General features: G+C 36.7%; 3 long non-coding RNA genes across 3 annotated transcripts; all 3 read left to right on the top strand.

The window, feature by feature from the left end:
- The first annotated feature begins 11511 nt into the window (after positions 1-11511).
- Positions 11512-11773, top strand: LOC146729965 (uncharacterized). The gene is made up of 2 exons (XR_014927930.1): positions 11512-11570; positions 11688-11773. It is a non-coding gene; the product is annotated as an uncharacterized LOC146729965 (long non-coding RNA).
- A 170-nt stretch (positions 11774-11943) lies between these two features.
- Positions 11944-12205, top strand: LOC144359599 (uncharacterized). The gene is made up of 2 exons (XR_013422046.1): positions 11944-12002; positions 12120-12205. It is a non-coding gene; the product is annotated as an uncharacterized LOC144359599 (long non-coding RNA).
- Positions 12206-15179: 2974 nt separating this feature from the next.
- On the top strand, positions 15180-15648 carry LOC144359598 (uncharacterized). Its single transcript, XR_013422045.1, has 3 exons — positions 15180-15242; positions 15360-15458; positions 15576-15648. It is a non-coding gene; the product is annotated as an uncharacterized LOC144359598 (long non-coding RNA).
- Positions 15649-51821: the final 36173 nt, after the last annotated feature.

Genomic DNA, 51821 nt, shown 5'->3' with positions numbered 1-51821 from the left:
ATTGTATAAAATGACGGTGACAAATTCTGAGACATTTAGAATTATCTTGCATATGCAAACATTTTGCAATGAATTATACATCTGTATTTAGAGTAATGAAACTTACCGTCAGTATTAAAATATGACGGATAATCCGGGGGAAGCACTTGTTTTTGGTATAGGTTTTCATCTCACTTTTAAAGCAGCCTTTATTGTAAGATCCCTTGAAATAGAAAGAGAACAAGTGTGCAGGAAAATATATGTTTTGTTACAATTTGAAATTGAACTATAATTTAACGAATACTAGGTATGATTGTGCCAACATAAAAATATGCTTGTGTGTAACAATTATGTGTAACCATGGTGAATAAGTCATTTAGAATTACTATGCAACAGTTAGTAATATATTATGCATTCAATATTATTATGTAAATAATAAGTGATTCAAGCTAAAAATGTATAGCTAGTACGAATTGAGACAGAATTAATTTGCATTTCCCCCCATAATGAGATCTATCGTGAAAGTACTTGCCTCTATACATAAAATTTATTTAACAATTTATATTTTCCTGCAAATGTATAGTGGCTTATGTCATAGCTTATGTATTTAAATAATTTTCAATACTTACTTCACAAATATTTTAAATAGGGAAACAAGTTACATACGGTGCAGTGGTCTCTGCTAATATTTACAATAACAACAAACATAAAACAGTACCAAAATGCAAGTGAAATAGAGGTCGTTTAAATATCACAAAAATCACCTGACTGCAGGTTAAAGGTCAGAGTTTAATCTCCGCTTCACTGTACATGTTCGATTGACCCTTTGAATAACGACGTAGCTTATTAAAGAAATATCAGTATTTCTTGTTGTGTGATTGGCTGACATACACAGCCCTGCGTTGACGACGAATGATTGCTAGTTTTGTTCACGCTTTTGGTCAACACTTATGATTCATTCCAAATTACACTATGGAGACCACTATTAGTAAATGTTTGTTTGAATATTCTCAAAAGATTTCGTAAACACTGACTGCTCATACATACCTGGTATTGGTAGCCTTACTGTAGTGTTGTCTAGGTCAGTATCTATTACCTTCCATGGTGGCTTCAAGCTTCTTCACGATTTTTTGTCCAAATTTCATTATCCGTGAATAAATGTACACACTGTATGTACGGATTCAACCTTCCACAACGTGGAGGCAAACTATTAAGATGAGCGATGTAGTATTTGGTTTAGATTATGAATTAATATGTCAACGTGTATTAGAGTTCAAAGGTCATCAATATCTGGACAGCGGAGGTATGCAGTACACTTTAGCTCAACTGTTATTATCATTCCATGTCCACGTCCATTGATAAAAGAATATTTTACTTAAAGACCGACTCATTGCAAAACAATCTGGTTGTTTCCAAATACATTTACATAAAAGAACGATGTATTATTAAATTTCTTACTTAGTTCTTATTTGATGAATTACAAAAGAAAAAATGCCTTATTCTCGGGCGGAGGTACGTCACAAAACGTTGCTAAGGTGCGCACTGATTTACCATGTATTTCTATGGGCCCTGTGCGAGCTGCTGTTGAATGCTAGTCGAGGAACCGGTGAAAACAGCTAAAGACGAAGAAACATTACGGAAGATTGGTAAACACACATGTGAACGAATATCATATTTAAATCGTAAATACAAACCCTACCATGTCAAGATTGTTTAACTACCCCCCCCCCAAATAATGGTACAGTCCTGAAGAAAAAACAGAGGGCAGTATACTATTTTCGTCTTCTTATAAGTAATATGCTTGTTCACCTGTTCATTCATGCATGAATGTATTTATTTAAACTGACTCTTGGTAACTAATAGGGTAGTAATACTCTACTTGTCATTCCCCTATTACAAAGTGTGTGATTCCCCTCCTCATCTAGTTCTACTTCAATGATCTGTGCTGTTATCGATGATTAACGTTTTGACATTACTGATTAATGCACCCATTGAGGACGTCACAGGAGGGCATTTTGTGAAATTATATATATTATAATTCTCCGGGCACGCCAATCTTACTCCTGTGATGTTGATTATGAAAGTTGTACGCATACTAATGAGGTCACATGTCCATTTTATCATCTCCAGATTTTGTAGAAGAGAATAGAACACTGTTACTCATATTCTATTATATGCTATTCTTAGCATTATATCATGAAAAAATATGGTTATCATGGTCGTGGTCATGATTGTCAATAGCATCTTTTTAAATAATGGATAAATATTTTTAGAAGGTGCTGTTATGACAATCATGTACATTGTTAGTAGCCATTGACAGACGCCAAGGAGTCGGGTGATTAGATATATTTGTATGTATGGTATGGTCTTAACAATTACTTTATTGATTAGAAATGCTGCTTTTGCGTTAGACATGGAAAATGCAAATAAACACTTGAATTTTCGTCTTGCAACTATGCCATAATTGACTCTAGCCTGTGTTTATATTGTGATAAATTTAGTTAGATATCGATTTTTCTGTCAAATTTCTATTTAGGGTGCCGCTTTCGCGTTAGACATGGAAAATGCAAATAAACACTTGAATTTTCGTCTAGCAACTATGTCATAATTGACTCTAACCTGTGTTTATAATGTGATAAATTTAGTTAGATATCGATTTTTCTGTCAAATTACTATTTAGGCTGTGGTTGTAAGTACGTGTCCACATACAGTAGGCTATTTATATGGTCTTATCAATCACTTTGTTGAATAGAGGTAAAAACATGTAGCATTCATTAAAGTTACTAATATAACAATTGCTTACCCTGCCATCATAATATAACACATAATCAATATATGTTTTTATAGATAGATATATAGATATATACAATACATAATTGTAGTGTGAAACATCACATGGTTTATAGTTCCTACATTAATAAATTGTTTGCAAGTGCAGAGTTTTATACTCGTAAGGAATTTTACACGGTAGTAAAACACAGTTTGAAGTGTTTAGGTATTGATTTTTATGTCTACTTAGATTTCCTAGGGTATGGTGGTAAATTATCTAGACAATGGGCTAAACCACTGTACTGGTTTAACCTAAACTATCTCAGCTGTAATAACTACTCGGCTGAACTCTATACACAGTACAACAACAAGCGGATAATTCATTTATTAAATTATATTTTTGTTTCAAAATCGAAGCGTTAATAATGAGTTACAGAGAAAATATGATATAAGTGTTGAATAAAGGAGAGAAATATACAAATCCTAAAAAATAGTTTGATGCGTGATCTTGATTACTCGAATATTTTTTTACAGATTCCCAGTTTAATTTTTTGACTTCATTGAACGCTAACTCGGAATATTACCTGCATGTCTTACCGACAAGATAGAGGTACCTGCAACATGTTCCTCAAGCTAGGGGACCTGCACACTGTACCGACACAAAATTAACCCTGCAGAAGCTGTATTATGTGTTTCTTTTTTTCAGAAATTTCCCAACAAATATTTTTTTTTTCTATATTGATCACCGAATTTGATCAAAATCATGTAGGGTTTAAAGGCATCGAAAACCTAGGTTGAAAACAAATCAATTTTTTTGAAAATAATACTAGTCTCGGCAATGACACGTACTCTCTGAATGCCGATACTCGGTCGAGTCGTAGGTGTATTTATTGCTAAATCGATGATAAAATACACATGAAGACGCAGTACTTTTCATTCAAGAAAAGTAGGAACGTAAAATTTTATTAGTTTTGATTTTGAAATATATCCTAAATTTTATTGTGTATTCTTCATTTGTCGTTAGAAATTTTCAATGTTTTCACTGCAGCGGATACAGCGACGAGAGCATGTCTGTAAATATTTGCATATAAATAGAATGAATACTCGATCGGGAAAGAGGTGTCCACTATTCCCAAATCGATGATAGAACACAAATAAAGACACAATACGTCTCAAGCAATGTTCAGAAGTTTAATTTTATAAGTTTCGATTTTGAAACATGATCTAAATTTCATTGTGCAAGCTTCATTTGTCGTTAGGAATTTTCGATGTTTCCACTGCAACAGACACAGCGACGAGAGCATGTCTGCCAATATTTATGTATGAATAGAACGGACGGCCGGATTAACCAATCACTGGACAGGTTTCAAAGCAGGTCAGTGTCATTTTGTGCACTCTTGTCAAAGGACAGAATGGAGTGGTAACCACTGTCATATATAATAATAAAAACACCAAGCATGGCCTGTCCGCGACATTTGTAGAATATGGAAGTCATTTTAACTTGTGATGCGGTGTATCCATACTGCTTCGCCAGAAAAACTGCGGCCACGTGATAACTCGCATCTCGAGTTGAAAATAACTTGATACCCCACTAACATCGAGGCGATCCCATGGCTTACTCTTCTATTATTATCCACATACTCCAAAAACTATTCTTAATGTCAGCCTAAACCGTACAAATGTCAGATGACGAATAAGTTGGCTGAGAATAAAGCCTGATTGCAGTGATTAGTGGTTTAAAAATATACAATAATGATTCATTTGCAGGTAACAGAACATTTCACAAATACGGAATTCTAAATGGTAGTGAAAAAGCACTTTGAGTGTTTAGATACTTAGTTTTATGTCTACTTAGTTTCTATGTCATGGTTGTAAACTATTCTTCTCACTTGTTTTACCTAAACAACCTGAGATGTTATAACCACTTGGCTAAACTCTATACAGAGTAGGAATATAGACGGATGATTATTTTATTTAATAACATTTTTGTTTTAAAATTTTACAGAGATGAACTATGTGTATTATATATGTCGTTTGAAATGAAGAAGCGAAACATAAAATACTAACAAATAGATTGATGGTTGATTGTGTTTACTTAAATATATTTTGACCAATTTATATTTTATTTTTCGCCATTACTACTTTTACATCCGGGATACATGATGTTGCCATGTGTACCTGACCACTTTACCGGCATGCCATGTGTACCTGACCACTTTCCCAGAATGCCATGTGTACCTGACCAATTTACCGTCATGCCATGTGTACCTGACCACTTTCCCAGAATGCCATGTGTACCTGACCACTTTCCCAGAATGCCACGTGTACCAGACTACTTTGCCATCATGCCACATGTTCCTGACCACTTTCCCAGCATACCATGGGTACACGACCACTTTCCCAGCATTCTATGGGCACCTAACCACTTTCCCAGCTTGCCATGGGCACCTAACCACTTTCCCAGCATATCAAGTGTTCCTGACCACTTTCCCAGTACACCTTTGATACCAACCATATTCCCAGCATGCCATGTGTACCTGACCACTTTCCCAGAATACCATGTGTACCTGACCACTTTCCCAGAATGCCACGTGTACCAGACTACTTTCCCATCATGCCACGTGTACCTGACCACTTTCCCAGCATACCATGTGTACACGACCACTTTCCCAGCATGCCATGGGCACCTAACCACTTTCCCAGCATGCCATGGGCACCTAACCACTTTCCCAGCATATCATGTGTTCCTGACCACTTTCCCAGTACACCTTTGATACCAACCATATTCTCAGCATGACATGTGTACCTGACCACTTTCCCAGAATGCCATGTGTACCTGACCACTTTTCCAGAATGCCATGTGTACCTGACCACTTTCCCAGTATGCCATATGTACCTGACCACTTTTCCAGAATGCCATGTGTACCTGACCACTTTCCCAGCATGCCATGGGCACCTAACCACTTTCCCAGCATATCATGTGTTCCTGACCACTTTCCCAGTACACCTTTGATACCAACCATATTCCCAGCATGACATGTGTACCTGACCACTTTCCCAGAATGCCATGTGTACCTGACCACTTTTCCAGAATGCCATGTGTACCTGACCACTTTCCCAACATATCATGTGTTCCTGATCACATTCCCAGTACACCTTTGATACCAAAGATATTCCCAGCCTGCCATGCGTACCTAACCACTTTCCAGCATGCAAAAAAACCTGGCTCGAAAATAAAACAAAATGTTTGAAAAATAGTCTCCGACACGTTCTCGCTGAATATCAATACTCGGTCAGGATGGGGGTTTCATATTCCTAAATCGGCGATAAAATATACAAGAAGATGCAATACAACGCTATAACATGCAAACGTTGTATTTTTTTTCGTTTCCATTTTGCGTTTTGTCTCTAGGCATTTTCGATGCAGCAAACACAGCGACGAGAGCGTTTACATTATTTAAAAATGAATAGAATGGAACGCCAGGCTAATCAATCAGGTTTTAAAACAAGTCACAACACTCCCAACAAAGGATAGAATGAGGTGGATCCAACGTTCCTGGTGATTTTTCTAAAGTTTAGGAACATATGTAATAATAACAGAAAGCCATATCCTCGCAACGTCGTTTGTGGGATATAGAAGTTATTTTAACTCGTGATGCGGTATACCCATACTGTATTTTCACTCGCTTCGCTAGAGAAAATACGGCAAAAGAATACACAACATCACGAGTTAAATATAACTTCCATATCCCACAAACTTCAGGGCAAGATAATGGCGTTTCCCAGTGTCAGCCTAAAATGAACAAGATGTCCCATCACGGACAAGTTGGCAGAGAATAAAACTTGATTTCACTATTTGTCACTTATAAATACAACATAACTTTGGCTGATCTGTTGTATTATCATGTCACGTGGTTTAGTTCCTGCATTCATGAACTGTTTGCAGGTATTCGATATTTGCAGAATTTTATACAGATAAGGAATTTTACACGGTCGTAAAACACAGGTATTTAGGTATTGATTTTTACGTCTACTCAGTTTTCCTAGGGTATGGTGGTAAATTTTCTAGACAATGGGCTACACTGTACTGGGTTTACCTAAACTAACTCAGCTGTAATAACTCTTTGGCTGAATTTTTCATGGTTGTAAAACACAGTTTGAAGTGTTTAGGTACTGATTCTTATGTCGAAATCTGACACAGGTTATAAAACAAAACAACCACGTGATCTGGCGTGGTATGCGTAAAGACCTTTATAGCTTTTAGCTGAGCAAACTACGATTTAGTCTGCAGTGTAGAAGTGAACTGGCAACATCGCTGGTATATGCTCAGACACACCATGGCAGAAGGCGACCGTTTACAATTCACACCTTATGATGTAAGTACTGCATTATGTGATATTGACATGATAAAAAAATTCATAACAGAGTACATGTCTCAATTTATAGCGTAATGTATTACTACTAAACATTAAAGACAGCGCGTGATCTACTTTGCAGACGGTGATATTACGGATACAATGAGTTGTATAAATTGCGACAGTCTAACTTTACTTGTAAAATTGACAAGCACACTGCAGTCTACAATCACTATTGCGTCTCATATTTAAGTTTAATCTCAGTCCCTGGCCATGTTACTCAAAAATAATGACACGTTTATGACGTACACTATAACATTGTGATTGATTTCCGCTGGATTCCGCGATTTTCGATAAATGCTGGCTGGCTTTTTGCTGCCTATATAATTGCCGTAAATAAATACACAATATGTTAGACACAGCATACGACGTGGCACGAAAACTGATTGTTTACAAATAATTAGATTTTAATTTTATCATTTATACTACTACAAGCCAGATATAACATACAGCTGATCAACTATATGCACACTCTGTTTTGAACAGAATTGTTTTTCTTATCATGCCGAGTGTTGATTATTACTCAACATAATCCATTGCCACAACATTTCACCTGCGTGATACTTTATATGTCTGGGTACTCTATTAACACAATCATTTCTCTTTATTTTAAACATTGAGGTAATATCATTGCTGTGAGAGTCGTCAGTAAAACAGCAATACTCGTTTTGGGGGTCAGAGACAGGATTAAACTTGATTTGTAATATGTACGTAGTTGACGAGATTTAAAACACACATAACACGGGATCACGTTCCATGGTCGCAACACAAAAGATAGGAGGCAAGGCACTTTGCCAAAATAACTAATCAAAGTTTATGAAATATTTTTGAAAAAAATGAAACATATAAACATGTACGGTATGAAAAAACACTTACTGAAGAATCAATGTTGACGGTATAATAAATATCACCAACTTATAACCCTCCATACTTATAGATAAAAATATTAAAATAATCTGGTATATGCTAATTAATAATTGAAATATTTACTTGTGTATTCTTTAACAATAAAACATTATCTATGAAAAACACAAATTATATACAGTCAACAGCAACTGCCTAGCAGGTGACTGTCATAAAAACTGGCAAGACTGTTCTATGGACTGTAAATTATGTCCCGCAACTCAGCTAAATTAAACTCTATAACAGTCAATAATATTTGTTAATAATATTACATATTTACCCATGGAAATAATGATTTGGGTATGATACTTTTTCTTGCCAGGGTTGAGTGGCAGGCATGTTAGTCTCACATAGCGGTGTTGCTGTGGGGGTTCATGGTTCGGTACCAATACCTATAATCGCCTTGGTTCAATGACAGGAGTGTTCGCCTCACCCGGTGGTCTGGATGTGGAGTTTGTAGTTATGTACAAATTCCTGCAATTAGTGATGTCACTGTTCGCAACCGTTACCAGAACAACATCTACAGTTTTGTTTACTGATGTGGTGTGCTGTCGAGTTTGGGGAATAGGAAAAAGCGCGTTCACATTCAACATTCGACAATGAAAATTCTGCAGTGAGCCGACAATGAAATCATTTTTTTAATTTATGCACTTTTTTCAAAACATTTCAATCTATCTGAACAATATAGAACAAATTTGTTTAATTGGATTCCTGAAATTCGAGTATTTAATTGATAAATTTCCCATTTAAGGTAGAGATGCAGGTTTGTGGGCGCTTGGGAGTGATTTTTTTTTTTGCTTTTTATTATTCAAACAGTCTTGGCTATAGACTGTTAAAATTTTGTAGAATTGTGAATAGTGGAACATACTCAAAAACAATTTTAAAATATAGATAACAGGTGCAAACATTCTCTCTTTTGAATGCTTAGCAAGATTTAGCAAGGCTGTACATAAATAATAAAAAAGAAACATGGTGAAAATAAGAAATGACGGGATCTCCATATTATGCAGTTTACTTAACTTTTAACAGAAAGATAATACATTTAAATTTGGAACTGTTACAGCCATTTTAATTATAAGCATTAGCAAACTTCTTACTGAGTGAATTGTTATGCAAATTAGCAAATATGTCAGCTTTTTTTAGTGCACATCCCAGAACTTAAAAAAAATAGCTCCTAGACGCTTTGACCTTTTGTTTTGAAATTTTCACAAATGATTGACAATGTGAATATTCAAAACACCGTCAGAGCATTGTTTTTGGTTGAACAGTGTTACAACAATCGTACAGACAAGTAGCCTGGGTGTTCATTTATGCATAAACTTGAAGTAGTGAAATTTGGGCTGCTGCCCTGCAAAACTGACAACTGGTAGACAGTTTTCAAGACGGCGCTTTCTTCATAGTAAACAGATGTACCCACAAACCAATTTTGACAGGAAACAGAAGCATGGTTTAGGCGCACATTTGTGTGCATATTTCAAACTACAGTGTCCATAAAAAAATACTAAAAATATTTTAAAATTCATACAATAACCTTTCCGAAAATATATAGTTTTGTGGACAAGGGAGATCATCTTGGTTTCCTAATTAACTAATTAAAATATCTGTCAGGTAATCTGCATCTCTACCTTAATCTGATTCGTCATTGCAACAAACGAGTCTATTTGTTTTAGATTCATGAAAGAAGATTTGAGTTACTACCAATATCATCTGCCTACATGACCTAAGACTTGCCCTAGTGTTGTTTCCCTTGTTACCGCTTGAATGAAATAAAATATATATAAATGAATCTACTTTTAACAGTATTGTATTAAAATTCCTGCTTCAATAGTTGCACCCAGCCGCCATTGGTTCGACAGACTCATTATAGTAGCAGTACTACTCACTTGTATTTCTGAATTAGCAATGTCAATTTAAATGCTTACCATACATTGTTCACGTACAACAGATAAGTATGTCAATATTAGAGGTAGAAGTAACAAGTGCATAATTAATACATCTACTATGTTATTTGTAGGATTTCTATAGAGCTGCTGCTAATGGAGATTGTGAGACATTACAGACATGGTTGGATAAAGGTCATGATGTCGATACAAAATATGATCAGGTGAGTTCACATTCAAGAGTCTGTAATTGAGTACTGAGCGTGATATAGTTATGACTTTCATGTGAAGCTGAGTGTGAAAGGTAGAATACAGAGATGATGTGAACTAATTTGACTTATACAGTACCAGTAAGCATGACAACTAAAAAAGTTTACAACCAAACGATTTACAATTAAGGAGACTTATGCATCTGGTTGCCATGACTATTGATTTTTATTGATAACGTTTATTAACGACATTCCAAACGCAAAGTGGTATGACAGTTTTGGTGATGTACATTCTAGCATGAACGAACTGTTTCGGTATTCGGCCCGTGTGGGAAAATATTTTTGAATTCATGTGTTGTACGGTGGTGCAAAGTAAAGTATTCTATAGTAGCTCAGGGTTATTTTTTTCAGCTTTTATAGTTGAATTTGTTGGCACGAAACAAATCATTACAAATTATTACATATGGATGAGTATAATCTATGTATGCATTCTGGGAAGTTATCGGAAATTAAACGGGATTATTATGAGCTAGACGATCTATACGTTCATTGGAGCTCATCGCCCTAAATCGCATTAAAACCATCGTTAAACGCAACTCTTAATTCAAAGCCGTTTGAACTACATTCATTTCACATTGTGTTTTATCAATCACACGTGATACCTGAGTTAATCATGGTAAATCATATTGACAATTTTATAACAGTTTGTGGCTCCATTATTTCCGTTTGATGCAACTGTGTAGCTGAATAAAACAATTATTTTGGGCTCAGGAAAAAAACAAGACTCACACTACTTTTAAGGTGCCTACTCACTAAATCGATGTCATATTAACAAAGTTTTGATGACTACTCATTTTTAATTAGACGGCAGTATCAAGATCATATTACACCTATTTAACTTGTATTTCTTTTTATTTTGCGTAAACACAGTTTTGATTAATATCAAAAGTTTCTCATCACATTTTTACATGTAACATGTGACATCGTTATCATATAAAGCTATAATTTCCAGTTGCGTGGGTGGATTTCCGTAACAGTAAAATGTTTAACAGTTAATTTTCTTTCCTTCGTTGATGATATTATTTGCTGTGTAGGAAAGACCTGGTTTTTTTTATGATTGTGTGCAGGTCATCCAATTTGATGAAAATCTGGTGCATGCAGACGCTATGACCAGATTTAACAATCGTATGCTGGTTAATTGCCTCGGCCATCTGTATTGAGAAGCGTGCACACCAGTAGAATGTATGACTATCATATCTGAGCTATCTGCCAATGTGTTGACATTCGTACTTGTATTCTCTATATCACATTCACAGAATCAGAAGACTGCATTGATGTATGCTGCAGAGAATAACAGTTTGGACGCAATTACATTATTATTGAAACATGGTGCCGATATAAACAATCAAGACAAGGTTTGTAAACTATAATTGTCTCTAATATTCATATTTACAGCTTGCATGACTATTATATCTGAGTTATCTGTCAATTTGTTGACATTCTTAATTATATTCTCTATATCACATTCACAGAATCAGAATACTGCATTGATGTATGCTGCAAAGGAATACAGTTCTGACGCAAGTCAATTATTATTGAAACATGGTGCCGATATAAACCATCAAGACAAGGTTTGTAAACTACGATTGTCACTAATATTCATATTTACAGAATGTATGACTATTATATCCGAGTTATCTGCCAATTTGTTGACATTCGTACTTGTATTCTCTATATCACATTCACAGAATCAGAAGACTGCATTGATGTATGCTGCAGAGAATAACAGTTTGGACGCAATTACATTATTATTGAAACATGGTGCCGATATAAACAATCAAGACAAGGTTTGTAAACTATAATTGTCTCTAATATTCATATTTACAGCTTGCATGACTATTATATCTGAGTTATCTGTCAATTTGTTGACATTCTTAATTATATTCTCTATATCACATTCACAGAATCAGAATACTGCATTGATGTATGCTGCAAAGGAATACAGTTCTGACGCAAGTCAATTATTATTGAAACATGGTGCCGATATAAACCATCAAGACAAGGTTTGTAAACTACGATTGTCACTAATATTCATATTTACAGAATGTATGACTATTATATCCGAGTTATCTGCCAATTTGTTGACATTCGTACTTGTATTCTCTATATCGCATTCATAGGGTCAGAGGACTGCATTTATGTATGCTGCATGGTATGACAATTGTAACGCAATTACATTATTATTGAAACATGATGCTGATATACACCATAAGGACAAGGTTTGTAAACAACGATTGTCACTAATATTCATATTTACAGAAAGTATGACTATTACATCTGAGTTATCTGTCAATTTGTTGACATTCTTACTTGTATTCTCTATATCGCATTCATAGGGTCAGAGGACTGCGTTGATGTATGCTGCAGAGAATAACAGTTGGGAAGCAATTGCATTATTATTGAAACATGGTGCCGATATACACCATAAGGACATGGTTTGTAAACAACGATTGTTACTAATATTCATATTTACAGAATGTATGACTATTACATCTGAGTTATCTGTCAATTTGTCGACATTTTTACTCGTATTCTCTATGTCACATTCACAGGGTCAGAAGACTGCGTTGATGTATGCTGCAGAGAATAACAGTTGTGACGCAATTACATTATTATTGAAACATGGTGCTGATATACACCATCAAGACTGGGTTTGTAAACTACGATTGTCACTTATATTCATATTTACAAATTGTACGATTTTTACATCTGAGTTATCTGTCAATGTGTCGACATTCTTACATCTATTCTCTATATCACATTCACAGTATAAGACGACTGCATTGATGTATGCTGCAGCGAATAAAAGTTTTGAAGCAGTTACATTATTATTGAAATATGGTGCCGATATACACCATGAAGACACGGTTTGTAAACTACGATTGTCACTAATATTCATATTTACAGAATATATGACTATTGCATCTGAGTTATCTGTCAATTTGTTGACATTCTTACTTGTATTCTCTATGTCACATTCATAGGGTCAGATGACTGCGTTGATGTATGCTGCAAAGAACAACAGTTGTGACGCAATTACATTATTATTGCAACATGATGCTGATATACACCATAAGGACATGGTTTGTAAACAACGATTGTTACTAATATTCATATTTACAGAATGTATGACTATTACATCTGAGTTATCTGTCAATTTGTTGACATTCTTACTTGTATTCTCTATATCACATTCACAGAATCAGAGGACTGCGTTGATGTATGCTGCAGAGAATAACAGTTGTGACGCAATTACATTATTATTGAAACATGGTGCTGATATACACCATGAAGACTGGGTTTGTAAACAACAATTGTTACTAATATTCATATTTACAGAATGTATGACTTTTACATCTGCGTTATCTGTCAATTTGTTGACATTCTTACTTGTATTCTCTATATCACATTCACAGAATCAGAAGACTGCATTGATGTATGCTGCAAGTAAAAACAGTTGTGACGCAATTACATTATTATTGGAACATGGTGCTGATATACACCATCAAGACAAGGTTTGTAAACTACGATTGTCACTAATATTCATATTTTCAGATTCTATGATTATTATGTCTGAGCTATCTGCCAATGTGTTGTCATTCGTACTTGTATTCTCTATATCACATTCACAGTATCAGAAGACTGCATTGATGTATGCTGCAGAGAATAACAGTTGTGACGCAATTACATTATTATTGAAACATGGTGCCGATATACACCATCAAGACATGGTTTGTAAACTACGATTGTCTCTAATATTTATATTTTCAGAATGTATGACTATTATATCCGAGTTATCTGCCAATGTGTTGACATTCTCACTTGTATTTTCTATATCACATTCACAGTATCAGAAGACTGCGTTGATATATGCTGCAGAGAATAACAGTTGTGACGCAATTACATTATTATTGAAACATGGTGCTGATATACACCATCAAGACAAGGTTTGTAAACTACAATTGTCACTAATATTCATATTTACGGAATTTATGACTATTACATCTGAGTTATCTGTCAATTTGTTGACATTCTTACTTGTATTCTCTATATCACATTCACAGGGTCAGACGACTGCGTTGATGTATGCTGCAATGCATAACAGATGTGACGCAATTACATTATTATTGAAACATGGTGCCGATATAAACAATCATGACTGGGTTTGTAAACTACGATTGTCACTAATATTCATATTTACAAATTGTAAGATTATTACATCTGAGTTATCTGTCAATGTTTCGATATTCTTACATGTATTCTCTATATCACATTCACAGTATAAGAAGACTGCGTTGATGTATGCTGCAATGCATAACAGATGTGACGCAATTACATTATTATTGAAACATGGTGCTGATATACACCATCACGACAAGGTTTGTAAACTATGATTTTCACTAATATTCAAATTTACGGAATGTATGAATATTATGTCTGAGTTATCTGTCAATTTGTTGACATTCTTACTTATATTCTCTATATCACATTCACAGAATCAGAATACTGCATTGATGTATGCTGCAGGAAAATACAGTTGTGGCGCAATTACATTATTATTGAAACATGGTGCCGATATAAACCATCAAAACAAGGTTTGTAAACTACGATTGTCACTAACATTCATAATTACAGCTTGTATGAATATTGTATCCGAGTTATCTGTCAATTTGTTAACATTCTTACTTGTATTCTCTATATCACATTCACAGGATCAGAAGACTGCGTTGATGTATGCTGCATGGACTAACAGTTGTGACGCAATTACATTATTATTGAAACATGGTGCCGATATACACCATAAGTGCATGGTTTGTAAACAACGATTGTTACTAATATTCATATTTACATAATGTATGGCTATTACATCTGAGTTATCTGTCAATTTGTTGACATTCTTACTTGTATTCTCTATATCACATTCACAGGATCAGATTACTGCGTTTATGTATGCTGCAGTGAATAACAGTTGTGACGCAATTACATTATTATTGAAACATGGTGCTGATATACACCATCAAGACAAGGTTTGTGAACTACAATTGTCACTAATATTCATATTTACGGAATTTATGACTATTACATCTGAGTTTTCTGTCAATTTGTTGACATTCTTACTTGTATTCTCTATGTCACATTCACAGGGTCAGACGACTGCGTTGATGTATGCTGCAATGCATAACAGATGTGACGCAATTACATTATTATTGAAGAATAGTGCCGATATAAACAATCAAGACAAGGTTTGTAAACTACGATTGTCACTAATATTCATATTTACGGAATGTATGCCTATTACATCTGAGTTATCTGTCAATGTGTTGACATTCTTACTTGTATTCTCTATATCACATTCACAGAATCAGAGTACTGCGTTGATGTATGCTGCAGAGAATAACAGATGTGACGCAATTACATTATTATTGAAACATGATGCTGATATACACCATGAAGACTGGGTTTGTAAATAACGATTGTTACTAATATTCATATTTACAGAATGTATGACTATTACATCTGAGTTATCTGTCAATTTGTTGACATTCTTACTTTTATACTCTATATTACATTCACAGAATCGGAAGACTGCATTGATGTATGCTGCAAGTAAAAACAGTTGTGACGCAATTACATTATTACTGAAACATGGTGCCGATATAAACCATCAAGACAAGGTTTGTAAACTACGATTGTCACGAATATTCATATTTACAGCTTGTATGAATATTATATCCGAGTTATCTGTCAATTTGTTGACATTCTTATTTGTATTCTCTATATCGCATTCACAGAATCAGAATACTGCATTGATGTATGCTGCATGGTCTAACAGTTGTGACGCAATTACATTATTATTGAAACATGGTGCCGATATACACCATAAGGGCAAGGTTTGTAATCAACGATTGTTACTAATATTCATATTTACAGAATGTATGACTATTATATCCGAGTTATCTGTCAATTTGTTGACATTCTTATTTGTATTCTCTATATCGCATTCACAGAATCAGTATACTGCATTGATGTATGCTGCATGGTCTAACAGTTGTGACGCAATTACATTATTATTGGAACATGGTGCCGATATACACCATGATGGCGTGGTTTGTAAACAACGATTGTTACTAATATTCATATTTACAGAATGTATGACTATTATATCTGAGTTATCTGTAAATTTGTTGACATTCTTACTTGCATTCTCTATGTCACATTCACAGGATCAGAGGACTGCGTTGATGTATGCTGCAGAGAATAACAGTTGTGACGCAATTACATTATTATTGAAACATGGTGCCGATATACACCATACGGACATGGTTTGTAAACAACGATTGTTACTAATATTCATATTTACAGAATGTATGACTATTACATCTGAGTTATCTGTCAATGTGTCGACATTCTTACATGTATTCTCTATATCACATTCACAGAGTCTGAAGACTGCATTGATGTATGCTGCAAGTAAAAACAGCTGTGACGCAATTACATTATTATTGAAAAATGGTGCCGATATACACAATAAAGACTGGGTTTGTAAACTACGATTGTCACTAATATTCATATTTACAGAATGTATGACTATTACATCTGAGTTATCTGTCAATTTGTTGACATTCTTACTTGTATTCTCTATATCACATTCACAGAATCAGAGGACTGCGTTGATGTATGCTGCAGAGAATAACAGTTGTGATGCAATTACATTATTATTGAAACATGGTGCTGATATACACCATCATGACAAAGTTTGTAAACTACGATTGTCACTAATATTCATATTTACAGAATATATGACTATTACATCTGAGTTATCTGTCAATTTGTTGACATTCTTACTTGTATTCTCTATATCACATTCACAGGATCACAGGACTGCGTTGATGTATGCTGCAGAGAATAACAGTTGTGACGCAATTACATTATTATTGAAACATGGTGCTGATATACACAATAAAGACTGGGTTTGTAAACTACGATTGTCACTAATATTCATATTTACAGAATGTATGACTATTACATCTGAGTTATCTGTCAATTTGTTGACGTTCTTACTTGTATTCTCTATATCACATTCACAGGATCAGAAGACTGCGTTGACTTATGCTGCATATAAAAACAGTTGTGACGCAATTACATTATTATTGAAACATGGTGCTGATATACACCATCAAGACAAGGTTTGTAAACTGCAATTGTCACTAATATTCATATTTACGGAATTTATGACTATTACATCTGAGTTATCTGTCAATTTGTTGACATTCTTACTTGTATTCTCTATGTCACATTCACAGGGTCAGACGACTGCGTTGATGTATGCTGCAATGCATAACAGATGTGACGCAATTACATTATTATTGAAAAATGGTGCCGATATAAACAATCAAGACAAGGTTTGTAAACTACGATTGTCACTAATATTCATATTTACATAATATATGACTATTACATCTGAGTTATCTGTCAATTTGTTGACATTCTTACTTGTATTCTCTATATCACATTCACAGAATCAGAGGACTGCGTTGATGTATGCTGCAGAGAATAACAGTTGTGACGCAATTACATTATTATTGAAACATGGTGCTGATATACACCATCAAGACAAGGTTTGTAAACTACAATTGTTACTAATATTCATATTTACGGAATTTATGAATATTACATCTCAGTGGTCTGCCAATCTGTTGACATTCTTACTTGTATTCTCTATGTCACATTCACAGGATCAGAGGACTGCGTTGATGTATGCTGCAAGGAATAACATTTGTGACGCAATTACATTATTATTGAAACATGGTGCCGATATACACCATCAAGACAGGGTTTGTACACTACAATTGTTACTAATATTCATATTTTCAGAATTTATGATTATTATATTGAGTTGCCATTGTTTATTTCTAAATTTGTTATTGTGGGGGCGCTCTCTAATGGGAAATATACTATTGTGTCATTGTATAGCGGTTTTGATTGAAATAGTATTATTACAAAAATCTATTTTTCTTGGTAAATTTTATTACAGACTGCTAATACATCATTGTTAATAGCTTGTGGAGCGAATAGTTATGATGCAGTTAAATTACTTCTATCAAAATCGGAAATCAATCATCGCAATAAGGTGAGTTATATCAATGAACCAATCATTATTGTGTGCATCTTGTATTAAGGTTTCACATTGTTCATATTTCGATTTGATTGTGATCTGTTAATGTGAAAAACTGCTTCTGTTCTGTCTGCTCTCGAATATCACGCAAAAACAGAACTTATTGCAGCAGACACTAAGATCCCATATACATTGGCATGGTGTCATGGATTGTTTGAGGCAAGACTCAACCCAAAGTGGGAAAATGTATTTTTACTTTGTTGATTCCAAAATTCGTTGGTAACAGGACATTAGTTGAGGCTGTCTCTGTAGCTTGTCATCCACCACTGTCGGCACATTATTTGTCTAAAATACTACTTTTTTTATTATGTTTTCGTATGAGTCTTTGCGTGTAGGTGAGAATGAAAAAGAGCTTATGAAACTTGTAATATTTTCTGACCAAACCTGTGTCATGGTTATGATATTGGATGTACAAATTTGTATCAGATTTTATAACCATAATTTATATTCGAATATTGCTGGCCTATTGTTTTGATACTTCACATACATTTTCTCCTGGACTTCTGTTAGATTTTATAATTTTATGACATAGAGAAATACTTTTATTATTTCATCATCCTCGTAAAACTCCTACTCAACTTTTTTATTTCACTGTTTAGCAAACAGTGATTTAGGTAACAAGTGTTTTATAGACTTTTATTTAAGGTATATCCAAACAGTCTTAGCTATTGACTGTTAAAATTTCGCAGCATTGTGAACAGTGGAACATACTCAAAAGACGATTTTAAATTATTGAAAACGGTTACAAACATTCTCTCCTTTGAATGCTGAGCAAGATTTAGCAAGGCTGTCCATAAATAATAAAAAATAAACATGGTGAAAAAAGTAACGACGAGATCTCCATATTATGCACTATATTTAACTTTTTACAAACCGATAATAGGTTAAATTTGGAACTGTTACAGCCATTTTAATTATGAGCATTAGCAAACTTCTTACTAAGTGAATGGTTATGCAAATTAGCAATTATCTCCACTTATGTTTTTTAGTTTATCAGGGAAGTTTAAATCTAAATAGTTCTCGCAATTCTTGTTTATTTCAAGTGAAACTTTCACACAACGTTTATCAGTTGTTTCTTAACAAATGGGCGTTCGGGCGTATATATAGTATATTTTGTTTTCATAGTACAAAGTTGTCAAGCAGAAAGTTGTGTGCCGTATAATCAATCCCGGCCAGTATTTCACACTTCGAATGACATTTCCGAGAATGCAAAGCTTTGACAATAAGCCCAGACGTCCTTTTGTTTGTAGAGACGTTGTCAAAATAGTGTGAAAATGTCAAGATAAACTGACAAAAACAGTGTGAGCTAATTAATTTTCAATCTCTCTGACCAACCAGAAAACACGAACGGAGATAATGGCCGTTTTATGAAAGAGACGTTAATCATCCACAAAAATGACGACATGCCAAAATCCATCATACACCGACGCTTGCTGATGTTCAATCATCAGATAAAAAATAAAAAAAATTACAATACAGGGAAACGGACGTAAAATCGTGAAAACTGTCTTGGCGTCGTGTTAACATTTCAACTGAGGGAGGAGCACAATGGATTACGTAAAGCTGAAGAGATATTCATTCAGTTATATTAACATAGTGATCGCCAATGAGTCTAAATTTACTTTTCCTCAGACAAATTAAAAAAACTTTGTATGACGCAGTTTTTCGCGATCTCGGGTGAAATGGACCGTGAACCAGGTCGAAATGGACCGTAATTTGCTACACAACGGCTATTCGCAGTTACTCGATCGCTCAAACGCCGGCAAGAACTAGTCGAAATGAAAGGGAACTATTGTAAATTGAGGCAGGTTCCATTCAACTACAGACTAAACTGGTTGATAAAGATTAAAGGAGCCCTGACCTCTGGGAATACCTCATTCATAGAGTGCCTTAGTACCAGAGGTCACCGCGCACGGCCGTACAACGTCCTTTGCGACATCGCTATAGATGCATGCTAGCTGCTAGCGATTAAGGTAACCAAGATGGCATCGCAGAGTGCGTGATTTGTTTACGGTGTTCAAAAACAACATCTCGTTTTCAGGGATTTTTTGTATTTTTAATTAACCGAGCATTTTACGTTTGTGTTTTGTGCCAGTGAAAATTTAGTTATCGAAGACTGAGGCCAGCAACTAATTTGCTATAAGATCAACAGGACTTGTCAATCACAAATTAACGTAAACAAACTTTTCGGACTTTTAATCACATACGCGTGCCTCGGTTCCCTATATTTTAAAATCGTTGTTTGAGTATGTTCTAGCATTGACAATGCTTCGCAATTTTAATACTATCTAGCCAAGACTTTCAGGGTAAGAAAAATCAAAAATAAATTTCACTCCGAGTGACCACGAACCTGCATCCATACCTTAATATTACTAGTCCAACCCTCATACTTTTTATTTGACCTCTATCAGAGTAGTTTTATTTCATACTGAATTTGTCTTGATTACAAGCCAGATTTATTCGATATTTCAACATTGGTCAATGTTTAACGTTAGCTTTGTTGCCATAGGAATCAAATTTACTAACTTGCTTAGAATCGAATTGTGTAGGCCAAATTACATACTTTAGTTTCGCATGAGATTTAATGAAGACACGGAAAATTCAAGCAAACCCAAATATGCATACATTCTCGGTAATATTTGTTTATTTGCCAAAATTTCTGACCAAATAGCTAGTGAATACTGCAATTGTTTTTATTTTGTATATGGTGCATACTGTATCATACCACGGTTACTAGGAAAGATAACCGTGATCAAACGTCATGTAACTTAAATTCTATAACTTATGAACATTATACACATATTCTAGACATGTCTTCACCCATAACAACAGAAAGAACTAGTGCTTCTAAATTTATGACTTGTAGTACAAACCCTTCGCAGATAATCTTGTAAAAATACAAAATGGCATTTGTATATAAATGACACGTAGTTTGCCCTCACCACGTGCCTGCTTTATTGTGACAAGCTATTATAAATCACACCCCAGTATATCTTATAAATATATCACTTAGATTAAGATGGCAACGTTTGTAAAAAAAAAAGAATGGGTCAAAATAGGTTTGAAAAAGGAGTACTTTTTACCCTGTGTAATCTCTCGTGCATATATGCAACATTTCTGTTGTGGAAGTGTGTCTCTATATTATCTGTTTTTATTCTACATTTTTTTCATTTAGCCAATACAATATATAAACGTACTAAAAAGAACTTATGACTAATCAGAATAAGTGTATGCGACTATATAGTTGTTTATAATTATTTGCAAGCCATAACTTGTATTGTCGTTTTTGAATTAATTTATGTATGGAATGAATATTATATGAAGAGGGCGACAAATGCTGAGTTCAGGTTACAGTCACATAACATTGATAATATAATCCATTTTTTAATTCTTTCTTGCTATAAATCGAATGATAATAACGTCTTCTGTATTTTATATGTTTGACATTACTACAGCAAGGTGAAAATGCTCTCAATAAAGTGTTGCAACGCCCTGGGTTTTGGTTTAAATTTGATAAGCAGAGATCTGCACTGAATATTATGAAACTACTTCTAGAGACACACATCGATATAAACAATGTTAATGAAGTAAGTACAATTAATGTTTATATGCTAATGATTATCTGATTATTTTACAATTTTGCCTTTCAACTGAACAAAAAATAATCCTCATACATGTGCTTTATCTTACCATAGGAAAACCAGACACCATTAGAGTATATTAATTCGAACATTAGGGCAGCAGGTATTGAAACAGACTTCTACAAAGAAGCTAAACTATTACTTCTGAACGCAATACAGGCAAGTTAATATTCTGTACCATCAAACAGATTACCATAGTTTATTATGTTGTGCAGTGACTGCTATTCATTATGTAATCCAAATGTGTTCAACAGGAACGTGAAAAGAGTGAATTAATGATGCAGGATGGAGTTAAAATTGATGTAGTCAAGCTGTACTTTGCTGGTCACGGTGGAGTTGGCAAAACAACTCTTAAAGAAACTCTGATGAGGGTAGGTATGAAAATGAATTGATTACTTTGATGAAACCAAAATGAAATTAATATCTGAATTTTTGGCACGTTGTTATCAAAATTGTCTTCCTCATCCTTAATTTAGAATAATAATACTCACTGTATCAAACTGTAATAACACGTAACAAGATGACGTCGCTATATATGACTCTGTTCATGATGCTGCTTAAGTAATTCAGCCCCAAATGTATTTTACGGAAGCGAATTATTTTAACTTTAACATAAAGTAATTTTATTATCACATTGTTTAGTTTGTCTTGAATTTCACTATTCTATTAATTCACCTTTAAATTAATACATTTCTTCTAACTAAACAGGGCCGTATATTTCTAGATAGCCGATAAACACCTTATAGGTAAGGGGGAACAATGTCCCAATTGAATTAGAAAATTCACTGTCATCACTACATCCCCATCCAATGGGACAGGGAAGATTTGAGCAGAATTTGATGTTGGAAAAGAATTGAACTAAGTAGATTGAACCCACCATTTTTTAACGCAATTCGCACTGCACTAAGCACTGTACTGCTAACAGTAGACTAGAATTGAACCACAACATTAGACTTTCTGTATCAAGTCTAGCTTTGGTGACAGTAGAATAAATTTGAACCCACAACCTTCAACATGTTAATTTCTTGCTTAATGGTGGCACATGAAAATCGATTCCTCAAATTCTGCACTTGCGTTAATATTGACTATATTTGTTAGCCTTGTTGAAAATTGACAATCTTTGTCACGATACAATACCAATCATGTCACTTTGGGTTACTAATGACCTGTAATAGGTACAGTTTTGGTGATTGGGGACTGGTTTCTGATGCACTGCTGCAAAAGACATAATGCTAAAACAGAAATACATGAGATTATATTAGTGTACGAGTTGCTGTGCCACTAAATAAAATATTTGTTTGGATAGTTGCTAGGAATTATATTTGGTTGTTATGGTCACATAGATATTGATCATATCTGAAACATGCTAGTCATTGATTGTTTTTTTATTAATGTTGTAGGAGCTATTTCTACGCTTGTTTTGTTTTATAAATGTTGTAGGAGGTGAAATCTGACAGAGAAATCTACTCTTGTCCACCTGGCAAAGATGAATATGTAAAAACTCCTGGCATTGAGATCATTGACTATGAACTTCCAGTGATAGGAAAGGGCAGCATTTGGGATTTTGCAGGTCAGACTCAGTTTTTCGTGTCACATACGTTGTTCCTTGATCCAAGTAAAGGGACATTTCTACTTGTCTACAAGATAGTCACTCATGATGGAAAAAAGCTGGTAAGGCCTATGGACTTGAAAGAGTCAAATTTGAAAGAGGTGAGATATCATACATGCTTTGCATATCAACGTTGATTCAATAATCTATTCTATTCTTCCAAATGAATCATTGGAATTTGCAGAGATATTTTAATGTGACGGCTAACTACATATATCCAAAAGATTGAGAAATGTAATGTTTACCTAACCTTGAGTTAGAGTATAAATTGACGATGATGACGAGTATCCAGGAGAGGCATTTAGTGTTTATGTTGTACAAACACCAGTATTGGTTTGAAAACAATTCCATATAGACTATATATATATATACATCAATTTCAATTTGCCAGCATGCAGATGGTCCAGGTGTAAAGTGAAGTATATTAGATGCAGATTTCACTATTGTTAAATACTTCAGATAATTGATATTTTTTTTTACATTATTTGTCAGTTGTTTGTCTGGCTCAAGATGATACGCAACTCTTTCATACAATCTGATATTGACCCAGCTGCTCGGCCAGAGATTATTCTGGTGGCCAGTAGAGTTGATTGGACAAATGAATACAAAAATGAAGGTAATTTACGTACTTCATTATTATTATTATTATTATTATTATTATTATTATTATTATTATTATTATTATTATTATGAAAATGCTTATGATTTTTAACTATGAAATATGTCGTAACCGTCTATAACGATGAAGGAAATGTATAAAAACTCACATCCTTCATGTTGAACATATTTATGATTTATTTTGTGCAGCTTCACTTGTCAAGAAAGAAATTTTGAAGGAATGTAAAGAAATGATAAAAGGTCAGGTTAACATCTCCAATGAAACCTTTTTGGTAAATTGTCATGATGGTAACAGTTCTGAAATGCAACAGTTGAGGGCGGTACTCCGCAATAGAAGAGATGCCATACTAAAGGTAATTTAATAGTTTATGTTAAATAATCTCAATGCATAGTGCATATTTTTCATCAGAAGCACAAATCTTGGTAATGATATCGTCTCATTTTATCGAACAAATATTTGACGTGGATTGAGCATTGAGGAAACGTAATTTACTTCAGTACATTCAGATATATAAGACTAGGCTAACTAGGCTCGTTCAGCGAGCTTTTCAATTGCATTGAGTAAGATGTAGTTATGGAAGCTGAGATACAATTTTTAAAAAAAAAACTACTAAAAATACAAAATATTAATAAATAAACAAATTTATATTGAAACATATGAAAATTAAAATTAAATTTGAGCCTATACCTACATCGGATTTAAATCAAATTGTTGTAACTGTTACTCTAAATTCTGTTTTTCAGCTTGAAAAACCGATGCCAAAAATATGTGACAGTATATTGAAATCAAAAAATGATTGGACGCGTGATAACATTGGTTTTCCAGTTATGCGTTGGTCAGAATACTTTGATCTAATTAAGAGCTCTGTGGATCCTAGGGTGAAAGAAGATTTCCTTCGAACAGCAACCAAATATCTACATTATGGCGGTCATGTGAGTTGAACAATTCTGACTGAATATGAGCAATTCTATAGAACCTGAGAATATTATTTTGGAAACTTGGATTTTCATTTCATATTCATATTACGCTATGTATCAAGTTATTATCCAAAATAATTGAGTTATAAGTCCAAAAGAAAATATGTTCGCATTTATTCAGATTTTTCATAATAAACATGAACAAATACTTCTTAGTAATGTCAAGTATGAATACTTCATAAACATGACAAATAACATTATATATATACTATTTATGTTAGGCTTACTATCTATCGATAATATTTGTAAATATTTAAAATTAAATTATTATTATGCGCCTTTTATATTTTATATTTTAGCTTATACATATGAAAGGCCTTGTAAAGGATGGAACCGATGTTGTAGTCCTTGTACCACAGTGGATGTGTAGTAGAGTGATGGGTCCATTCCTGGCACCAGAAGAATTCATTCAGTTTGCCAAGAAGTTGCCAAAAGGGACGACACATGAGAGGCAGGACATTGAAAGTGTATTTGATGAGGCAACTAACAAAGATTTGGTTGTGGAGTTGTTAGGTGCACTAGAATTACTGTTTCTTTTCGAGAAGGATTCTGAAAATAATTCTTTAAAAGATTTGTTCATTATTCCTACTCTACTGTCTGATAGTATGCCTGATGGTCAGTGGAAAAAGGGTCCATACAAAAGTAGATATGGTCGACGAATTCAATGCCATACCGATAGGGATATGTTTTCACCTGGTCTCTTCCCGAAATTACAAACACGTCTTTACCACAATTTCACTGACATGGGAAAGCCACCAAGTGGTATATGGAGGAATGGAATAAAGGTTTCCTATGGTGCAGAGGGTCTGGTTTATTTTACTAATGACAAGACTGCAATAAACTTCGTTGTGAGAAGTCGGGATGATAAAGGCATTGATAAGTGTTACAAGCTGATGGATATGATCCGGCAGTGTATCTATGATGTACGTAACCAAATTGCACCAGGGTGTGATGTCGATGAATATATCCTCAGTGAAGAGTCTATCACAGATATTGAAGACTTTGAAGACATATGCTACTATTCAATGGATATTATCCGTGATGCAGAATCCAAGAAGACCACCATATACAATGAAAAGTACGGTATTGAAGACAAAGTTGAAGATTTGCTGTGTGTCGGGTATGACCCAATATTCGTGAATGAGCAGAAGTATGATTGCGACATCAAGTGGTTACTACATCAGACAAAACAGGATTTGACTGATATGTTGGAAATTGAACGCGATGATAATCACAGATTCATGGCAGATTATATGGGTATATCACGTATTGACAGACGAGTTATGAAAGAACATGTAACAATGAAAAAAAAATGCGTGACAGAACAACTATTTGATGAGTGGTCTCTGAGGTGGGCAGAAAGAAAACAGAGAGATGGAGCAGATGCAATAAAAACAGAAGTTATAACAACAGGTCTTAAGCCATACACTGTCTACTACGAAAGCAGCATACAAAATCTACTCGAAATCAAGAAGAATTATCTGCAAAATAGAGATGATGTAGAGGAAACCATAGAAGCTATGTTTCAACGCCGTGTATGAAGTCATGTGATAGACTGGATCACGTGCGTGTGATAGACAATTGTTGAATGCTCTCAATGATGGACAGACAGAAAACAAGAAGATGGCGGAATACACTAAAATCGGAACTTATTACAATACCTATTAAACCACACATTGTCGACTGTAAAAGATATAATTCAAACCATAAATGTGTTTAAGAATCTTGTATCTCGTCAGTTTTTTTATTGAGCATTACCAGCAATATGTTATTTATATGTGGTTCCAGATTTTATGAAAATATAATTTGTCAGCTTGTATGATAGTATATAACATTTCCTGTCATTACTACGTGTAATATCAAATGTGTTTAAAACCATAATTGACAGAATTAAAAACTTATAGTCAGACGTACATGTAAATTGTACATGTTAACAAGACATTTACTGGAAATCGCCAAATATTAGTGAACACGTAGACAGATTAAAGGCAGGCATAGTATTTATATGCCCAGAATATGTTAATTACTACTTTGTTGATTTCCCGTGTTGGGTATAAATATATCAGTGTATATGTAAACCAGATAATTGGGTTTCAAGATTGTTATTATTCCAGCTATGGTTCATTGAATAAATGAAAAAAAATACAGTACAGTGTGTTTTTGCAGTGCCAATTTTATGTAGCAAATATATTAAGGTGTATGAACTCATCGATAATACGTCAAACGAAATCCGTATTCTTATGGAATGAAAAAAAGAATGTGTCTAAGTGATACATTGCCGCGCACTGAGAGCTATGTAAGAATAGCAACACCAACTGACGCCCTAGAACAATGAAAAACATGTATGTGTTTCTTGGAGAAAGTAAAAATCTGTTTGTGATTAAGCTTCAAGTAACTAAAGATGTTAAGGTGGCCTTGCCATAGAAAACTAACAATTGAGGACTGGGTATATGTAACAGTGTCCCACGTAGGGCACCAACCCCTGAACAAGTACAAACATTTAGAAGATCAGGTGGTTGGCAAAAATAGTGCGCCCTCTACATATCGACTGCAATCCTATTCCAGTAAGCAATTTTGCCTTCTACTTCAGTCCAGTTCAGTCCATCTTTTTTAATGAAATAATCAACATTTGCTAGGTATACCCGAAGCAGTTTCGTGCCATATTCATTCCAGATTATGTTGAGTGGCGTATCCTTACTGACTAACCCATAATCCGTCTAATGTTTCAATGTTCACGTTAGATGAGCGCTCATAACTTATAGTATGTGATATTATGAGACCATTGATTTTATTTGAAAAGGTTCTATAGAAAGAACAAAAAGTTGAGCGAACCTCGGGAAAAGAAATTGGGGCAGGGGGTGATTTATATAATTAATAAAACACACCAATAATAAGGTATTAGTTAAGCAATAACCCCTGTGGTTAATGCTGTTATATTATACCAGTATATTGACTAATCGATAAAACTAGTAAGAGAAGAATTGACTTGCATCTACTATAAGATTGTGATTATAGCCCTTGAACATGAATATTTATAAAAACAGTATGTAGTTGTACACTGAATGCACACAAAAACTACACACGCAACACAGTTCAAATTTAATACAAAATTCTTTTATTCCGTCCAAAAACGTATCCACAATGAATACACGTAGAACAGCTTAAACGCAAAAATTAGCATAACAAAGGATGACCTTCCGGACTTTTTACTCACTACGTAAACGCCATTCGGATAACAGGGTCATGTACGCTTTGGATCAACAAAACAATAGATTTTACACGTCTTCATTCCGGTTTTGGGTCTGGTCTGTAATTGGCCCATTGAAAATCGGATATTTTACCTTCAGTGGTACTTGGTTCAATCGAAGTTTGAAATATGGTGGGACGCGGTGGTGAACCATGTACGGTGACCGGCACGGCGATCTCAGACCCAACCTGGGTAGATCTTTGGTATAACCAAGGCTTTGTGACAGTGTGTCTGACAAGTTTTGTCGTTGTTCTGTTGGTGTAAGATTGGATGCTCTCCTCGTTTGTGTGACAGGACACGTTCATGATATGCCTCGTCCCAACTCCGACCGAATCAAGAACTGTGCATGTGTCATTTTAATGCAGTGGGTGGTGTACACTCTGGACAAATCTGCAGCCTTCGAAATTACCTTCTTCATTCCACTAATTTATTTACCGTGACCCTAGTTGCTATTTTGTGTTCAACTTCATCAAGTCCCTCGATCTTTATCACTCCGTCGGTACGGTCGTGATATCATTTCGCGGCGAAGCCTACGAATCATATCGCGACCTACCTCCGAATAAAAATGCAATCAAAAACATTTATGAATATTTATTACATCATGGCTAATCATAATTATTACATAGATTTGAAACGAACAATGAAATCAATCGAATTTCAAATAGTAATATTGAAAACTGAGTTGTTGTAAAAATTCGATGCTTCGTCCTCATTTGTGTCGGTTTTCAAGACGAGCTGGCACCATTTAATATATTGCTGACATTCTTCTCTAAGTTCTGCGACGATCGTTTATAGCTACAAACTCTTATTGAAAAAAAAGGACAAAGTTAGTTCTCGTACAAGATGAGATGCTACCGCGTACACAACTATGCAATTGTTTTTTTTTTAATCCATGTCATAGGAAGTAGCCAAGTATCATAACCTCCTCAAACAAGTGTCATGATTTATATTTTCTTTAGGTGAGGCCGCTTTTGGCGGTCATAGCGACTTTCAATGGTGAACCCTGGATAATCCGCATCTGCTTATAATTTGTCATGATAACGTCATTTGCATGTTAGTGAAATTAGCAAGAAGACAACTGGCGGTTATAATTGTCGAATACGTAATGTTGGTTGAAACAACAAGACGCCTATAACTATGAGAATTATGTCCCGACATCGGGGCAATTAATCAGACATTAAGGTGTGTTAAATACTTGGTGTGATTGGCTATATGCGATTGAATGTATGGAGGCTACGCCTTAAGCTCTTAAACTCATATGTGAAAAGTGAATAAAGCCGATCTCAGTTAGTTGTGGCAAGCTCTCCACGAGGCCGAAGTCTTGATGCGGTCGTGAGAGAGTTACAATGCAGCTGAGACCAAATGTGACACAATTCGATTCTATGTGTGTTTTTGTTCGATTGAAAGGGTGGCGAATCCTCCGATCACTGGTACCTGACTTGAAGGCTTAATAACACGACAATTAAGCCGTGGCACTGCGTTTACTGCACAACAACTTCCCCTAACGAACTGTATGCTGACAAGAAGACGAACTCAAATAAAAGAAGGGATACGCGAAGTTTTGACTGAGCACCTAGGCCAGATGACACGAGCCATTGCAGGGGACCGGAGAGCAACGCAACAGGTTGTACAAGAACAATAGTGGGTAGTGGAAGAGTTACAAAATCGTCCAGCACCCATCAGCATAGGAATAGCTCTGATCCTATTCAGGGGAACGCAGTCGAAAAATGGGATAAATTGACTGCAAAAATTCAACGCATATGCAAACTTTAATCAATTGCCTGGGGATAGGAGAGTCGCGGGACTTAGAATGTTCATGTCTGGACCAGCAGAGATTTGGATAAACGAGTTGACACCAGAAGTAAGAGACGATTATGAAGCCTTAACAGCAGCTTTTGTCGCACATTTCGAAAACGCCGACTTCGATTGGGTACTAGAACAAGAGCTGTTCAAGCAAAAACAAGGAATCGATGAATCCGTGGAAGACTACACCGCGAACATCAAAACACGGTATGCCAGACTTCATAAAACACCCGACGAACAATTGCATTACTTCCGTGCCAGACTACGAAATGACATTAAAGGCCAAGTAATAGCACACCAGCTGCAGACCATTGAAGAAGCCAGACGAAGAGCTAGATTGAGTGAAATAGTGTTCGACATGCAAAAACAAGAAGCGGAGAAGACAAGAACCGAATTATCAGCAATCGAACTTGGCGTAAAAAGACAGACACAGAAGACCAAACAGTTACTGCAGCAACGTCATCAACCCCAATACGTGTACAATACATCGCATTTCGAGGGACAGAGGATGGATGAAAACCAAGCCGTTGGCGGGACGAGGACTGCTTATCAGGGTAGGAAATTTAATTCAATCCCAATTTGTAAAATCTGTAATAAGGAGGGTCATACTGCTGCTGGATGTTACCGCCGTAAAAAATTTGATGATATTAATTGTTATAATTGTCAGAAATTGCAGAGACAGTGCACGGAGAGGGGATATTATTTGTTATAGTTGCGGGAATAGGGGCCATATTGCTAGGAATGGTGGAGCTAACATGCAGGGAGAAAATTTAAACCAGAGATAGAAATAGACCTGACCTTAGAAAAGAAATAAAAGAAAGTCCTCTTTTGTGTTCAATTTCAACCGATATTTATATTAGCAATATGATTAAGATAAAAATAGACGACAGGTATATTTGGTGGCTATTAGACACAGGTGCGGTGATATCTGTAATTTCAAAGAGTTTCATGCGAAATTTTCCAAGCTTGAGAAATCGTAAGATGTATCCCCCATTCGAAGTTCGGTACGTACAGTAAATGGCCAATTAGTCACACTCAGAGACAAGATTTATGTCAAGGTAGAAATAGCTAACAATAAAGTGATGATTCTGTTTCATATTGTCGATTATACAAAAAGTAATGTGATAATTGGAGCAGATTTTCTTGCCGAACATAAAGCAGTAATCGATTTTTCAACACGAAAATTTAACTTGAGACCGTAGTTCCCGATATGGACACAAAACAGTGTAAGAATACCCGCTAGATCACAACAGATTATAACCTGTAATACACGATCACACTACCCCAATGGTGTAGTCGCAAAAAATAAATGTGTAAAAAATCAATTTAAGTATGGTTTATTGACCGCCAAGGGGATTTTCCAAATACAGAGCAATAAAGTACCAATTAGAATAATGAATCCATTGGACACGGAAATTCAAATTCCCTGAGGCGTTAGAGTCAGAATGATACAATGTTTAACCCCGGTTATTGGCATATTTGACGCTGGCTTAGAAAAGGAATACTTGAATTTGAACGAAATTGGACACAATAATTACCCTAGAGAAAACATAGACCATTTTAATGTGGACATGACCAGAGCTGATTAAGACCCCAAACAAAAACAAACATTACAAAATTCTTAAATGCGAATGGAGACGTATTTGCAGAAATTGACAGCCATATGGGCCACACGAAAGTGATTCAACATAAAATTAGACTAATTAGGAACCCTGACCCCGTTAGTTGCAGACCATACAGGGTCACTCCTCAAAAAAGGGGAGAAATAGAGAGACAAATTGATGACATGCTAAACGAAAATATAATTTCCCGTTCAGTGTCAGAATGGTGTTTTCTAGTTGTCTTGGTCACGAAATCTAGGGGCGCTTATAGAGTTAAATGCAATATCGAAGTTAGATCCTTATCCACTGCCACAGTTGATATTCGAATATGCTAAAATAGCGAGGCCTTTAAATGCGATGATGAGTAAGAGCGTAACATTTAAATGGATGGAAGAATGTCACAGGGCGTTCGAACAGTTAAAGGAAGCACTAACGAATCCACTTTTATTAGCATATCCCGATTTTGAAAAACCATTTATATTAAGTTGCGACGCTTCTGGGCAAGCTATCGAATTTATTTTGTCTCAATTACAAGACGACCATGAAAGAGTAATTGCATATGGTGGGCGGGCATTGTCCCCGGCAGAACAAAAGTACCTTGGCTGTCGTGGTGGGAATTAAATATTTTGATCCGTATTTGAGGCACGCGAAGTTTAAAGTGATAACAGACCACTCGAGTTTAAAGTATATGTTTGGTTTAGTTAGACCCAAGGGCAGAATCGGTCGGTGGGTTATAGCATTGCAGCAATATGATTTTGAAGTTGTACACAGACCCGGTAAAATTCATCAAAATGCTGATGCATTATCTAGGCGTCCCTATAAGGAACCAGAAAAACCCAGAGTTAGAAGAAAATGATGATTTTATTGGAATAGTATCTTTTTAGCAACTGATAAAACCTGAAGCGAACAATGAGAGGCCGGTAGACGTACATTATGAGGGTGATACAGTCAATGAAATGCGTGACGATACAGCTGACTGGTGTAATGTTAGTGGTATGCAATGGGTCGATTCTGACATAAATCAAATTATAAATTACTTGACAAACTACATCCTACCGCCGGAACCCTGTAAAGCACGAATATTGATTTATACTAGAGATGAATATTTTAATAATCGCATTTTAGAACAATTTCACGAGAAGTGATGGCAGGCCATTTTGGGTTTGCGAAGACTTATGCTTCAATCAGGCAGCACTATTATTGGCCGAAAATGGCGTCAGAAATTCACAGTTGGATGTCTACTTGCTGTAGACTGCGCTACCAGGAAATCTCCTAAGTTATGCACCAAAGCCCTACTAATTCCACTGAAAATAGATGCCCCTTGGTATAGAGTAGGCGTTGATTTCGTGGGACCTGTACATAAAACTCTGGCGGGGAATCGTTATATAATATTGTTTACTGATTACTTTACTAAGTGGGTGGAGGCGTTTCCAACCAAAGACATGTCGGCCCGCACGACTGCTAGAATTCTTTTTGATGAAATCATATGTAGATACGGCGGCCCGCGATGTTTTCTATCAGATAGGGGTCAAACTTTGTGTATACAGAGCGTTTCAATCAAACATTAATTCAAATACTGAGTATGTTTTGTGACTCTAGACAAGAATATTGGGATGTATTTATACTGGCTGCATTATTTGCATATAGAGTAGCCAGGCAGGAAACGATTCAGGAAACGCCGTTTTATTTGACATACGGGAGATGGGCAACGTTGCCCATAGATACAGTGTTATTAGAACCCGATGAAGAAAGTAAAATACCCCGGGACTACGCAGAACTACTGAAAAAGAAAATTAAACGTCGCTCATGAAACTGCTTTAAAATGCATTGAAGCTAATCAGGACAAAATGAAATATTATTTTGACCGAAAAGTGAAAGAAAATACTTTTCAGGATGGCGAAATTGTTTATTTGCATACACCTCAAGCGACTTCAGGTTTGAGTAAGAAATTGGAACATTTGTGGCACGGGCCATATTGCGCATTTGAAAAGGTATCTCCTGTAAATTTCCGATTACAACGTGTAAGTGATGGGAGTATATTTAAAAATATCATGCACGTAAATAGGTTGAAACATGGGGCAATACGCGACGAACAAAATGACGAAGTTGAGGTAGGAGAAGCCCCTGAATTTGAAAATGTGAGTACCGATGGAGGTGTAATAGAATTCAAGTTCAACCCCGATCTGCTCAAGCGGGAAATTCCGGAGAAGGGAAGGTTATTCCTAGTTTAGATGACGCATCTGTAAAGCTTGGAGACAACAGACAAATAGGAAAGATCGCAAAAATTTTGGTATAGAGAGGATTATTAAGGGACGACTCAGGAATGGTAAGAAAGAATATCTTATTAAATGGGTGGGTTACCCAGATGATCAAAATTCGTGGGAATGTTATGAGAATTTAAACGAGCAGGCGAAATTGTTTTTGGAGAAAAATCCGGTCCCCCTATCGGGTTCAATTAAAGCAAATAAGCGAAGACGGAAAAAAATTATCCATGGCTTAGAAGTATTTTGAAAACATTCATCACTAATACCTGACAAGTTCATCCTCATTTGGTGTTGTTGTTTCTCAATTTGCATAAAGTGAATCAGTTACAAGACCCATGATTAAAATATGAAAAGGGGGCGTTGCTGAGTAATTATGCCATTCCCGTATTCTAACAGCGTACGATCTCATGGAATCGTGGAATCTCAATATTGCTTGGACGCTGGACCAGCGTTGTGAACATTTTGGTGAGAACATGGCGGACTCTAAAGGTGGGTACTCGACCTTAAAAAAAATGATCACGCGATTTGAGAAATAACTGCAAAATTATCATTATCATATATCACATCCCTTTCTTCTCATTTCAACACTAATTTTAAAGTGCGTTTCCTGAGAAATTGATGTTCAAGATGAAGATAGCATTGACGTTTATTATTGTATTGCTGGTCGTGATATGGAGACTGTCTGCGCAGACAAGAGATTATTTTTTTATTATTATGGTTTTATTTCAGACAAGCGTATTGTTTGATGTTCGTAATCGATCCATAAAAGCATAAATTAGCCTTCTATATAAACTGGTAAATGTGTTTCTACAGTTTTCAACGAACATAGTGCTTGCGCTACAGTCACGCTACAGTCACCCCAACAGTTTACGAAAAGCATTATTATAACTGACCCGGAGGGCATTAACAGTAGATTTTCTATACCTACACCATAATTGGCAGCAATACAAACTAGAACAGAATGTTTAAATAGCAAAAGTTTGACTTCGTGGCTACAGTTCTTAAATTTATGTTGCATAATGTTTGCCCTCACACAGAATAAACGTTTCTGACAATCAATGTCCGCATCGTCTTTCAGGTCACGAGCTATTTTATGTTCTAGATAATTAAACTTGTCAACAAAGTCAACATTATTTTTTATATAAATACAATGGTGGGCAAATGTCCATGCGAAATTATGCCCATAGAAATGAATAGATTTAGACTTGGTTGAGTTGTAGGTAATGCCATGCTCTTCAGCGTATAACTCACAAATTTGTAACATTTTGCGCAAACCTTTAATAGAGGGCGCAATTACACACATATCATCTGCGTAGCTCAAATTGTTTATAACTTTATCGCCAATAAGACAGCGACACGGCATGCTATTGAGTGATACACTGAGATTATCCATATAAATACTAAACAGCACTGGAGACATTACTCCTCCCTGTCGAACTCCATTGGAAACATTAAAAAATTGTGAGATGGTACTTCCCCATCTAACACAATACAACTGGTTGCAATACCAATTTACAAGAACACGAATGATATACGCTGGAACATTACGTTCAATACACTTGTTAAATAACGTCCAATGGTTAACTCTGTCGAAAGCCTTGGACGCGTCAAGAAAACACACAAATACACTGCTACCAAGGCTATTATACTGGCGAATGGTTTATTTTAAAAGCAGAATACAGATATATGTGGAATGTTTCTTTTTAAAACCAAACTGGTTGTCTGTAGTTTCAAAAAAATTATCACACCTCTTGAGTAATATATGTTCAAAAACTTTTGACAAAACAGATGTTATTGCAATAGGACGATAATTGTCTGTGATGGTAATATCTCCAGTTTTATTTTTCAAGAGTGGCACTATAACAACTTCCATCATAGAGCGAGGGAGTGTGCCGTGCACACAGAATGATGACATACACATTGACAAATGCGTACTAACACTGGGAGCCGCATACTCCAAGTGTTCTGCACACAAACCATCCAGACCACTAGATTTCTCTAGCGGCAGGTCATTTGGCCAAATTATGGGGTATTCTTCGAACGTGTAGCCAATATCGACAATAGTCTAACTTACTGGCATCATACGTTTGCAATCCCTTATTTAGATATTCCCGAAATGAAGTGGAACGAGTCATTGTGCTCGAACATAACGGTCCACCTTATTCCGAAGTTTTGAGGGGAATATGGGGAGATGTTAAAGTTGGTTGAACAACAGAATAAATTCTATTTGTCTCATATTTCGAGGGACAAGAGAGCGATTCGAGTATTATTCCATGAAATAGAGAATCAAGATTCAGATGACAATCGACAAAAAAGAGGTTTGTTAGATTTAGTGGGAGAAATATCAAAATCGTTATTTGGGACAACCACATCAACCGATATAACCATGTTAAAACAGCTCTACCCAGGTTATAACGAACCAAATTGTAGCATATGAAGAAGATTTAAATTCATATGTTTTCACAGTAAATAAGAGAATAGACAATGCTCTGGTGGGATTAAAGAGAACCATGGAGCGATTTATTCGAACGTGTCTAGTTTATCGCAATGAAGAGAGCAGTTGATTGACATGGAACTCACTCAGTAAGCGTTAGAAAAAGAGATAAATTATGAACGGCGATCCACGCATCTTATGTTCCGATATACTTCCCAGCAGTTGCAAACATTACAATTACTTGAAAGGGAAACACACCGTAGGGTGGCCTCGATTGACACGTTATTACAGGAAAAATTGCCTTTGCAGTTAGTCGAACCGAAGGTGTTGCAGAACGCCTTAAAAGTGATAAGAAAGAAGCGACAAAGGAACTATCCTGTCTTTAACTTAGCATATATGAATTTGAATTATTATTATCACAATGCAAAGGTGACATTTCGGCGTTCAGACAGAAACATATACATGAAGGTTAATATTCCTATAACAATAAAGAACAACATGTTCGAAATGTATAAGGTGATCACCCTGCATATGCCCCTTCCTTATGATTTAGGTGGTAAGTCTCAACATTTTGACAATAACATGGCGAATAACGGGCGTACGGAAGTTACGTCAGTTTTGGAATATTTCGGTGCTAATGAAGACAAAACCTTTTATATTGAAATGACTACAGATCAATTCTCGATTGCAGTGATCTGTCGATGAGAGATTGCCCCTCTGTAATTACTATGATAAATATGCGCAAACTATCATGCACCAAGGCCCTGTACTATGACGACAAAGAAGAAATTCATAATACGTGTAAGATAGATTTAATAATTAATCCTGAGTACGATCTGGAAGTAGGAGGGGGGAATATCTTAGTGAATAGTAATAACACGGAGTGGTTGATGAAATGCGGAGATAGAATTCCCGAACCCATTAAAGGTTGTATGATGTGCATAATTAAATTGCCATGCGAATGTGCTATACATTCAGATAACTTTTATATACTCCCGAAGACGGGATTCCCACATTTTTGTATCCAGTAAATTTTCCTTTCTTAATACAATTTTATAACCCAAAAGGGAAATCAATATATAAATATAAATAGAGAGAATTGGAATCAAATTTACTTTCTAACGCACATTTGGTAGTTAACTTAAATAAAACAGCAGGGTTACTGAAAGAAAATAAACCCATTTATTATTCCTCAGCCGACAAATTAATCAGCGATACTTTGAATGAAATCCCTGAAATACCCTTACTGGGTGTCAAATCTGTTACTATTATTGAAACCATGCTAGCTATTTTATGTATGGTGTCATTAATCTTGTCAATTTATACGATTTGTAAAGTAAGGGCCCTATGCGTTCTGATTCCAGCCATTTCCAGAGCCCGAGTACAAACGTTATATCTGCCGGTGAGCGGTTTAATCACTGCCCATCCCTTACAGGATTTGAAGAATTCGTAATCCAACTTCGAAATGAAACCCTAATATTAATTTTATTGTGTTCAGGATTCGTATTGGTCTTAACGATTATTTGGTTGTGTAAATGCAACCGCGGTCATTCCATAATGTATCGGGCCCCGCAATTACCCCGTACTAAGTTGATACTAGAAATATCGAATGACAAGTTCTATGTTTTAGTTAAGGTCATGACCCTGCACATTTCCCCGAGTCAATTGACTTTCACAAAGCGGCCTGAAATTGAAAATCTGACTGTCGATCGAGGTATGTTCACTTCTGTGTTAAATATTGAGTGGGATAATTTGAAATTTATGATTAATGATAAACCGCATGTGATTCCCTTGCCTTAGGCTATCAAAATCCCACGATGGAAAGATAGTGTGTGCACTGCCATAGAAAGTGTGGGGAATTATTACAGATTGTGGGATTGTCTGAAATTTATACTGAAATTCCACGTGAGATGACCGAAGATATGCAAAGATAGGGAACCAAGTAGTGAATATTTGGTGAACAGGTAATGTGCTGGTAACCTCTGCCTGTAAGGGTAGGATTTTTAGATTTATAACCCTTGATTTTGGTGACTTTCTAACTATTGTATTTAATCAGTGTGTTTTACTCGTTTGAAATTGAATGTATGGAAGCTACGTCTTAAGCTCTTAAACTCATCTGTAATTGGTTAAGAATTGGAAAAGTGAATAAAGCCGATCTCAGTTAGTTGTGGCAAGCTCTCCACGAGGCTGAAGTCTTGATGCGGTCGTGAGAGAGTTACAACGTGGCTGAGACCAAATGTGACACAATTCAATTCTCTGTGTGTCTTTGTTCGATTGAAAGGGTGGCGAATCCTCCGATCACTGGTACCTGATTTGAAGGCTTAATAACACGACAATTAAGCCGTGACACTAGAATAGTTGCCGAGACATTTGACCATTTCATTTTTAAAATACGAATGTAACTGGCGGTGCATTAAAATTGGGGAGATAATATTGCTTGTAATACAAGTGTATTTACCTTCAACTGAACGATGTCCTGTACGTTCCATAATGAGCTGTTCATCAATACCACTTTCATAGAGACAAGTAGCTGCTGTAGCTTGTAAACTGTGGTTGGTAAAATTTCCATCTATCCCCGCTGCGTTCAATAACTTAGGTACAACCAGTTTCAATGAGTTGTGGCCAAGTGGTTGTTTGCTGAACCAGATTTTAAACGACTCTTCGTATTTTCGGAGGGGCTGCAAATAAAATCCCTTTAAATTTCTCTCTTTCAGGCACAGCAACACGTACGTCTTATAAATCCTAACGTGGCAGCGCACCGGATCAATAACGTTTGCGTAATGCTTCACTTATGACGAACTCTGTGATGTTTGAGCCCACCTTGGTTAGTTTTAGAAACATCTTCTACATATTTTAAATACGCCGTTTCACAAGGTGGTTCAAACAGTGTTATTTGAGAATTGTTGAAACGCAATGAGCAATGTTCCATACCACCTCTCAAAGCAAAGTTAGTTCCATTTAAAAATAAAATTGTTCGTAGTACACGAGGCGAATAATCGCCAAGCAATTTCATTTTTTTAGGGCATATAATTTTCCTGTTCTGGTTTCATTTTGGAATCTAACACTTGCCGCAACCTTTGAATTCGACATCAGTTTGGAAATTAATATGTTGTTGGCGTTCATAGCACATGTAACTTTGGAATCCCATAACCAGCGAGAGTAATGTTTTGTGAGGTTAAGCCATATCTTTTATATCCATTACATCGACTTTGTAGGATTTCCACGTGCTCGTAAGGATTGAGTTCCATACGCGTGTTATTGCGGACAATGGCTCATTCGTTGAATGCACAAAGTGTCCACATGTTGCGTTGCTGTGTATTCAGAGGAATTGCATCTTTAGCAACTGCTCGTACTGTTGAATCGGTCACAGGGTCAGAAAAACGTCCACGTGGATGTCCCTAAAACAATATAAATAAATGACAATAATAATTGCTTTGTTGTTTTGAATTCATTGTCATATGCATTTGCATTCTCAGTTGTCTTTTTTTTCAGAACGATTTAGTCTGTCGCATTGGGAGAATGATGCAGTTTGTCGTATTGTCAGAACGAGGCAGTCTGGCCTATTACCAGAATGGAGCATTCTGTGTAATTGTCAGAACTGTAGATGATTTCTTGTCTGTAAGAGGCAATCTGTAACCATGCTGAATATGACGCCTGAACTTCATGGCCATAGCATTAGAAATACATAAAATAAAGTGTTCCTCAATGAGGTATTTTAAGTATTTTCTTATCAAGCATCTGTTAGTTTCAAGATCCATACGAATTCAAATTGTTTTCATTCATTTATTTGAGTTACGGTCTTTTCATATAATGTACATACATGAGGTCATGTGAACTAAAAGGCAAACTGTCAATCAACTAATAATAGTGATAGTGTTTGGGCTACCATAGAATTCACAAAAATTCACTGAATTCTACAACCAAGTAACAGAATTGGCGTTGAAAATATCTTCACGGTTTATGCAGTTTGTCTAAATCTGTTTCACCACAGTTCCATCACGCGCTGAAGAACGTTTTATGCACAAAACGTACGTCAATCCCATTTTAGTAATATCACATAAACGTTATCTGTGACAATTTTAAAAACAATTTAATTCCTCGTGTTTCCCGACCTTCATAGTTAAAGTGTGTGGGTATGGACCGCTGTTTTGACCCCGTATTCGTAGTCAAAATTAAGGCGAGTATCGCAAGGACGGTTCTTCTCGTTATTAGCAGAGTTTTCCATTGCCGTATCTCGTAATTGTTATCAGGGTGTTACGTTCACGTATCTCGTGGTATTTAAAAGAATCGTTCAATCTCATATCTAGAGGATGTTGATTCTCCTATCTCGCGATATTTAGCAGGAATGTCAATTCTTCTATATTTAGAATTATTTGTACTGTCATAGTATTTCATACTATTTAGAAGAAGTTTCTGTTCTCTTTACCTGTGCTATTAAACAGGGTTTTTCATTCTCGTGCCACGCAATATTTAGCATTGATTTTTGTCTTGTATCTCGCGATATTTAACAGAATATATATCTCGGTTTCCCACTTTCGTATCTAAAATTAGGTCTTATAAGTACAATGTGTTTCTGAGTGCAGCAGCTCAAAAGGGAGACTTACATAATACTTATAATACCCTTAAGAACGTGTATAAAACCTTAACAAAGATGCAATATGTGGATCATATTCGATGTCAACGCCAGCATATGGTGAAACCACCAAACAAGTCGAAGAGCAATATGTATTAAATGTCTAGCTTGAAACACATTAATGGTTTATTACCTTGAAAGCAATCTGCTGCCGAACAAGGCGGAAAACTAATTTATAACTTTCTGACAAAAGACTAAGACTTTAAGAAAATAAAGAATTTGATTTGTGTGATAAATGTTTTGAACTAGGGGACTAAAATGAGAAATCAAATGATTGGATAATAATGCACAGCTGCTACGGCTCAACGCCGTGGAATGACAAAAAACGACTGTTACGAAAGGGAATGCAAGATAACCCGCACTCCAGGACGCAACACTGCTGGTCAAACAAAAGTACACAACCACAATATGACCTATAAATGATACTAATTTAATAAATACTATGAAAGTAATCACACATCATTAACAACAGTAATATACATTACACAGACGTACAATACTATTAATAATGAATATAGAAAATGCCTACTCCACTTAGGTCACAAATTCACACTGTGTAGTTCCAGAGAGAAGTCAGTACTTTGGGTTCAAACGACAAAGTTTAAATAGATGCAGAGTACAAGAAACTAATGTAATGAAACACTACATGAACAATGTCCGTATGGAGATAAATTGTCATTCCAGCTCAGCAGCCAATCAGCGATGGTCTTACAGTTAGATGACAATTTCGGTTTCAAATACCCCGGGAAAGTGTTCTATGTTCTTCGTGTAATTAGATGTTCGTAATAAAGGGACTTTTTTACACAAAAACGACGAATTCAGCCGAATTTTGTTAGCGGTTGGCTTAATATTACCCCCAACGGATCGTATTTCTGTGAAAGATTGGCATTTTTGTCTTGATTTGTAGGAATCTGAAAAAAACATTTCACAACTTGTCTCTTATTTAGTTTTATGCTGCATTCAAGATGGCGGCCCCCATATAGTAAATATCGCATTTATTTTATTATCACGCATGATCCAGCTGACTGTGGATAGGACAGTGATTCAATACACCTGCATAAGTTTCCCAAAGATACATTGAATAAAAATACATTTAATACAAATACAAAAAGCCAGCGAGTGCATTAATGCAGCCCGTGCTGACACCATAGCAGATATTTTGGGTGAGTTAGATATGCTTTTTGGCGAAATTGGGACGGTTGGCATTGCGAAACGAAATTTCTTTAGCGCTGAACAAGAAGTCAGGGAATCGGCACCCATGTATGGAATGCGTTTACGAAGACTTTTACGAGCCGTCCAGAATTGCGAAAACGTAACAAGTGACCAGGTTGACAGTTTGATGAGACAATGATTTTACGATGGTCTCCTACCAGGTGAGGTGCGTACTAATTTGATCCATATGGTGGAACGTGGGGCGACTTATAAAAAGTTATTTACGACCGCCAGACGCGTAGAAGAAGAAATAAAAGGGCGCACTGAACAGTTGGTTTCTGCGTTGACAAAGAAAGGACGTGGCCATGCGTCAAGGGGTGGAGACCCAGGACAGACGAGAGACCATGCTCAACCAGGTAACGTAGTTAATGACAAGGATATGATCATGAAGATGACAGATGCCCTGGAACAGATGACTACAGAACTCCATGGTGTCAGAGGGGAGTTCAAAAAGCTGGAACAAAGAAATGAGAGGAAACTGCAGGAACTCCAACAGCAAATGGTAGGACTGCAGGTGTCAACAGTGGATTGGGGAGTAGTAACGAATGCACGAGAAGTAATGTGATGACGCACAGTGAACCTAGTCGTCCGACCATTCCGAGTTCAAGGCCTACCGCTCAGCGTCAGATTAATCGCATAGACCAATCTTCAGATGGTGCCCAGTGCTTTAATTGTCAAGGATATGGACATATAGCCAGGGACTGCATCCGACCCTGTAACAGATGTCGTGAGCGGGACCACTCAGCACAGGATTGTCCTGTTCGATCAAGGTACAAAATGGGTCAAAGTGCAAAAAGTGAATCATTCCAGTCGAAAGCTCATGCAGCACAGATTAGCGGCCTCCCAGTTGACGATCGATTGTTGGGACCAGCTATGCCATTGTAGACGGTGTGAAGGTATTGGCGCAGATTGATACTGGGGCAAATATGACTATGATTTCAAGTTTTTATTATCATGATAAATTAACTCATATACCTCTTTCTCCATTACAGGAAGAATTGCAGATTCGAGGAGTGACTGGTGCCTGCTTGGAGTTTGAGGGCGTGATTTTAGTGAAAGTCGCATTTCCACGAAAAGTGTTTGGCGATCAGAGCGAAGAAAACATCATCGCTGTAATGTCCAAAGACACTGAGTATTCAGAGCACGTACCTGTAATAGCAGGGATGAGTTGGTTGAAGAGATATGGACGTATAATGCCAGGCAGCAGGCGATGACGAGGTGCAGCAGGTGATGGCGCAGACTAAGCTGATGAATTCTTTCGTTGGGCTTGATGGAAATCTGGGACACATTCGAACTGATCTAACAAGAACACAGATTGTGCTACCGAATACCGCGGTTCAGATTCCGGCTAAGACAAGGCCTATTGGACACTGTTTAGAAGTCGTTGTGGAATCGGAATTGATGTCTGGACCTGCTAAACCGCGGGAACTCGCGCCAATGGTGACGATAGCAAAGTGTGGTGCTAGAAAGACTACACTTCCAGTGGTGGTAGCAAATACAACTTCCCGACCGATTGCGATAAGACCAGGAGTGGTGATTGGTGCTGTACACATGGCCGCAGCTGTAGAGACCGAACCACTGATGAACCTTACAACCGCCAAGACAGGCGTTGAATCACTCGATAAGCGGATTTTAAGGGTGGGTGTACTAAATTTCGATATTACTGGTTCTCCTATCGATTCAAACCAAGTCAGTGAGGTGAGTGACATGTTAGAACGTAATCAGGCTTCATTCTCGAAATCCGACACCGATTTGGGACACTGTACCATCTTCCAACATGAAATTAACTTGCGAGACGAAAAGCCTGTGAAACAAGCTTTTAGATGCATACCTCGAGCTCTGTACGATGAAGTACGTGAACAAATTCGTGTCATGTTAGAAGCTAAGGTTATCCGTGAATCAAATAGCCCGTGGTCCTCTCCATTAGTGCTCGTAAAGAAAAAGGATGGCACTACTCGAATTTGCGTCAACTACAGACGATTGAATACGCAGACAATCCCCGATGCATATGCCTTGCCCCGGATAGAGGAGGGAATGGACTTGCTCCAGGGAGCAAACTGGTCCTCTACCATAGACCTTAAAAGTGGTTTTTGGCAAATAGTGATGAGGGAGCGAGATGTGTCGAAGACCGCTTTCGCTACTCCTTTTGGATTTTACGAGTATTTAACCACTCCTATGGGGCTTATGAACGCCGGAGCCACTTGCCAACGTGCGATAGAAAAGGCACTGGGAAGCTATAACATGACGATATGCCAGGCCTATTATGACGATGTGATTGTTTTTTCCGAGACTTTCAATGAACATATTGAGCGACTGGAGAAGGTTTTGCAACGTTTGTGTGATGCGGACCTTAAGATCAAACACACGAAATGTCAACTGTTTTCCGACCGTGTGAAATACTTAGGGCACATTGTATCTAGGAATAAGACTGAAGCTTTGAGAAGTTGGCCAGTTTCTACTTCAGTTCATGAACTACATACGTTTCTGGGTTTCACAGGCTATTACCGACGTTTCATACCAGGTTACTCCAGTATTGCTAAACCCCTACACGGACTTACTGCAGAACAACCAACAAAGACCTGACGATTCGAACGAGGTAAGATTCCACCTTACATATGGACAATCAAATGCCAAAATGCCTTTGACACGCTTATTGAGCGACTTTGTACCCCACCAGCATTAGCGTACGTGAACTACCAACGACCGTTCGAATTGCACACTGACGCGAGTCTCTTGGGAATTGGTGCGGCACTTTACCAAACCCATATTGAAGATGGCAAGGAGCCACTACGACCTATCGCTTATGCGAGTAGAAGTTTGTCAGCAAGCGAGAAAAATTACCCGGCTCACAAGTTGGAATTTCTCGTCTTGAAGTGGGCCATTACGGAGAAATTTCGTGACTATTGCTATGGACACAAAGTAAAGGTTCTGACTGACAATAATCTTTTAATGTATGTAAAGACTACTGCTAAACTGGATGCGACAGGGCAGAGGTGGATTGCAGCATTAGCGAATTTCGACTTTGACGTTTATTACAGGCCTGGAAGAAATAACATGCTGATGCTCTTTCAAGACGGCCAAAACCTCGACCGACTCCTTTTTGAGAAGGCACAACAAGATTTATTAATACAACCCCTATCGATACTGACGAAATGAAAGCGATTAGACAACTGCATGAATCTAGCGATGAGAGTCCATGGATTGAGGCGATAGCGCATACTGCTCGAGCCATACCATCACAGTTGGAAGACCCACCATTATATCCTGGTGAGCGTACCTTGCCAACCATGACAGCAGGAGATTGGGTGCGAAGGCAGAACGAAGATGAAGATATCGCGAGGGTCATCAAATTGAAAAGAGACGGACATACGCTGATGCGACAACAGAGATTGATGGAGAATCCATTAGTCCGACTGTATCTCCGTCAATGGGACAGATTATGCATTCGGGACGGAGTTTTATGTAGAACTCGACAGAACCGTCATAACACTAAATATTATCAACTGGTTATGCCTCGTCAACTGAGAAAGACCGTTATGATGGGACACCACGATCATACAGGCCACCTAGGTGAAGACAGAGTCATCGACGCTGTTAGAAACCGTTATTACTGGCCTAACATGGTTATTGACGTGAAACGACATGTGCAGAAGTGTGCCAGATGTTCTAGGAGAAAGGATCTGGCTGGCGCAAAGATTCAGGCACCAATGGAATCTATTGTTACCACCCAACCGTTAGAACTCGTCGCAATGGATTTCCTAACATTAGAAGAGGCCAAAGGTGGGATAAGTAATGTCCTTGTTCTGACCGACCACTTCACAAAATTCGCTATGGCGATTCCTACAAAGAATCAGACCGCAAAAACAACCGCAAAACATCTCTACGAAGATTTCATTGTGCATTATGGTTGCCCTGCAAGAATCCACTCGGATCAAGGACGTAATTTTGAATCTCGCATTGTACAGGAACTTTGTGCGATTCTGGGTATTGAAAAGAGTAGAACTACGCCGTATTACCCACAAGGCAATTCACAGTGCGAGCGAATGAATCAGACGTTATTGAATATGATGGGAACGTTAGAGAACGACCAGAAGCGAAACTGGAAGGCCTATTTGCCGACTTTAGTGCATGCATATAATTGCACTAAACATGATTCGACAGGGTACTCCCCTTATTATCTGATGTTTGGGAGGGAAGCTAGAACTGCGCTCGATGTTCAGTTTGGTATACAACCTGAAGATACTCAAAATGGTTCTTCTCTGACGAAATATATTGAGGATTTACGCGAACGTATGACATATGCTCAACAACTGGCTATTAAGTCACAGCGAAAGTCCCAGGATAAAAACAAGCTAAGGTATGACGAAAAGATCCGTGATGCCATACTCAAAGAAGGTGATTGGGTTTTGATGCACAACGTGAAATTAAGGGGTAAAGTAAAGATTGCGGACAGATGGGAGGAATCTCCTTACCGTGTAATTCGAAGAATAAATCCCGATTCACCAGTGTATGTGATAAAATCCAAGAAGACTGGGAAGACTAGGACTGTTCACCGGAACTTGTTAAAACATTGTTTAGATGAGAGTTGTTATGAGTGTGACGAGAAAGCAGTTCGACCCAAAGTGACAAAGCCAAATTGTGAAAAGGTAATTACGAAGCCCAAGGTCAATGACCACATTGAATCGACAAGGACTGAGACAGAGTTGGGGGAGTATTTGGTGGTTCAACCAATGACTGTGCATGACCTAAATTATCCGGTGTTTTCGCCTAGATCCAAGGGCGATGTTCTAGGACCTGCTCCAGTGAACGAGGGTTTGAGTTCAAGAATGAATGGGTCTAATGACGAATTGTCAGTTTTGGCTGGAACCACACCTGACAGTGTTACGACTGAGACCATTGAATCAAGTAGCAGTAGACCGACGCGCAGCGTTAACGATGCACAGATTCAGACTGAGTCTTCCGACGAGTCTGAACAGCCAGATGGTGATGAGTCAACTGCAGTGAGATATGATGCCTCTGATGAAACCGAAGCAGACAACGATGTTTTGTTTCAGCGTGAGAAGGACAGATGCGACAGACGTGAAAGAACTTTACCGAGAAAATCTAGACGTAGTCGGAACCCACCAGATCGTTTTGGTGAATGGGTAAAAGCTACTAGATGTGAGGTGCTTGATGCGTCTGCAAGCCGAGATGTCCAGAGTGTGGATAAGCCGGTGAAGTATGGTGGGACAAGTATTGGAAGGTATTTTGTAGGTTGGTTGCCACACTCAGCCAGAACGCCAGTTTTCCAAGTTAATAATGGCATGGTTTTTTAAGATTGTGTCAGAAGAAACTTTTATTACAAATTTGAGCTAAATAATGTACATATGTTATGTTTTATTTTGCAGACGATACGAAACGTTAAGTTTGGCCGACGCTGAAGAATTATGTCGGAAGAAATGTTGACTGGTGGATTTGAATTGGAAAATTAGTCAGTGATAGCCTCGCATAAAGTTCCGGGTATGTGCGATTAATTGTCGTGTTTTGCAATAGGAACGGGCGTGATGACCGACGGAAAACTCATTCTTTTCAACGCAGTCGCATTTAGGATTCACCCACGTGCATCTTATAGCGAGCATGTGCGTTTGCGATTGGAATGGCATTTCGGGATGCTGTGATGACAGTATGCGACCTGCGATATTGCGTTCTGCATTTAGCCACTTGGGGAAATGTGAAACAGCATTAAATTTTACTACTTTTTATTATTTTAGTTTATCGATATGTATTTTTTGCTTGATATTTATTTACTTGGTCTTGTTTCCGAGCTGCATTACAATTAAAATGTATTTTGATAGTTTTAGGAGATTTCTCATTAGCATAGTTGCGTGACAAAACAACCGGAAGTTGATATGCATGATGGGACCATGAGGTCTGAGGGAGCGCCTATTTCAAGATGTCAGACTGACAGCAACTATTTTCTGACGCGACGCAGATTGAACCACCCTGAACTTTGCCGAAGTCGACGTGACGTTTGGTCAGTGAACACTGATTACTTTGTGGCTGGTTCATGACGTGAAATCATCACGAACTCTTGCGAATCTGCAAACTATTGTTTTAACGGCGAATCGTCCACGTCCGTGCTGTTCTTACTTTATCGTGTGACTACTGAGTTAGAAGTTCGCCGAACGACGTGAAATCTGTAGCGACCTGACAGGGATTCCTTCACGGTCTGTGAGATCGATTGCCATCCTGAATTTGTGCAAATCCGGACACTAATCCGTCGAACTCAACCTGCACAACGCATCCGATGTTTAACAGCGATCGAGCCCAGCGTCTACCGTGAAATCTACGCAGCGAGCTGTCTCCCGATGACCGACTTCACAGCGATCAACTGGGAACAACGTTCTACTGACTACTGGTTGTTTATACAAGACGATAATATGATTTACTGATAAGTACTTTTACGTAACATTGAATCATTGGCATTGAACTATTCTCATGTGCGATCACGCAATTTATGCAACGTAATAGGCGTTTGTAACTGTTATTGTTTATTATACTCATGTTGTTGGTGTTGAGTTGAATTTACAGTGAATCGATCGATCGATAGTCAGGGATTTATTCGAATTTTATTTTATTTTTTTATTAAATATCGATTTACTTCATTTACTTGTAAGATTGTCATTACTTTTAGGCCATCAGCCGAGCCCCTCGTAAATATTACTCTGTCGCGCTGTCAACCGAACTCAGTTTCGTGGTTAATGGGTTGTATCAATGGTTCTGAATTCTAAAACTGTTCTGGATAAATTTCCAGAATTTATTTGGTAACTAAAATCCGCGCGATTTCATTACGTTGACGTAATCACGTGTTACAAAGAGAAAATACATGTTGGAGAACTTGCCTTGCACTGTTAGTGTTTTATTGTTTGCAGTCTGTAAGATACCACTTGTTCACAAATAACAAAATTAAAAAAGCTGCAGACCTCACATCTATATATTTTTGAATTGGCCAGTCAATTTTCCACATACAAAATACACATAATATTTCTATTTAATTTATTTTATTTTATAATATTTTCACTGAAATCTTTAAAATAAATTTACCATATACAAATTAGTTTTTTTGACATCACTTCATTTTAATATTTTACAATCCATATCCTTATATTTGAATCTGTTTCAAGACATTTGAAAAAAAATATTTTAGAAACATAACAATACAACGACTAGATTTGGTGTCACAGTTTGCTCCCAATTCATATTGGAATATTGCCAACATTAATTAATAAAGCTTGTTCAGAATACCATTTATTCACGGCATTATATTCAGTGGCTAGTTCTCAGGATCTACAACAGTAATAAATAAACATAAATCATTTTGATGCCATGTTTTTAGAAGACACCGCCATATAAAATTTTGATTTGGACCATACCATTTCAAGCTGCAGGGTGTTCAAACAATGACTAAACAACCAATGAATACATCTTTCACCCACCACAAAAATGGTAGCCATAATTGAACAACCAAGAAAGCAACAAATATCAGGCTGCACCCTGAAAACAACGAGATAGCACATCTCAACTAGTCCTAACAAACAAGAAATCCTCCACAGCTTCCAATACAACCTACAGCATTAATGGTTCCTTTACTCATTTGCATCTATGTACAACACGCTTAGCCAATAAATGCATCTGGCTCATTAAACTTTTGACTCATTCTAATTATTGTGAGGGCGCTATGTACTGAGGAATCTTTTAAAAGAATTAAACAGATATATTTATATTACTTGTGCAAAGATATATATATATTATATATATATTACTTGTGCAAAGATTAATATCATCTGAAACAACAACTTATTTCATACTCCTTGAAATGATACAATACTATGAACGCTCATGCCTTATTCACTTGTAACAAACCAAGACCAAGCGATTGGAAAATTATCTAAACGCCAGACTGGGCACAACAACGAACTCCCCTTATATATTATAGTTTGTGGCACATTAAGCTAACATAATCATAAACATTTTTATATTTGGAATGCTCACTTGTAAGACTATCTTAGGATATCCTCACCCAAGTACAATCTAATCATGTGCAAGTAAGCATATCAGTATAGTCAGTTCATTTCCTGGTAAAAGTTGGTTTTCACAAAAAGACCAAAAACACACAAGCAGCCATATAGACGACATAATGTCCAATATACAGGAAACGGGTGATGTAGCATCAAACACTTGACTCTGGCGCTGTTCACGTGTTATCTTGCTTGTTTTGGGTGACATGGATACGGGTTTCAATGACGGAGACAGACTGGCGGTAAAAAACATATTTTCCGTTTATTTCTGCAGATTGGCCATGAACGCGTCTTCCTACTTGTCAGTGGTCGATATTATTTACAAAAGTGCTGCCAATGAAGTCAGACCTGTTTAACGCCTTACTAGCGCCCGCCGCCTTTTACACTAGTCCGTTCATACACGGAACTTGATATTTTATTTTACAATTTAAGTTGCTTTTTAATGACATATTTTAAGAAATATTGTTAAATGAGTGAACTATTAACACCATACATATACAATTGAATCTACAAAACAGCAGAAACTGACACATAATAACGATTATAACATTTATGTTTAAAGTTTGAAGTTTTAGGGTCAGTTTATTTCTACAATTTGTCTAGCTTTCATTTATCATGATTTAGTAAATAAATCACTGAAACGACTTATTATATCCGTAAAATACGTGACGACGGACGAAACCTTCCGACACTCTTTACAAGATATGTGTCAGATCGGTATAGAGAGAACGCTGACCTAGGGTGCAGAAACATGATCATTGATCCAAACTTCAAGCACGGAAAGAAAGCGGGGGAGTCGTCACCTGGGCATGCGTCAGATGGCCATAGCGTGTCACTTTTTACAAACAAGCGTCTACCCATGAGCCTTTGCGTTTTTAGCATGCGCTGCTATCGTCGTTTGGGACTCAATTCCTGTGCGTGCGCAAGTGGCGACCCCTCCGCTTTAATATACCACGAAGTGATAGGATAAGAAACGTATGGGTTAGGGATCAAACGAAAGTTGTATACATCAAAACCAAGACAAAATCATTGAAGTGGGAGTGGACAGGTTACATGGGAAGGGTGATATATAACCGATGGGAAAAATGGTGAACAGAATGGACACCGCATGAAAGGAAGCGTGGGAGAGGAAGACCGAAAATGGAGAAACGAAATAGAAGAAATAACATCAGGGGTCATGAATTTGTTGATAAGAACTGGAGATTCATGTTCTGGGGCCGAAAAATACATATATGACTTGCATACATTTTAATAATATATTCGACACTCCTGCTGTACTGTACTGTAATAATTGTCGTTGATGGCGCCAAACTTATTCGCGTGTAGGGAAGGA

Source organism: Saccoglossus kowalevskii, chromosome 20, assembly GCF_978046115.1.
Source record: "Saccoglossus kowalevskii chromosome 20, keSacKowa6.1, whole genome shotgun sequence".
Lineage (NCBI taxonomy): Eukaryota > Metazoa > Hemichordata > Enteropneusta > Harrimaniidae > Saccoglossus > Saccoglossus kowalevskii.
Note: the sequence above shows the minus strand (reverse complement) of the source record. Positions and strands in the feature narration are given on the sequence as shown.